This window comes from Nicotiana tomentosiformis, chromosome 6, assembly GCF_000390325.3.
Source record: "Nicotiana tomentosiformis chromosome 6, ASM39032v3, whole genome shotgun sequence".
Lineage (NCBI taxonomy): Eukaryota > Viridiplantae > Streptophyta > Magnoliopsida > Solanales > Solanaceae > Nicotiana > Nicotiana tomentosiformis.
In genome coordinates this window covers 78806304-78878392 of record NC_090817.1, presented here as the reverse complement: position 1 = coordinate 78878392, position 72089 = coordinate 78806304, and the positions used below count along the sequence as shown (strand labels likewise).

Sequence of the window (72089 nt, the reverse complement as noted above, 5' to 3'; positions counted from 1 at the left end):
AAGTCCGTGTTATGTCTTATGGACTTGTAGGTGTATTTGGTTGAGGTCCCGGGGGCCTCGGGTGAGTTTTGGAGGGTTAACAGATCGAATTTGGACTTAAAAGGTAATATGAAGGTTTAGCCATCTGATTAATCGCACCTGCGGAATTTTCATCGCAGGTGCGAGCTCGTAGAAGCGAGCCTTCCATCGCAGATGCGGGATTGGGCTGACCTGAGGTCTTCGCAGGTGCGGCCATTTTTGCGCAAAAGCGCGACCGCAGATGCGGTCCTAAGCATCACAAAAGCGGAGGCTGGGTAAGTGAGGTTCGCAGAAGCGAAACTCCTTCCGCAAAAGCGGATGCGCAGGTGCGAGCCCAGGCACCGCAGGTGCAAAAATCCCTGGACAGTGTATAAATCGAAGAGTCCGAGATTTTTCTCATTTTTAGATATTTCAAATCTCGGATTTGGGCGATTTCAAAGGGGATATTCACGATTTTGAATTGGGTAAGTGTTCTATAACCAAAAGTGTTTATATTTCATAAATCCATGTCTATATTCATCCTTTATTTCGGATTTAGATGGAAGAAATTGGAATTTTTGTAAAACTTTCCAAAAACGAAAAATTTAGATTTAAAGGTCCATTTGACATCGGAATTGGATAATTTTTGTATGGTTGGACTCGTATCGGAATGGGTGTCCGGATTTCGTAAGTTTTTCTGAGATTCGAGACGTGGGCCCCGCTGTTGATTTTTTATATGAATTTCGGATTTTAATCTAGAAAATTAGTAAATTCATATAGAATTAATTCCTACGATTTGTATTGAGTATATTGAATTGTTTATGACTAGATTTGAGGATTTCAGACACGAATTCGCGAGGCAAAGGTTTATTGGATTCTTGAAATTTGGTTGCAAAGCGAGGTAAGTATCGTGATTAACCTTGACTTGAGGGAATAGAACCCTCAAATTACTTGCTATGTGCATTTCATGTGCAACGATGTATAGGCAAGGTGACGAGTACCTATACTTTGTCAATTTAATTGGCTGCTTAATTATTTAAATATCTTAAATTGTTTTAATACACGAATTAATTATTATAATAATTGTTTCTCTCCTATTCTTTGTCAACTATTAATTCTTGAATTCCTCCAATAATTGTTACATGCTTATTTGATTTATGTGTCTTAATTGCTACTTGACATTTAGCATATTAAATATTAAACTGCCTATTTTCTCCCTGATTTCCATAATGAATTGCTATTTGTCATTGTTTGTTTCAAAATTAAACATAATTATTGTATGCTTGTTGTCTTATAATTTCATATTAATTGTTGCATTTATTGGGGCAATTTCTTTTATAAGAATTGGTAAATGAATATATTGGAGGATCGGGTTCCACGCCGCAACATACTTATTAAAAAGTCTATATTGAGGGATCGGGTTGCACGCGGCAACAGAATTGATTGAAATGAATATATTGGAGGATCGGGTTGCACGCCGCAACAGACTTATTAAAAAGTCTATATTGAGGGATCGGGTTGCACGCCGCAACAGAATTGATTTAAATGAATATATTGGAGGATCGGGTTGCACGCCGCAACAGACTTATTAAAAAGTCTATATTGAGGGATCGGGTTGCACGTTGCAACAGAATTAATTAAAATGAATATATTGGAGGATCGGGTTGCACGCCGCAACAGAATTGATTGAAATGAATATATAGGAGGAGCGGGTTGCATGCCGCAACAGAATTAATTAAAATGAATATATTGGAGTAGCGGGTTTCACGCCACAACAGAAGTGAATATGAATATATAGTGGGAGAGGGTTGCACGCTGCAACGAAAATTGATGAAAATAATAATTGGTTATAACTGCTGAATTGGCTTCAACGGTTAAAATGAGTTACCTGATTTATTTCTATTATTGTTGTTATCGCTATTATTGCGTACAGGTTAATGTAAGTGACCTGCCTTAGCCTCGTCACCACTTCGTCGAGGTTAGGCTCGGCACTTACCAGTACATGGGGTCGGTTGTACTGATACTACACTCTGCACTTCTTGTGCAGATTTCGGAGTTGGTCCCAGTGGCGTACCATAGACTTGCTCGGATTTCAGCTACTCAGAGGAGACTTGAGGTATAACTGCACAGCGTCCGTAGTTCTGGAGTCCCTGTCTACCTTATTTTAGCTGTGTGTTTGCTTTCAGACAGCTTTATTTTATTCAGACCTTTATTTATATTATTCTAGAAGCTCGTGCACTTGTGACACCAATTTTGAAATGGTATTTAGACATCACTATTATTATGGATTATTCACTACCTTTCAGACTTTACTTCCGGATTGGTTTCATTGTTATTAATTAATTTAAAATTGTTTTAAAATGGCTAATATTATTCTAACGTTGGCTTGCCTAGCAAGTGAAATGTTAGGCGCCATCACGGTTCCGAAGGTGAGAATTTCGGGTCGTGACATATATATAGATTTATTGTTCATAGGGATTGTTATAAATTTAGAACTTCCAAGAAATGTCGGACATGTGCATTTAATAGTTGAAGGAATTAAAATTTAAAGTTCATACAAATTTCTTATTTCTCCATTTTAGTGGGTTTTTTCATCAAAATAATTGCAAAGACGAAAAAAAGGAAGAAACAAAAATTATTGTCACGACCCAAAATCCCGCCACAGGCGTCGTGATGGCACTTAGTCTCTAAGACTAGGTAAGCCGATTATAATAACAATTCATTCCTTTGTTTTTATAAACCAATAGCGAAAATAATTACAAATATAACAACATCCCAAAACTGGTAATACTGAGTCACGAACTCTAACTGGATTTATAAAATGATCTCAAGGATCGAATATACAATACTGTTCGAATAATAATTAACATTACAATAAAATGGAAAGACTCCAAGGGACTGCGACGACCAAGTAACTCTACCTTGAATCCTTGCGATCAACACACTAACTCTGCCCGAGTCCGATATCTCCAATACCTGGCTCTGCACAAAAATTTGCAGACATGTAGTATGAGTACACCACGGTCGATACCTAGTAAGTATCAAGACTAACCTCGGTGGAGTAGTGACGAAGTACAGTCAAGACACTCACTAGTCAAATAACCTGTGCAATATAGCAGTATACAATAGTACTAGAAAATAACTAGCAATAATAATAACAAAATCAACCAGTGATATAAACAGCAAGGCAACAAGAACACCATAATTATTACTCGAACGAATAAGGAACACAAGTACAACCAATTCAACATGTTCTTTAAATATAAATCTTTCACATATAATTCTTTCGAATAAATACCTTCCGAATATAATTCTTTGAAATAATATTTTGAATATAATTCTTTCAAATAAAAGTAACCTTGTGACACCTCATTTCAAAATCATAAATATACGGGTCTCAGCCCACTTCCATATTTCACGATACCTCGTGCCCATATTTCTATCACAGCTGCACGGACAACTCACGTGCCAATAATATCAATGTATATAAGATCCACATGATCAATTTATTTCCACTAAAGTGAGTTTATAATTTTTAAATAAAGTAAGAAATCAACAATAAAGTATCGGATAAACTACTGATTTGGATGTAAAACTATTTAATTTAAAATATAATAATAATTTTTTTTATTTAAATTAACTCAATCATCGAAAATCAATAAGAAAAAATAGAAATATACTTCTTCAAAGTCTCGTGCTAAAATGCCAAAGCCAACATAATACAACCAGGAGCACAAAACACATAATAATAAAGTCAACTAGTACATGACGGAAGAAGAAAAGAATTTACATATTAAATGAAATAAAATCACCCAAGACAAGAACATAAATAAAGAAATATCAATAGGGCACTCCCAAGGAACCGCCTCGTAGTCCAAATCATAAATAAATTCACAACATCTCATTTTCTTATATCACCGCGGGAGCTTTATTTTTTCCGAAATAGCATACCGCGTTTTAGCCACCCTTATCACACCGCATGACTTCTAGTATTTTCCTACTAGCCACGCGTTTCAAGCCACCCTTATCTCACCGCATGCGTTTCAACACCCTAACCTTATATCACCGCATGCGTATCAATATCACAATATTTCACAAATCGCACCTCAAGTGCCCGAATATCACAGCATAATACAACTTGCACCTCAAGTACTCAAATATTATAACATATCACAAATTGCACATTAAGTAATCAAATATTACAACACATCACAAATTGCACATCAAGTGCTCAAATATTATAACTTTCTATAGAAATCAACAATACATTATTTTTCCACAATAAGGAGCCAGCCCGCGACTCGATCATAATGTGTACAACATCTTAACAAAATGTTCGGTAGGAAACAACTCAACATTATATTATTTCATAATTTGGAACTTTGCCTCAATATGATTCATGTCCTTTATAATTCAATACCAAATTTTCAACAACGTAAACTGAAAAGTAATTTATCAAGAAACAACACCTCTTTTAAATCACAACTTCAAGAAATAAATAGATTTATTCATCTTATTAACTAAATTTTCCTTTTAAATTATGTGATGACCCAAAATGTCATCTTTAAAGTTAATAATTAATTATGTATTCTAAGACCTCAAAAAACACTATTTATCATTACTCGACTTGCGTGCCCAGTCCATAAAATTTTTTAAAAATCTTTTATGTGAAAAATGGATTAAAATGTGAATTAGAGCTTTAAAACTCAACTAAGTTGACTTTGGTCAACTTTTTGAGCAAAAGGACTCGGATCAGTATTTTGACAGTTTTGGTAGGTCTGTATTGTGATTTGAGACTTAGACTTATGCCCAGAATCAAATTTCGAGGTCTCTAACCCGAGATATGGAATTTTGATAAAAAAAAAATTAAAGGTTTTAAAAGCTTAAGTCAAATAGTGACCGGATATAGAATTATGTGCAAACGACCCCGGAATAGAATTTTGATGATTCCAACAGCTCTGTATGGTGATTTTGGACTTAGGAGCGTGATCGAAATTTTATTTGGAAGTCCGTAGTAAAATTAGGCTTGAAATGGCTAAAATAGGAATTTAAGTTTGGAAGTTTGATCGGGGAGTTGACTTTTTGATATCGGAGTCGGAATCCAGTTTCAAAATTTTTTATAGCTCCGTTATGTCATTTATGACTTGTGTGCAATATTTGAGGTCAAACGGACTTCATTTGATAAGTTTCGACATTGAATGTAGAGGTTGGAAATTCTAAGTTTTATTAAGCTTGAATTGGAGCATGATTCGTGATTTTAGCATCGTTTTATGTGATTTGAGGTTTCAAATATGTTTGTATGATGTTTTAGGACTTGGTGGTATTTTTGGTTGCGGTCCCAAGGGCCTCGGGTGAGTTTCGGATGGTTAATGGATCAAAAATTGGAATTAAAAAGTTGCTGCAATTTTTCTCTTCTGCTGGATATTCTGGGTTGTGATCAAGCCAAGATATCGAGCCCATGGTCGACGGCCAGGGTCGAAGCCAGAGACAAGGCCCAGGCTCGATTCCATGATCGAAGGCCCAGGCTCGATGCCATGATCGAGGCCATGATGGAAGGCCCATGCTTGATGCCAGGATCGAGGCCATGATCGAAGGACCAGGCTCGATGCCATAATTGAGGCCATGACCGAGGTCCAGGCTCGAGCCTGTGATCGAAGCCACGATTGAGGCCTAGGCGCGAGGGCCATAATGGAAGCTACAATCGAGGCTCAGTTCCGAAGGCTGCCTGGGTAGATTTATAAAAGAGGGCATTTGTCTCATTCGCCATTTTTAACATACTGGAGCTTGAGCAGAGACGATTTTTGATAGATTTTCAAGGAAAGACATTGGGATAAGTGATTCTAACTCAGATTTGGTCTATGTACACAAATATATCATCGTTTTCACCATTTAATTAGTGTTTTGAGATTGAAATTTGAAAATGTTTTGAAATCTCATAGAAACGAATTTTCGAGATTTCGGTATCGATTCAGAGTCGGATTTGAGTGAAACTAGTGTGGTTGGACTCGTAATTGAATGGGTTGTTGGCTTTTGTAAGTTTCACCGGATTCCGAGATATGGGCCCCACAGGCGATTTTTGAGCTTATTTCGGATTTCATTGAAAAATGTAGCATTTTCTTATGAAGTTGATTCTTATAATTTTTATTGCCTGTATCGAATTAATTATGACTAGATTCGAGTCGATCGAAGTCAGAAAATCGAGGAAAAAGCATACTACTTGGTTAAATTAGAGCAAATCGAGGTAAGTGAGTAGTCTAACCTTATGTGAGGGTAATCTCCCCTAGGATTGGTATTGAAGTGATAAATTATAATGTGTTGATAGTCATGTACACGAGGTGACGAGTGTGTACACGGGTTAAATATAAAATATTATATTTTCAAATTGTGTAGATCATTGTTGCGCATTAATTAAACTATTTTATTCTAATATATTCTTCATCATTGATTTAATGTTTATATTTTAAAGTTGCTTGACCTTTTCTTGCTAATTGTTTTACCTGTTTAGTTGAAATTTAGTTTCTTTTATTCTGTGCATTATTTGAAGTTGATTTTATTTAAATTAAATATTATTAATATGAAGTATTTGACATTTTTAAATTTGGTAATGAAGCAACGTATTAAAGATTTTGAAATATTATTTTGCTAAATTATTTATTCCTGAATATTTTTGTAAGATTTTTATACTCATTGTGATGGAGTCGTGAGCCCTTTATTGTGAAAAATTATTATTGATGATTTATGTTGGCATGAGCCGTGAGCTCTTGATTGTGGAAAAATATTGTTGTTGAAGTATTTTGACAAGTTAAATTACTTGAGCACTTGAGGTGCAAATTATGATATATTGTGATGTTGATAAGCATGCGGTGGTATAAGGTCTGGGTATTGAAACGCATGATGCTATTTCGGAAAAAAATGTTTTTTTTAAAATAAATTGTGAAAGCTCCCGCAGTGAGATAAGGAAATGAGATATTGTGAATTTATTTATGATTTGGGACTACGAGGCTCTACCTCGGGAGTGCCCTTGTTGATATTGATTTATGGCCGCAGTTGCCTTTGATTATTTGTTGTGATTTTCTTAAAGTTGAAAGAAATTCTGTTTTGATTCCACGGGATATTATTTGCCATTATTTTGTGTAATTAAATGGTGACATGCTATTTGATTCATTTTTATTGTCATTTTATTATATTATATTATTTAACATTTTACCATGCAATTATTATTTTTCAGTAGGGCCTGACCTGACCTCATCACTACTCTACCGAGGTTAGGATTGGCACTTACTAGGTACCGCTGTGGTGTACTCATACTATGCTTCTGCACATCATTTTGTGCAGATCCAGGTACTCCTTACTAGCGTCGACATCAGTGAGTTATCTGTACACGGAGACTTTGAGGTATATCTGCCAGCGTCTGCAGACTCCGGAGTCCCCTTCTATCATTATTATGTTACTTCCTTATTTTCTTTAGACCTTGATATATATAGAGGCATTGAGGATAAAATTCTTAGAAGCTTGTGACTTATTTCTACCAGGTTCTGGGAGTTGCAATTATTTAAAGTTTCAGATTTCTATTTTTATTCTGCATTGATAGGCTTACCTAGTCTTAGAGACTAGGTGCCATCACGATATCCTACGGAGGGAATTTGAGGTCGTGACAAGTTGGTATCAGAGCTCTAGGTTCATAGGTGTTATGAGTCACTAGCGGGTTTAGTATATCTTGCGGATCGGTACGGAGACGTCTGTACTTATCTTCGAGAGGCTATGGAACTGTTAGGAAATATTCACTTCTTTGATTCTTTATCGTGTGTATTTGTTGACTTCAAAATTTTAAACCATTATCTTTCTATTCTCTCACAGATGGTGAGGACACGCATAACTGGATCTGATGATCAGACACCCGCGCCCTCTGTTGGAGTCGCAAGAGGCCGGGGTCGGGGAAGAGGCCTAGAAAGACCACGTGGTGCAGCCAGATCACCTGCACGAGTTGCTGCACCAGAGCCACCAGTAGCTCCAGTTGGAGAGCAGGCACCTGAGATGCCTGTTACTACTCCTGCACTTCAGGAGACCCTTGCCCAGTGTTTTAGCATATTTAGTACTCTAGCTCAGGCAGGGTTAATTCCACTTGCTCCCGCCACATCTCATGCCGTGGGAGGAGCACAGACTCCCGCCGCCCGTACTCCAGAGACACGGGCCCAAGTTGACCATGCCCCAGAGGTTATACCAGTGCAGCAAGTTATCCCCGTTCGGCTTGAGATTAGGACAACAGTTTCATAGGGGGAGCAGCTCAGGCTCGAGAGGTACAAGAAGTACCACCTTCCCACTTTTAGCAGCTTAGCTTCAGAGGAAGCTCAGGGTTTTCTGGAAGAATGTCACTGTATCCTTCGTACTATGGGTATTGTGAATTCCAGTGGGGTTTCTTTCACGGCATTCCAGTTTAAAGGAGCAACCTACCAGTGGTGGCGGGCATATGAGTTGGATAGTCCCGCTGAGGCATCTTCACTCACTTGGACTCAATTTTCAGATATGTTCTTAAGGGAGTATATTACTCAGTGTCATAGAGATGTATGGCGCGCAGAGTTTGAGCAGTCGCGCCAGGGTTCTATGACCGTGTCAGAGTATGCGGTCTGATTCAGTAATTTGGCGAGGCATGCATTAGCCTTGGTTGCTACTGTTCGAGAGCGGGTTCGCAGATTTATTGAGGGTATCCACCCTAATATCAGATACAGTATGGCCTGAGAGATAGAGATGGACATCACATACAAACAGGTGGTGTCAATTGCTAGGAGATTGGAAGGTATGTAGATACGGGAGAGGGAAGAGATGGAAGCTAAGAGACCCTGAGATTCTGACACATATAATAATTCCCGTGCCCCAGTTGCAGTTCGTCAAGGTAGAGGTTATGTGAGTCGTCCTATTCATTCAGCATTTCCAACTTCCAGTGCTATTCCGGCTACTCCCAGACCTCAGGTTCTATATTATGCACCGCCAGTGTCTATTATACCTCCTGTACGGGGTGCTTTCAGTGGCCAGTCTAGTCGATCAGGCTCGAGCCAGTCCCAGTTGCCACGTCCTTCGAGGGATTATTTTGAGTGTGGTGACACTCTTCATATTATGAGAGATTGCCCCATATTTAGGAGGGATGCACCTCCACAGATTTCTCAGGCCCCACCTATTCCACAGGGCCCTCAGGCTTCTCAGGATTACTGCACCAGTTGCCACTCCACCTGTACAGCCAGCTAGAGGTGAAGGTCAGACAGGTAGAGGTCGCCCTAGAGGGGGAGGCTAGGCCAGATATTATGCCCTTCCTGTTAGGACAGAGGTTGTTGCATCCGATTCTGTTATCACAGGTATTACTCTGGTCTGTCATAGAGATGCATCAGTCTTATTTGATCCAGGCTCCACTTATTCTTATGTGTCATCTTATTTTGCCCCGTATCTGGGTGTATCACGTGATTCCTTGAGTTCTTCTATTTATGTATCTATACCCGTAGGTGAATCTATTATTGTGGACCGCGTGTATCGGTCATATTTAATTATTACTAGTGGTTTTGAGACTAGAGCTGATTTATTATTGATCAGTATGGTGGATTTCGATATTATTTTAGGCATGGAATGGTTGTCGCCCTATCACACTATTCTTGATTCTTACGCCAAGACGGTGATGTTGGCTATACCAGGTCTACCGTGGCTAGAGTGGAGAGGCACCTCGGATCATGTTCCTAGCAGGGTTGTTTCATTTCTTAAAGCTCAACGAATTGTTGAGAAGGGGTGTGATGCGTATCTGGCCTATGTAAGATATGTTAGTATTGATACTCCTACCGTGGAGTCAGTTCCTATAGTAAGGGATTTTCCTGATGTATTTCTAGTGGATCTTCCGGGTATGCCACCCGACAGGGATATTGACTTTGGCATTGATTTGTTATCGGGCACTCAACCCATTTCTATTCCACCTTATAGCATGTCCCCAGCATAATTGAAAGAATTAAAAGAACAGTTACAGGAATTACTTGATAAGGGCTTCATTCGGCCCAGTATATCGCCTTGGGGTGCTCCTGTCTTATTTGTGAAGAAGAAGGATGGTTCTATGCGGATGTGTATTGATTACCGCCAGCTGAACAAGGTTACAGTGAAGAACATGTATCCATTGCCACTTATTGATGACCTATTTGATCAGCTTCAAGGTGCCAGAGTGTTTTCTAAGATCGACTTACGTTCAGGCTATCATCAGTTGAAGATTCGGGAGCCAGATTGTAACGATCCGGTCGGTCATTCCGAGAGTTGTAGCCCCGTTTTTCCCATTTCTTCTTCTTTATGTGTTGTTCAGCGGTGTTGAGTTGTATCGAGTTGGTAGGTTCGGGTCCGGAGTAGTTTTGGAGTGAAATGAGACACTTAGTCCCTTAGTTAGAAAAGTCAACCGAAAGTTGACTTATGAATAAACGAACTCATTGGGTGATTTTAGACTTAGGAGTGTGTCCGAAATATAATTTGGAGGTCCATGGTAGAATTAGCCTTGAATTGGCGAAAGTTAGAAATTTGGCAATTTTGGTCGGCAGTGGAAAATTAGGTATCGGGTCGGAATGGAATTTTGGAAGTTAGAGTAGGTTCGTAGTATCATTTGTGACATTTGTGCAAAATTTTAGGTCATTTCGACGTGGTTTGATAGGTTCCAACGTTGTTGGCGAATTTTGGAAGTTTAGAAGTTCTTAGGCTTGAATTCGAGGTTGATTTGGTGTTTTGGTGTTGTTTTGGGTATTCCGGAGGTTCGACTAAGTTCAGGTAGTTATATATGACTTGTTGGAATTATCGGTTGAGGTCCCGTGGGCCTCGGGTGAGTTTCGTATAGGTTTGGGTTGTGTTGCGCTCGTTTTTCTTATGTTTCAACGCCGTTTCTTCAAGCATAAATGATATCATATTGAACTAAATGAGCTCTGATTTCCTTTTTGATTGAAGCATTAGATCTGTATCGTAATTATGGACCCTTAGCAAAAAGAATCGTTGAATTTGGACATTGTATGAGGATTTTATGGTCATTTTACTAGGAATTAGGTTGCCAGATTTGTTAGATTAATTACGCAATTGCCACTGATGGTGTATTTAAAAATCTGCACTATTTGCAAATATTAAAACCTATATATCTCCTTCATTATAAGGTCAAATTGAGTGATTCAAAAGCCTAACTTGACTAGAATTTCACAAGAAATCCATTGGATGCATAAAAAGTGAGTTTCGAGATCGTTTGGCATGATAAACGAGGCAGAATAGCTGACAGAAAAATATATAAAACAAGAGTTTGTTCATTCGGTTATATTTTGAGTTGGGGAGCTCGGATTTGGGCGATTTTCACCATAGGGATTGGGTTAAGTGTTCTCTACACGGTTTTGGTTATATTTCATGAATCCATCCTCGTTTTTGGGATTTGATTGATGATTTCAAAGTGAAATTGAGGGAGTTAGGGCTTGAGTTTTGGAGAGTTTTAGGTAGGGATTTGAGGGACCAAACAGAGTTCGATTTTGATAAATTTTATATGGTTAGACTCGGGAGAGGACGAGATTTATTATTCTGCCATTTTTGACTGATTTCGAGATATGGGCCCGGGGGACGGGTTTTGGCCAATTTCGGATTTTTGGCATATTTTGTAGTTTTTATTGTAGAATTCGATTCTTTAGACTATGTTGATAGTAGTATTCTAATTTTTGGTTAGATTCAGAGCTTTTGGAGACCGAGTCCAGAGACGAGGGCATCCCGGAGTAGGATTTTACGTTGTTAAGGCAAGTAACAGTTTTCACATGGCTTTGAGGGTATAAATCCAGAGATTTGACATCACGTGATCGTTTGGAAGTGATACCCATGCTAGGTGACGGGCGTGTGGGTGTGCACCGTGAGGGATTGAGACTTGGTCCGTCCCGTGAGGTTGTGAGGCCTAATGGCTATTATCTGTGGTTATGTGTTTATTTGTTGTTGAACTTGTTTGTCTTCATGTTAGAGATCATGCTTAGGCTTTATTCATGCTCACATTATTTGTACTCAGTCATAGAAATCATTGTACATGTTTACCTCAGTCTCTATTATTTTTGTTGATATATTGTGATACTTGATGTGGGTTGTGTCCCCTTATTTGTGGTGCATTGTGAGGCTGGAGAGGTACATGACTAAGTGAGGCCGAGGGCCTGGTTGTGAGGATATTAATACCATAGCGCGTGAGCTGTCCGCGTAGCACGTGAGCTGACCGTGTGGGTACAGGTATTGATACCATAGCACGTGAATTGTCCGCGTAGCACGTGAGCTGATCGTGCAGATCCAGGTATTGATATTATGGCACGTGAGCTGTCCATACTTAGCGCTTGGGCTTTGGGAGCCCCTCCGGAGTCTATACACACCCCCTGTGAGCACAGGTACCTACAGAGTGTTGAGTGTTGAGTGTTGAGTGCGAGTGATGAAGTGACACTGCTATGAGGTTATATTTATTTGTGTTGTTGCTGCATTTATCTGTTAAACCTTTTTGTGGCATTTACTGATTTATGGAATTTACCTGTTTATTTCTGTTTATTTTTAAATTGTGAAAATAAAGAATTGGACTGTTTTACTTAGCTCGTCACTACTTCTCAGTTCCTTAGTTATTTCTGTTACTACTGAGTCGGTTGTACTCATACTACACCCTGCACTTTATGTGCAGATCCAGGTGAGTTAGAGCGCGGAGATCGTTGAATTCAGGCCGGCTATCTGTGGAGATTGCAATGTAGCTGCTAGCATCCGCAGGACCTTGTTACTCCTTTTGACATTTCTTCTTTTGGATAGTTAGACAGTTTATATATCTTAGTTTATAGTTTTAGACGCTCATGACTTCGTGACACCCCGATGTTTGGGGATCGTTTCCGTATTTTTCTATATTATATTTAGAGTTGATTTAGTTTATGAAAAACTTACATGTTGAAATGTTTTATTAAATTCTTATAATCAGTTTAGTAGTAATATTTTGGGAAGTAGGCTTGCCTTGTAACACAATAGGTTCCATCACGACCATGGTTAGATTTTGGGTCGTGACATCCCGAAGACTGCTTTTAGGACTCGGTATGGTCATTATGAGTTCCTTGTATTGTCATTTGGGCTAACCAACGCCTCAGCAACATTTATGCACTTAATGAATAGTGTATTTCAGCCCTATCTTGATTCTTTCGTCATTGTATTTATTGACGACATTCTGGTGTATTCCCGGATCGAGAAGATCATGAACAGTACCTGAGGACTATGCTTCAGACTTTGAGAGAAAAGAAGTTATATGCAAAATTTTCAAAGTGTGAATTCTGTCTTGATTCAGTGGGACTTTTGGGTCATATAGTTTTGTGCGAGGGAATCAAGGTAGATCCGAAGAAGATTGAAGCAGTGCAGAGTTGGTCCAGACCGTCCTCAGTTACGGAAATCCAGAGTTTCCTTTGTTTGGCAGGGTATTATCGCCGATTTGTAAAGGATTTCTCTTTTATGGCTACATCTATGACCAAATTGACCCAGAAGTATGCTCCATTCTGGTGGACCGAGGAATGTGAGGAGAGCCTCCAAAAGCTCAAGACAGCTTTGACTATAGCCCCAGTATTGGTATTACCAACAGGTTCAGGGTTTTATACTGTGTATTATGACGCGTCGTGTATTGGTCTCGGTGTAGTGTTGATGCAAGATGGTAGGGTGATTGCCTACGCGTCTAGACAGTTAAAGGTACATGAGAATAATTATCTGGTCCACAACCTTGAGTTAGCAGCTATTGTTCATGCCTTGAAGATTTGGCGGCATTATTTGTACGGTGTCCATTGTGAGGTCTACAAGATCTGCTTAAACAGAAGGATCTTAATTTGCGGCAGCGGAGATGGTTGGAGTTGCTTAAGGATTATGGTATCACCATTCTCTATCATCCTGGGAAAGCCAATGTAGTGGTCGATGCCTTGAGTCGTAAGGCGGAGAGTTTGGGCAGCTTAGCATATTTACCGGTAGCAGAGAGGCCTTTATCCTTGGATATTCAGGCCTTGGCCAACCAGTTTGTTAGATTGGATGTTTTCGAGCCGAGCCGAGCCGAGTTTTGGCTTGTGTGGTTTCTCAGGCTTCTCTTTATGATCGTATCAGGGAGCATCAGTACGATGAGCCCCATATGCTTGTCCTTAAGGATACAGTTCAGCACGGTGATGCCAATGAAGTCATTATTGGAGATGATAGTGTATTACGGATGCAGGGCAGACTATGTGTGCGCAATGTAGATGGATTGCGTGAGTTGATTCTCCAGGAGGCTCACAGTTTGCGGTACTTCATTCATCCGGGTGCTGCAAAGATGTATCAGGACTTGAGACATCACTATTGGTGGAGGCGGATGGAGAAAGACATAGTGGAATATGTAGCTCGGTTTCTAAATTGCCAACAAGTGAAATATGAGCATCAGCGACCAGGTGGATTTCTTCAGAAGTTAGAGATTCCAGAATGGAAATGGGAGCGGATCACTATGGATTTCGTTGTTGGACTTCCACGGACTCAACGAAAGTTTGATGCAGTCTGGGAGATTGTGGATAGGTTGACTAAGTCAGCTCATTTCATTCCTATGATGACTACCTATTCTTCCGAGCAGTTGGCTCAAGTTTATATTCGCGAGATTGTTAGACTTCATGGCGTACCGGTATCTATCATCTATGACTGGGGTATACGGTTTTGGAGGGCTGTATAGCGAGAGTTGGGTACTCATGTGGAGTTGAGTACAACATTTCACCCTCAGACAGACGGGCAGTCTGAATGCACTATTCAGATACTAGAGGATATGCTTCGTGTGTATGTGATAGATTTTGGGGGTGCTTGGGACCAGTTCTTATCACTTGCTGAGTTTGCTTACAACAACAGTTACTAGTCGAGCATTCAGATGGATCCATATGAGGCCGTGTATGGTAGGCGGTGCCGGTCTCCAGTGGGTTAGTTCGAACCGGGCGAGGCTAGGCTATTGGGTACAGACTTGGTTCAGGATGCCTTGGAAAAGGTTAAGTTGATTCAGGATCGACTACATACAGCCCAATCTAGATAGAAGATTTATGCGGATCGAAAGGTTCGTGATGTTGCATTCATGGTTGGTGAGCGGGTCCTGCTCCAGGTTTCGCCTATGAAGGGGGTGATGAGGTTCGGGAAGAAGGGAAAGTTGAGCCCTAGGTATATTGGACCTTTTGAGATTCTTGAGAGAGTTAGAGAGGTGGCTTACAGACTTGCACTACCACCTAGTCTCTCTGCAGTTCATCCGGTATTCCATGTTTCTATGCTTCAAAAATATCTCGGCGATCCATCTCATGTGTTAGACTTCAGTTCGGTTCAGTTGGACAAGGATCTATCTTATGTTGAGGAACCAGTGGCTATTTTAGATAGGCAGGTTCAAAATCTGAGGTCAAAGAACATTGCTTCCGTGAAGGTTCAGTGGAGGGATCATCCGGTCGAGGAGGTGACTTGGGAGACCGAGCATGATATGCGCAGCTGTTATCCACACTTATTCACCAGCTTAGGTACTTTTTCTAACTTTGTTCGAGGACGAACATTTGTTTTAGAGGTGGAGAATGTGATGACCCAAAATATCATCTTTAAAGTTAATAATTAATTATGTGTTCTAAGACCTCGAAAAGCACTATTTATCATTACTCGACTTGCGTGCGCAGTCCGAAAAATTTTTCGGAAAGTTTTTATGTGAAAAATGGATTAAAATGTGAATTAGAGCTTTAAAACTCAACTCAGTTGACTTTGTTCAATATTTTGACCAAACGGACTTGGATTAGTGTTTTGACAGTTTCGGTAGGTCCGTATCGTGATTTGGGACTTGGACGTATGCCCGGAATCAAATTCCGAGGTCCCTAGCCCAAGATATGAAATTCTGATAAAAAATTAAAGGTTTTAAAAGCTTAAGTCAAATAGTGACCAGATGTCGAATTATGTGCAAACGACCCCGAAATAGAATTTTGATGATTCCAACAGCTCCGTATGATGATTTTGGACTTAGGAGCGTGATCGGAATTTTATTTGAAAGTCCGTAGTGAAATTGGGGTTGAAATGGCTAAAACAGGAATTTAAGTTTGGAAGTTTGACCGGGGAGTTGACTTTTTGATATCGGAGTCGGAATTCAGTTCCGAAAATTTTTATAGCTCCATTATGTCATTTATGACTTGTGTGCAAAATTTGAGGTCAACCGGACTTGATTTGATAGGTTTCGGCATCGAATGTAGAAGTTGGAAATTCTAAGTTTCATTAAGCTTGAATTGGAGCATGATTCGTGATTTTAGCGGCGTTTTATGTGATTTGAGGTTTCAAATAAGTTCGTATGATGTTTTAGGACTTGTTGGTATTTTTGGTTGAGGTTCCGAGGGCCTCAGGTGAGTTTCGGATGGTTAATAGATCAAATATTAGACTTAAAAAGCTGCTGTAATTTTTCTCTTCTGCTGGATATTCTGGGCTGTGATCGAGCCCAAGATCGAGCCCAGATATCGAGCCCAGATATCGAGCCCAGGGTCGACGGCCAGGGTCGAAGCCAGAGACGAGGCCCAGGCTCGATGCTCGAGGCCATGATCGAAGGCCCAGGCTCGATGCCATGATCGAAGGCCCACACTTGATGCCAGGATCGAGGCCATGATCGAAGGACCAGGCTCGATGCCATAATCTAGGCCATGACCTAGGTCCATGCTCGAGCATGTGATCGAAGCCACGATCGAGGCCTAGGCTCGAGGGCCATGATCGAAGCCACGATTGAGGCCTAGTTCCGAAGGCTGCTTGGGCAGATTTATAAAAGAGGGCATTCGTCACATTCGCCATTTTTAACAAATTGGAGCTTGAGCAGAGGTGATTTTTGATAGATTTTCAAGGAAAGACAATGGGGTAAGTGATTCTAACTCTGATTTGGTCTATATACACAAATATATCATTGTTTTCACCATTTAATTAGTATTTTGAGATTGAAATTTGGGAAATTTTTAAAATCTCATAGAAACGGATTTTCGAGATTTCGGTATCGATTCGGAGTCGGATTTGAGTGAAACTGGTATGGTTGGACTCGTAATTGAATGGGTTATCAGATTTTGTGAGTTTTGCCGGATTCCGAGACGTGGGCCCCAAGGGCGATTTTTGAGATAATTTCGGATTTAATTGAAAATGTAGCATTTTCTTATGAAGTTGATTCCTATAATTTTTGTTGATTGTATCGAATTAACTATGACTAGATTCGAGTCGATCGGAGTCAGAAAATCGAGGAAAAAGCATACTACTTGGTTAAATTGGAGCAAGTCGAAGTAAGTGACTTGTCTAACCTTGTGGGAGGGAAATCTCCCCTAGGATTGGTATTGAAGTGATAAATTATAATATATTGAAAGTCGTGTACGCGAGGTGACGAGTGTGTACACGGAATAAATGTGAAAGATTATATTTTTAAATTGTGTAGATCACCGTTGCGCATAAATTAAACTATTTTATTCTGGTATATTCTTCATCATTGATTTAATATTTATATTTTAAAGTTGCTTGACCTTTTCGTGCTAAATATTTTACCTGTTTAGTTAAAACTTGTTTCTTTTATTCTGTGCATTATTTGAAGTTGATTTTCTTTAAATTAAAAAATTATTAATATAAAGTTTTTGACATTTTTAAATTTGGTATTGAATCAATGTATTAAAGATTTTAAAATATTATTTTGCTAAATTAGTTATTCCTTAATATTTTTGTAAGATTTTCTTACTCATTGTGATGGAGCCGTGAGTTCTTTATTATGGAAAAATATTATTGATGATTTATGTTGGCATGAGCCGTGAGCTCTTTATTGTGGAAAAATATTGTTGTTAAAATATTTTGGCAAGTTAAATTATTTGAGCACTTGAGGTGCAAATTGTGATATATTGTGATGTTGATACGCATGCGGTGGTATAATGTATGGGTATTGAAACGCATGCGGTGAGATAAGAGTGGCTTGATACGCGTGGCTAGTTGGGGGAACTACTAGAAGTCATGCGGTGCGATAAGGATGGCTAAAACGCGGGATGCTATTTCGGAAAAAAAAATATTTTCTTTAAAATAAATTGTGAAGGCTCCCACGATGAGATAAGGAAATGAGATATTGTGAATTTATTTATGATTTGGGACAACGAGGCGGTACCTCGGGAGTGTCCTTGTTGATATTGATTTATGGCCGCAGTTGCCTTTGATTATTTGTTGTGATTTTCTTAAAGTTGAAAGAAATTCTGTTTTGATTCCACGAGATATTATTTGCCATTATTTTGTGTAATTAAATGGTTACATGCTACTTGATTCATTTCCATTATAATTTTATTTTATTATATTGTTAAACATTTTACCATGCAATTACTATTTTCCAGTAGGGCCTTATCTGACCTCGCCACTACTCTACCGAGGTTAGGATTGGCACTTACTGGATACCGCTGTGGTGTACTCATACTATGCTTCTGAATATATTTTTGTGCAGATCTAGGTACTCCTTACCAGCCCCGACATCAGTGAGTTACCTGTACATGGAGACTTCGAGGTATATCTGCCAGCGTCCGCAGACTCCGGAGTCCCCTTCTATGATTATTATGTTGCTTCCTTATTTTCTTTAGACCTTGATATATATAGAGGCATTGAGGATAAAATTCTTAGAAGCTTGTGACTTATTTCTATCAGGTTTTGGGAGTTGCAATTATTTAAAGTTTCAGATTTCTATTTTTATGCTGCATTGATAGGCTTACCTAGTCTTAGAGACTAGGTGCCATCACGACATCCTGCAGAGGGAATTTGGGGTCGTGGCAAATTATTTGTAGGTAAAATCAATAATGAAAGTGTTTGCCATAAAAATGGAAACTCAAACAAACACAGAGTTCACATTAAAGTCAATTGGCAATCACACTAAATTATCATATAAAAATAACCTCGGCAAATAAGGAATGAGGTATGACAAATAAGGGATTTAATAAGTTACACCAATTTTCTAATTTAATACTTAAGGGCGTCTACGAATTTCAACCGATATAATATGAACATATAAACCAAGTACGTACTCGTCACCTCGCGTACATGATTTTCAATTATACAATTTTCACATAAGACGCAATGCCTAAAGGGTAATTCTCCCACTCAAAATTAGGCAAGATACTTACCTTTTTTGAAGTTATGTCGATATTTCAAAATCTCCTCCTTGCTTGAATTGACTTCCGTACAGCTCAAATTTATCCAAATTAATTGTATAACTTCATTAAAATTCATCTGAAATAATTCTGGATAATAAAACGTCGACTTAAAATTTTATTCTAAAAAGTAAACCAAAGTCAACACGGGGCTCGCCTCTTGGAACCCAACGTAATTTTTACCAAATACGAACACCCATTCCGATACGAGTTCAACCATACCAATTTTATCAAATTCCGATAACAACTCGACCTCCAAAACTTAAATTTTTGTTTTTGGAAGATTTTGCAAAAATCTTAATTTTTTTCATTTAAATCCTAAATAAATGATGAATGTAACCATAAAATCATGAAGTATAATAACTTTAGGATATATAACACTTACCCCAATCCATATGGTGAAAATCTCCTCAAACATCGCTTCAATCCGAGCTTCATAGCTCTAAATATGTTAAATATAGTCGAAACCTCGAAATATAGCTACTGCCCAGGTATTTACTCTTCTCGATCGCGAAGCACAACTTTTCTCAGCCCAAAATTTGCCTTTCGCGATCGCGGAAAATGCTTCATGATCGCGAAGAATAAGTGTCCAGCTCTTCCAGACAACCTCTAGTATAATGGTCATAACATTTGGTACAAAACTCCATTTTCTGATAACTAGACTCCAATGGCTATAACTTTAATATGTTGTTAATCACCTAATTCCTTATAGATTTCAAGATATAATCTTCCAAAGTCAGCCCTATGCAACAGAGATTTCCAAACTCTTCCCAGACAACCTATAGTTTATCTATCATAACTTTTTGTATACAACTCCAAATGATAAATGGTTTACCTTTCGAAAAACTATACATAAAGAGCTACAACTTTTATTTTTAGATCATCTCTAAATTCCATATAGATTGTGAGATATGAGCTTTCAAAGTCGGGTTAGTGCAGCAGGAGTTTCCTCTACGCGATCGCGAAAAGGCTTCCGCGATCGCGATTCACAATGTCCAAGTAGCAAAATTGCTCTTCGCGATCGCGGTCGTTTGTCCGCGATCGCGATGCATACCTCTGTGGCCAAAAACCAGCAACTAAAAATGGCCTAGAAATGGTCTGAAACCACCCTGTAACTCACCCGATCCACTCGGTACCCCGTTCGAACATACCAACAAGTCTCAAAACATATTACGGACCTAGTCGAAGCCTTAAATCACATCAAACAACGCTAAAATCACGAATCATGCACCAATTCAAGCTTAATGAAACTAAAAAATTCTAATTTCTACATCTGATGCCGAAATCTATCGAATCAAGTCCGATTGGCCTCAAATTTTGCACACAAGTCATAAATGACATAATGGAGCTGTTTCAATTTTTGGAATCTACCTCGTTATCAAAAATTCAACCTTCGGTGGAACTCTCCAAAAATCTTCTATTTTCCAACTTTCGCCAAAATGCGTCGAATTGTCCTACGGACTTCCAAATCCAAATTTAGACACACGCCTAAGTCCGAAATCACCATACAAAGCTATTGACATCATCAAAATTCCATTCCGGAGTTGTTTCCTCAAAAGTCAAACTCCAGTCAAGTCTTTTCATTTTAAGCTTCAAAAAATGAGAATTATTCTTTCAATTTAATCTTCAATCATCTGAAAACCAAACTCAACCACACACACAAGTCATAATATACATCACAAAGTTGCTCATGACCTTAAGTCGTTGAACGAGACGCTAATCCTTAAAACGACAAGTCGGGTCGTTACAGTCGTTACACTTATAAAGAGTAAAAAGGAAAGGAAAGACTCATTTAAAAGGGGGAGTTTCATAACGATATCAACTTTATAAAGCATTGCATCCTTCTAGGTTTAGGAGTTTTTTTTTGTTAATAAAATTTTGACAGATTAAATAAATATTTTAGGTAAAAAAGCACTTTGAACTACTTTTAGGTTTAGGATTCCTTATTCTCCAATTTATGGGTTTTTTCACAGAAAAAAATTACAAATATAAAATAAAAATAAAAAGAAACAAAAATTGCAAAGAGGAAAAAAAAAAGATAAATAAAAAGAAATAAAAGATTGAGGGATCATTAAAAATTCACATTAGGAAAGTTTCTAATATATTGTATTCTTTTTAGCTTTAGAAGTCTTTTTTTGTTAATAAATTTGTATTCATTGTTTGACTTCTTATAATTAGTTAATGAAATTTATCATATACTTGTATGGTTAAAATTGGAATAGGTAAATTTTAATTAATAAAATTAATTCATTATTTTCTTATATGGCGTCATAAGAAAAGCATTAAACATCCTTCTAAGGTTTTTAAAAATTTATTCCAATTTTCGAAATTGGCATTCTAAATGAGAAACATTCAAAAATACACATGCCCTTGTTTTTTAAAATCTTAATATCATTTTTTATAATATGAATTTAATAAAAAATACGGGTCAAGTTACAATTCCGAAATGAAAGAGTTAGAATATTAGAACAAAGGAGTATGTTAACAAAGATTAAAACTACTCTTAGATTTTAAGGTACATAATTATTGTTATTTTATAAATTAGATGCAATTTAACTAATTAGTAATTGAACGATCTTCCGGTTAGTGTTGTGCGATATCCCTTAATTTACCTTCAACTATATCTAATACAAATGTGACATTTATTTTACTTTTAATATCAAGTGCTATTTATCATTAATTTGTTCTTCTTGTCTTTAGTTTTTATTAATCGGCGCGAAGAACATGTACAGCACACGTACACTAAAACTAGTTATATTAAAAGTACGAAGGCCCTTAGCAAAATGTCGTTCGTCTTTTTTATCCTTTTAAAATAGAGTTCACACTTGACAAAATAGTCATTTTCTATTTTCTTAATATATAAGAATACTCATTTAAATAATTCTCTACTATTTAGGAATAGTCATTTAATTAATTCCCTACTATATAGGAATCTCCATTTAATTACTCCTTTAATATTTATAATATTGATCTTCAATTATTTTTGGTTCTAGAATTTCAAGCACAAAAAGATTATAGTTCACTACATAATACGAAAGTTTCCGTCCAACTCCATTAATATTTAGGAGTATTATTAAATTTTCCTTTTAAATTTAGGAGGGTCGTTTTTTAGTTAATAAAATTTTGTCTAATTCGCACACAATAGGAAGGTTTCGGTTTTTTTTAGTTAATAAAATTTTCACTAATTCACATACACTATGAAACTTTCGATACTTTCAACTATATTCAAATTTAGAAGTATTAAAATTTTCACACTTGGAAAAAACTTTTAGTAAACAAAATTTTAACTAATTCACATACACATACTAGGAAAGTTTTGGTATAAATGTTTGACACTAATTTATTATAAAATATATTAGGTGAAAACGAGCTTTTGTGAACTTCTTTTTTATTAGAGATTTTTGAATAAATTTTTAAACAATTATATACACAGGTACTTCTATAAAAGAAGTCATAATTACAATTTTTCATCATTATAAAACTTTGTCTTGTTGAAGCAGCAACTATAAAATTAAGGGTTTCAGGTTCTCTTTCTTTGAGTAAATTTTTTTATATTAATAGTTGAATTTTGCATTCATGTATTTGTATTAGTAGTTGAATTTTGCTTTCACATATTAGTAGTTGAATTTTGCATGCACTTATTCAACTCATACATCTTTATTTTGATGTTCTTGATTGTGAATCTTGATTGCATAGTCGCCTTTTTGCATTAGAGTGTATGCTTCAATTATTTGTCAAGTTATTTCTTCTACTATTTTTTTTGTGCTCTCATTGGATCTTTTTCTCCGTTTTAACAACTTTTAATAGATCTTAAATTGGACAAAACTGTATTAAATTATTTTTCTTAAAATTATAAGGTTTTGTAATTAACTAAAAATTTAGTTATAATTTTTTTATTATTTGAACTAAGTGAGAAATAATAATATTTAATACTCTAAATTCTTTCTTTGTTTGAACTATATAAAATACTATAATTTATTTCTAAAATCTTTATCATTCAAATTTAATAGGATAATGGAATGCAAATTCTCCACGTACTCTGATTTTGTAACGGAATGTGAATAAAATCCTTCGCTTATTTCAGATAGCTATGTGGCCAATGATTTTGCTACTTCGAGTTCATGCATGATTCAAGACTAATGCCGACAAAATATCAAAGAGAGGATAAAACTTAGTTTTTTGTTGGGATATTAAATCTTTTACGGAATCAAAGTTCTTTAAAAAGAGCTTTACTTTAAAAACGTTATATCTTCAAAAGTTATGTATTCTTGCTGAAACTTAAAAGAAATATGGCAACTTGTGAAACTTAAGGAATTGAATTAGAAAATTGGAACCAATTTTAAGTTACATATTGATTGAGATGATTTAGTACTTTTATGGGATAAAGTTTATTCCTTAATTGAATAACTAAATAAGACTAATAATTAATCATTTAGAACGCAATTTTCTTTTTATTTTTCTTTTTTAAATTTATTTTATTACTTAAACACAGGTCTAATATCGAGATGAGGCACACGCGCAACGTGCGACGAAGGTCCTTAGCGAAATTTCGTTCGCCTTTTTTTACCCTTTAAAAAACTGGTTTTACATTATTGGGCAAAATTGTAATTAAATAATTTCCTAATTTTTAGGACTTTGAAATCAACTAAAATTTTCTTTCCTTATTTGAATTATATAAGAACTCCTAATATTTCTTAATATTTAAGACTTTAAAGTCAACTAAATTGTGATGACCCAAAATATTATCTTTAAATTTAATAATTAATTCTGTATTCTAAGACCTCGAAAAGCACTATTTATCATTCATCGACTTGCGTGTGTAGTCCGTAAAATTTTTCGAAAAGTTTTTATGTGAAAAATAGATTAAAATGTGAAATAGAGCTCTAAAACTCAAATGAGTTGACTTTGGTCAATATTTTGAGAAACGGACTCGGATCAGTATTTTGACAGTTTTGATAGGTCCGTATCGTGATTTGGGACTTGGGCGTATTCCCGAAATCGAATTCTGAGGTCCCTAACCCGAGATATGGAATTTTGATAAAAAAAAATTAAAAGTTTGAAAACTTAATGATTTCTAAGAATCTACTGATGTTGGATTTATTGACACCGGGTCCGTATTATGGTTTCGGAGTCTGGTATAGGTCCACTATAATATTTAAGACTTGTCTACCGAATTTGGTAAGAAACGGAGTTGATTTGACATGATTCGGACGTCCCGTTGTGAAAATATAAGTTTTAAAGTTTCCGTAAAAATTTTATTCGATTTGGGGTTCAATTCGTAGTTCTAAGTGTTATTTTGGCGATTTGATCGCGCGAGCAAGTCCGTATGTTGTTTTAGGACTTGTGTGCATGTTTCGTTTGGAGCCTCGAGGGCTCGCGTGAGTTTCGGATAGCCTACGGACCATTAGAACTTTGAGAAAAACCTGGTTTTTAACTTTTGCTGTCATATGGTGTTTTGTGCTTCGCGATCGTGAAGCCGTTCATGCGATCGCAAAGAGGAAAGTTGGACTGGCACAATTGTGCTTCGCGTTCGCGAAGGGTCGAAGATCGAATCCGCGCGTTCGCGAAGAGGAAATGAGGCAGAAGCTGGGGTACTCAAATTTGTTCTTCGCGTTCGCATGAAACGGTCCGCGATCGCGTAGGTCTACGGGGTTATGCTTCGCGTTCGCATATGGGATGTCGCGTTCGTGTAGTGCAAATGGGCAGCCTGTGCAAATTGTGCTTCGAGATCGTAAAAAGTAAAATGAAGCTGGGCAAAAGTGCTCTACGCGATCGCGAACGAATTTCCGTGATCGCGATGAGTAAGAATCTGAAAAACAAAACTTAAGTTTTAGAAATGGGATTTCGACTCATTTTCAACCATTTTCAAATTTTGAGCTCGGGTAAGGCGATTTTTGGGCGATTTTCACAGAAAAATATTGGGGTAAGTGTTCCTTATCCTATATCGATTATATTTCATGATTCCATACTCATTTACATCATGAATCCATGAATTTATGGAAGAAAAATAAGAATTTTATAAAATCTTCCAAAAACGAAAATTTAAGATTTGAAGGTCCATTTGATATCGGAATTGGATAATTTTTATATGGTTGAACTCGTAGCAGAACGGGTATTCGAATTTCGTAAGTTTTTCTGAGATTTGAGACGTGGGTCCCACTATCGAATATTTAAATTAATTTCGGATTTTTATCCGAAAAATTAGTAAATTCATATGGAATTAATTCCTATGATTCGAATTGAGTATATCGAATTGTTTGTGAATAGATTTGACGCTTTTGGAGACAAATTCAAAAGGAAAAGTTGTGGTCGAATAATTTATTGGAATTTGCAAAGCGAGGTAAGTGTCGTGGTTAATCTTGACTTGAGGGAATAAAATTCTTAAACTATTTGTTATGTGAAATGCATGTGAACGACGTATAGGCGAGGTGACGATTGTCTATACGTCATCAAATTAATTGTTTGCATAATTATTTAAAAAATTATAAATCGTTTTAAATTATGAATTAATTGTTATAATAATTATTTCTCTCCTATTCTTTGTCAAATATTAATTATTGAATTCCTGCAACAATTGTTACATGTAATTTAATTTATGTATCTTAATTGTTATCTGACATTTAGCATACTAAATATTAACTGCCTATTTTCTCCACGATTTTTACAATTAATTTATAATTGCCATTGTTTGCTCATAGATAAATTATAATTATTGTGTGTCTTGATGCTTAATAGTTTCTCATTAGACATGATATTTATTGGAATTATTTTTATTACATTTATGAGTTGTTTAAAGTTATATTGGGGGATCGGATTGCACGCCGCAACATACATATTAAAAAGTCCATATTGGGGGATCGGATTGCACGCCGCAACACACTTATTAAAAAGTTCATATTGGGGGATCGGATTGCACGCCGCAACAGACTTATTGAAAAGCCTAAACAGACTTATTTAAAAGTCTATATATACTTGATTAAAATAAATATATGGGAGGATTGAAAAGGAATATGTTGTGTGTGAGCGGGTTGCACGCTGCAACGAAAATTGATGGAAATAATAATTGGTTATGACTATTGAATTGGCTTCAACTGTTAAAAATGAGTTACCTGATTTATTTCTATTATTGTTGTTATTACTATTATTGCGTACAGGTTATTGTAAGTGACCTGCCTTAGCCTCGTCACTACTTCGTCGAGGTTAAACTCAGTACTTACCAGTACATGGGGTCGGTTGTACTGATACTACACTCTGCACTTCTTGTGCAGATTTCGGAGTTGGTCATACCTGCGTACCATAAACTTGCTCGAATTTCAGCTACCAGATGAGACTTGAGGTATAACTGCACGGCGTCCGCAGTTCTGAAGTCATCATCTACTTTACTTTAGCTGTGTGTTTGTTCCAAGACAGCTTTATTTTATTCAGACCTTTATTTGTATTATTCTAGAAGTTCGTGCACTTGTGACACCAATTCTGGGATGGTATTTAGACACCGTTATTTTTATGGATTATTCACTACATTTCAGACTTTACTTCCGCATTTAATTCTTTGTTATTAATAAATTTAAAAATTATTTTAAAATAGGTAATATTATTCTAACATTGGCTTGCCTAGCAAGTGAAATGTTAGGCGCCATCACGGTCCGAAGGTGGGAATTTCGGGTCGTGACAGTTGGTATTAGAGAACTAGGTTACATAGGTCTCACGAGTCACGAGCAAGCTTAGTAGAGTCTGAAGGATCGGTATGGAGACGTCTGTACTTATCTCTCAGAGGCTATGAAGTTTAGGAATAATATCACTTCTTTCTTATTCTGTCATGCGAATTTATTCTATCATCGATGATTGAACCATTCTACTCGTATTCCCTCGCAGATGGTGAGAACATGTAATACATCTATCGATGGACAGGGACCAGAGTCCCCGGTGGCAACTATGGCCAGGGGTAGAGGTCGAGGTCGAGGCCGAGGTCGTGCTAGAGGCCGAGGCAGAGGCAGAGGTAGAGCTTAATTTAGAGCTCGAGCAACTGCACCTGTTGTAGAACCTCAAGTGGATCTTCAGGAGGAGGTTCCAGTTCATAATGTACCGGTTGGACCAGTTCAGGTCCCGGAAGGATTCATAGCCACTCTACTGCTTCAGGACGCTCTAGTCCGTTTGGTGAGTCTTATGGAGGGGGTGGCCCAGAATGGTACATTTCCAGTGGCACCAGCCATCTCACAGGCTGGGGGAGGAGCATAAACTCCCACTACTCCCGCTCTGGAGTAGAAGGCTCCCCAGAACCAAGCTCCAGCAGCCCTGCCAATTGGGGTAGTTCAGCTAGTTGTTGCGACACAGACCAGTAATAGGCCTGCCATGTCCTTTGAGGCTTTATTAAGACCGGATAAGTTTACTAAGCTCTTTCTAATTTACTTCAGTGGTACACCTCCTCAGGACCCACAGGATTATCTTGACCGTTGTCGTGAGGTGCTGTGGAACATGGGTATAGTTTAGACCAATGGGGTTAATTTTGCTGTATTTCAAATGACGGGTTCCGCCAAGAGGTGGTGGATAGACTATACATTGGCCAGACCAGTTGGATCGCCTGCACTTACCTAGGAGCAGTTCTCTCAGCTATTTCTGGAGAAGTTCCTTCCTATCATACTGAGCGAGGACTACCGCAAGCAATTTGAGCGTCTACAGCAGGGCAGTATGACTGTTACTCAGTATGAGTCTTGTTTTGTGGATTTTGCCCGTCATGCTCTCCTTTTACAACCTACTGATGGAGAGAGAGTGTGAGGAGGTTTATTGAGGGACTCACTCATCCTATCAGGCTTCAGATGGCCAAGGAGACCGGAAGTGAGATTTCATTTCAGGCGGCTGCTAATGTCGCGTGGAGGATCGAGATGGTTCTTGCACATGAGAGAGGGTAGAGGTATGATAAGAGGCCTCGTCAGTTCGGTGGTTTCAGTGGTGCCTCATCTCGAGGTAGGGGTAATTTTGGTAGGGGTCAGCTTCCCAGACCGTTTCATTCAGCACGTCAGGCATATCACGGTGCTTCAGGGAGTCACGGTCCTATTATGCCTTACTCTGGGCAGCCAGCATTTAGTGCATATTCAGCTCCTATCAGTGCACCACCACTCCAGAGTTACTACAGCGGTTATCCGGCCCATTCAGGTCAGCTTCAGCTTCAGCAGCTACGGCATCAGTATGGGTGCTATGAGTGTGGGAACATTGGTCACATCAGGAGGTATTTCCCTAGATTGGCGAGTAACAGATCTTGGCAGGATTCTCGTGCCATCATACCAGCACTGGTTGCTTCACCACCTGCTCAGGCAGCTAGAGGTAGTGGCCAGGCAGCTAGAGGTGAAGGTCAGGCCATTAGAGGTGGAGGTCGGGCCATTAGAGGTGGAGGTCAGGCCGTTAGAGATGGGGCCAGCCAGTTAGAGACCGTCCCAGAGACGCAGTTCAGAGTGGTGGGGCCCAGCCTTGATTTTATGCTTTTTAGGCCCGAGGCCGAGTCATCTGATGTTGTGATCAGAGGTACTATTCCAGTTTGCCATAGAGATGCTTCAGTTCTATTTATTCCAGGATCTACTTATTCCTATGTGTCCTCCTATTTTGCTTCATATTTGGTTGTGCCTTGTGATTCTCTAAGTGTTTTTGTGTGTGTATCTACACCGCTGGAAGACTTTGTTGTAGTAGATCATGTCTATCGTTCGTGTGTGGTTACTACTGATAGTCTTGAGACTAGTATGGATCTTCTACTTCTTGATGTGGTAGATTTTGATGTCATCTTGGGTATGGATTGGATATCACCGTATCATGCTATATTGGATTGTCATGCCAAGACAGTTACCCTAGCCATGTCGGGGTTACCTCGGTTAGAGTGGAAAGGAACCCCTGGTCATTCTTCCAGCAGGGTTATTTCTTATATGAAATCTCGGCGTATGGTAGAGAAAGGGTGTCTAGCTTATTTGGCTTATATTCGCGATCCCAGTGCGGATGTCCCTTCTATGGACTCAGTACCAGTTGTTCGTGTTTTTCCAGAATTATTTCCTGCAGATTTGCCGGGGATTCCACCCGACAGGGATATTGACTTCTGTATTGATTTGGCTCTGGGCCCTCAGCCCATTTCTATACCACCATCCCGTATGGCCCCGTTAGAGTTGAAGGAATTAAAGGAGCAGTTACAAGACTTTCTTGATCAGGGATTCACTATACCTAGTATCTCACCCTAGGGTGCACCAGTATTATTTGTAAAGAAGAAAGATGGCTCTATGCGGATGTGTATAGATTATCGGCAGTTGAACAAGGCCACTATCAAAAACAAATATCCGCTGCCAAGAATTGATGACTTATTTGATCAGCTTCAAGGTGCCAAGGTATTTTCGAAGATCGGTTTGAGGTCTGGTTACCATTAGTTGAAGATTAGGGCATTTGATATCCCTAAGACAGCTTTTCGGACTCGATATGGGCATTACGAATTCTTAGTGATGTCATTTGGGTTGACAAATGCCCCAGTAGCATTTATGGATTTAATGAATCGGGTGTTCAAGCCCGATTTGGATTCTTTTGTGGTTGTATTCATTGATGATATCTTGATTTACTCCAGCAGTCGAGAGGAGCACGAGCAGCATCTTCGGAGTGTGCTTCATACTTTGAAGAATAATCAATTATATGCCAAATTTTCAAAATGTGAGTTTTGGTTTGACTCAGTTGCCTTTTTGGGGCATGTTGTATCCGCAGAAGGAATAAAGGTGGATCCTAAGAAGATTGAGGTTGTTCAAAATTGGCCTAGACCTACTTCAGTTACAGAGATCCGGAGTTTCCTGGGTTTGGCAGGTTATTATCGTCGGTTCGTGGAAGGGTTTTCATCTATAGCAAGCACATTGACCAGACTGACCCAAAAGGGTGTCCCATTCAGATGGTCGGACAAATGTGAGTTGAGCTTTCAGAAGTTCAAGACTACTTTGACTATGGCGCCAGTGTTGGTATTACCCACAGGTCCAGGATCGTATATAGTATATTGTGACGCATCTCACATTGGGCTTGGTGCAGTATTAATGCAAGATTTCAAGGTGATTGCATATGCGTCACGGCAGTTAAAAGTTCACGAGAAGAATTATCATGTTCATGACTTAGAACCGGCAGCCATTGTTCATGCGCTAAAGATTTGGAGGCATTACCTCTACGGTGTCTCGTGTGAGGTATTTACTGATCATCGTAGACTTCAGTATCTGTTCAAACAAAAAGATCTTAATTTGAGGCAGAGAAGATGGTTGGAGTTGTTGAAAGACTATGATATCACCATTTTGTATCACCCCGGAAAGGCCAATATGGTGGCCGATACTTTGAGTAGAAAGGCTATGAGTATGGGCAGTCTTGCGAATATTTTAGTTGGTGAGAGACCATTAGCTGCAGATGTTCAGACTTTGGCTAATCAGTTCATGAGTTTAGATGTTTCAGAAACCAGTTGGGTTCTAGCTTGCACAGTCGCTCGATCTTCTTTATATGAGTGCATCAGAGAGCGGCAATATGATGATCCTCATTTACTTGTCCTCAAGGACACAGTGCGGCACGGTGATGCCAAATAGGTTGTTGTATGGAAAGATGGAGTTATGCGAATGCAGGGTCGTATTTGTGTGCCTAATATTGGCGGGCTTCGTGAATTAATTCTTGAAGAGGCACACAGTTGCAGGTATTCTATTCATCAAGCTACCGCCAAAATATATCAAGATTTACGGCAACATTATTGGTAGAGGAGAATGAAAAAGGATATAGTTGCATATGTAGCTCGGTGTCTGAATTGTGAGCAAGTTAAGTACGAACATCATAGACATGGTGGTTTGTTCAGAAGTTAGAAATTCCTGAGTGGAAGTGGGAACGTATCACTATGGATTTTGTAGTTTGGCTCCCATGGACTCAGAGAAAATTTGAGGTAGTTTGGGTCATTGTGGACAGGCTGACAAAGTCAACACATTTTATTCCAGTGGCAGTTACTTATTCTTCAGAGAGGTTAGCTGAAATTTACATTCGTGAGATTGTCCGCCTTCACAGTGTGCCCGTGTCTATTATTTCAGATCGAGGTACGCAATTTACCTCACACTTTTGAAGGGATGTACAGCGTGAGTTAGGCACGCGGGTTGAGTTGAGTACAGCATTTCATCCACAAACAGACGGACAGTCAAAGCGCACCATTCAGATATTGGAAGATATGCTTCGCGCTTGTGTTATAGACTTTGGAGGTTCTTGGGATCAGTTCTTGCCACTTGCGGAATTTGTTTATAATAATAGCTACCAGTCAAGCATTCAGATGGCTCCATATGAGGCATTATACGAAAGGCAATGATGTTCGCCAGTTGGCTGGTTTGAACTGGGAGAGGCTCGGTTATTGGGTACCGATTTGGTACAGGGTGCCTTGGATAAGGTCAAGATTATTCAGGATCGACTTCGCACAGCTCAGTCTAGGCAAAAGAGTTATGCCGACCGTAAAGTTTGCGATATTGCATTCATGGTTGGAGAAAGAATATTGCTCTGGGTTTCACCTATGAAAGGTGTAATGAGGTTCGGAAAGAAGGGCAAGTTGAGCCCTAGGTATATCGGACCCTTTGAAATTCTTGAAAGGGTGGGTGAAGTAGCCTACAGGCTTGCATTACCACCTAGTTTATCAGCGGTTCATCCGGTGTTCCATGTGTCTATGCAAATATCATGGTGATCCGTCCCATGTGTTAGATTTTAACTCAGTCCAATTGGACAAAGATTTGACTTACGAGGAGGAGTCGGTGGCTATTCTAGCCCGGCAGGTCCGACAGTTGAGGTCTAAGAGTTATCCTTCAGTTCGAGTGTAATGGAGAGGTCAGCCGGTAGAGGCATCTACCTGGGAGTCCGAGTCGGACATGCGGAGTAAATATCCACACATATTCACCAGCTCAGGTACTTTTTTTTCTAACTTCGTTCAAGGACGAACGTTTCTTTTAGAGGTGGAGAATGTGATGACCCAAAATATTATCTTTAAATTTAATAATTAATTCTATGTTCTAAGACCTCAAAAAGAATTATTTATCACTCCTCGACTTGTGTGCACAGTCCATAAAATTTTCTGTAAAGTTTTTATGTGAAAATGGATTAAAATGTGAAATAGAGCTTTAAAACTCAACTGAGTTGACTTTGTTCAACATTTGAGCAAACGGACTCGGATCAGTAGTTTGACAGTTCCGGTAGGTCCGTATCAAGATTTGGGACTTGGGCGTATGCCCAGAATCGAATTCTGAGGTCCCTAGCCCGAGATATGGAATTTTGATGAAAAATTAAAAGTTTGAAAGCTTAATAATTTTTAAGAATCTACTCATGTTTGATTTATTGACATCGGGTCCGTATTATGGTTCTAGAGCCCGGTGTAGGTCCACTATAATATTTAAGACTTGTCTACCGAATTTAGTGAGAAACGGAGTTGATTTGACGTGATTCAGACATCCCGTTGTGAAAATATAAGTTTTAAAGTTTCCGTAAAAATTTCATTCGATTTGGGGTTCAATTCATAGTTCTAGGTGTTATTTTGGCGATTTGATCGCGCGAGCAAGTTCGTATATTATTTTAGAACTTGTGTGCATGTTTCGTTTGGAGCCCCGAGGGCTCGGGTGAGTTTCGGATAGCCTACGAACCATTTAAACTTTGAGAAAAACCTGGTTTTTAGCTTCTGGTGTCATATGGTGTTTTGTGCTCCATTCTTGCGATCGCGAAGAGGAAAGTTGGTCTGGCACAATTGTGCTTCGCGTTCGCGACCGAGGGCACGCGTTCGCAAAGGGTCGAAGTGCAAAGCTTCGCCTTCACGATCGAATCCTCGCGTTCGCGAAGAGGAAATATGGCAGAAGCTGGGGTACTCAAATTTATTTTTCGCGTTCGCATGAAACGGTCCGCGATCGCGTAGGTCTACAGGGTTATGCTTCGCGTTCGCATATGGGATGTCGCGTTCGCGTAGTGCAAATGGGCAGCCTGTGCAAATTGTGCTTCGCGATCGCGAAGCCATTTCTGCGATCGCGAAGAGTAAAATGAACCTGGGCAAAAGTGTTCTACGCGATCGCGAACGAATTTCCGCGATCGCCATGAGTAAAAATCTGAAAAATAGAACTTAAGTTCTGGAAATGGGATTTCGACCCATTTTTAACCATTTCCAAATTTTGAGCTCGGGCAAGGCGATTTTTGGGCGATTTTCACGGAAAAATATTGAGGTAAGTGTTCCTTATCCTATATTGATTATATTTTATGATTCCATACTCATTTACATCATGAATCCATGAATTTATGGAAGAAAATTCAGAATTTTATAAAATCTTCCAAAAATAAAAATTTAAGATTTGAAGGTCCATTTGATATCGGAATTGGATAATTTTTGTATGGTTGAACTCGTAGCAGAACAGGTTTTTGGATTTCGCGAGTTTTTCCGTGATTTGAGACGTGGGTCCCACTGTCGAATATTTAAATAAATTTCGGGTTTTTATTCGAAAAATTAATAAATTCATATGGAATTAATTCATATGATTCGTATTGAGTATATTGAATTGTTTGTGAATAGATTTGACGATTTTGGAGACAAATTCAAAAGGAAAAGTTGTGGTCGAATAATTTATTGGAATTTACAAAGCGAGATAAGTGTTGTGGTTAATATTGACTTGAGGGAATAGAACCTTTAAACTATTTGTTATGTGAAATGCATGTGAACGACGTATAGGCGAGGTGACGAGTGTCTATACGTCGTCAAATTAATTGTTTGCATAATTATTTAAAAAATCATAAATCGTTTTAAATCATGAATTAATTGTTATAATAATTGTTTCTCTCCTATTCTTTGTCAAATATTAATTCTTGAATTTCTGTAATAATTGTTACATATTATTTGATTTATGTGTCTTAATTGTTATCTGACATTTAGCATACTAAATATTAACTGCCTATTTTCTCCATGATTTTTATAATAAATTGATAATTGCCATTGTTTGCTCATAGATAAATTATAATTATTGTGTGTCTTGATGCTTAATAGTTTCTCATTGGACGTGATATTTATTGGAGTAATATTTATTACATTTATGAGTTGTTTAAAGTTATATTGGGGGATCGGATTGCACGCCGCAACAGACTTATTAAAAAGTCCATATTGGGGGATCGGATTGCACGTCGCAACAGACTTATTAAAATGTCCATATTGGAGAATCGGATTGCACGCCGCAACAGACTTATTAAAAAATTCACATTGGGGGATCGGATTGCACGCCGCAACAGACTTATTAAAAAGTCCATATTAGGGGATCGGATTGTACGCCGCAACAGAATTATTTAAAAGTCTAAACAGACTTATTTAAAAGTCTATATATACTTGATTAAAATAAATATATGGGAGGATTGAAAATGAATATGTTGTGTGTGAGCGGGTTGCACGTTGCAACGGAAATTGATGGAAATTATAATTGGTTATGACTAGTGAATTGGCTTCGACTGTTAAAAATAAGTTACCTGATTTATTTTTATTATTGTTGTTATTATTATTATTGCGTACAGGTTATTGTAAGTGACTTATCTTAGCCTCGTCACTACTTCGTCAAGGTTAGGCTCAACACTTACCAGTACATGGGGTCGGTTGTACTGATACTACACTCTGCACTTCTTGTGCAGATTTAGGAGTTGGTCCTAGCGGCGTACCATAAACTTGCTCGGATTTCAGATATCAGAGGAGACTTGAGGTATAACTGCACGGCGTCCGCAGTTCTGAAGTCCCCGTCTACTTTACTTTAGCTGTGTGTTTGTTTCCAGACAGCTTTATTTTATGCAGACCTTTATTTGTATTATTCTAGAAGTTCGTGTACTTGTGACACTAATTCTGGGATGGTATTTAGACGCCGTTATTTTATGTATTATTCACTACATTTCAGACTTTACTTCTGCATTTAATTCTTTGTTATTAATAAATTTAAAAATTATTTTAAAATGGATAATATTATTCTACCGTTGACTTGCCTAACAAGTGAAATGTTAGGCGCCATCACGGTGCGAAGGTGGAAATTTCGGATCGTGACATAAATTTTACTTAATAATTCCATCCTATTTGAAATAATAAATTACTTGTTCATTCGTTAGAATTCATAAAGTATTAGAACCACTTTCTTATTTGTCCTTATTAAAATTAATAACTAAATTTTTATAAATAGTTATAATGCAAAAATAACTCCTATCAATTTGACCAAAATTATCGAAGTCATTAATTAGTAGAGCTCCTTTTCTTTTTCTATATAATTTTAAGGTGTATTAGTTCTAACTTTTCAACTTTCGCCAATTAAATTACGCTCAGCAATTGTCATCATTTGAGAGTCTGATATGATTCGTCTTTGCTTTTACATAACAAATTTTTATTTACATGGATCTATTTTATCATCCATCATAACATGTTGTTAAACTTTGTTTATTTTTAACCCTTATATATGTCTAAATACCTACTTTTTAAAATTTTGAATTTTTCGATGTTCATTCAGTTATGTATGATAACAAAGATATGCACTCAGAAATTAGTCGTTGTTGGCTATTCTTTTGTAAAATTTCAAACTTTTGAATATTCTTCGTGATAATAGTTTCATGCACTCCTAAAAAATTAGTCATTGTCGGTTTTTGGTCAATATATATGAAAATTTGAGTAAGAATGCAAGACGAATAATATTGTCTATGCATACTATAGATAATTTAAGTTTTGTATTAGAAAGATAAAACTCGAAGACATACTAACAATTTCACATTGAATAGACATTAAAAATTCAAAAGTTGTATCAGAATCATCGATGATTTTGACTACTATGCATAGGGTGCAGAGGACCAGATTAACTGTTTTGACTACTATGCATTGAGTAAGAATGCAAGACGAACTGTTTTGACATTCATTGCAGTTCTTTGTGATAACAAAGATATGAACTTTTAGGAAATTATTTATTGTTGGTTCAAACTTCTGGACATCCTTCGTGCTAATAGTTATATGCACTTCTAAAAAGTTACTTTCCTAATATTTCGAACTTTAAAATCAAGTAAACTTTTAATTATTACCTAATATTTAGGAGTTCGAAATCAACTAAATAAGAATAAAATATATTGATTAAAAAGAAGAGAATATAAAAAGTAAAAGGTAAGTTTCTTTTCAACCAAGGACAAAAAATATTGTATAATTTTCGTGTAAATTTTTTGTGTCTATATCGTACAAGAAAATTTTTATCGTGCAAGATCAATTTTGATCCTTTATTTTCCTTTTCATACGAAAATATTTTCTTGGTTGTTTAAATTATATTTTATTAAATTTTTTTCACAAATATAATTATTGCATGTGTTAATGTTCATAATATTTACTTATTTAGAATTTTAAAATCAGTTTTATTTATCGAATATGTATTATTTGAACCATGTCAAAAGTCTTAATAAATAAATAAAATTAAAATCAATTAAAATTTTAATCATATTTTACAAATTATTTCCTTAAGAAAATATTTAATTTATTTTGATATAAGTTGCTATTTTTTAATAATTTATTCTTCTTACATATAAATATAATTATTAATTGATGCGGCACACACGTGCAACGCACGTACGCTAAAACTAGTCATTTAAATGTTAAGAATAACAAATAGTTCATATGAACGAAAAATAAAGAGGTAAATTGGTATTGTATGAAGAAAATGCAAGGACAAAGAAAAACAATACACAAGTCGTGGAGTTTCCTTGTTGGAAAGAGAAAGTTTCCTCTTTTTTTGAAGTCTTTTTTTATTTTCTTAATATTTTGTGTCTTTATTTGAAAAAGATATCCATCACGTAATTATACTAAAAATAAACTTAATTGATTTTGAACTCCTAAATTTTAGGAAATATTTTTGTTTTTACAATTTTGTCCAATGTATAATATATTTTTAAAGTTTAAAAAAGATGAACGACCTTTCATTAAGGTCAAATAAAAGGGTAATGTCATTATTATATAAGAATAATGATTTTTTATTAATTAAAGAAAGGCAAGTAATGAATATAAGGAAATAAAGAAGACTTTAACATTAATTAAAATTTCTGGATAATCGATCTTTTTAACACAATTAAGCACACACTATATTGGTGTAAAATAGAGTATAAAAACTTATGCTAATTAATAATTATCGTGTAAGGAGTCAATTAGTTTTTTCTTTTTTTCTGGAGAATTAAAAAATAAAATCTAATTTATCAAGATTCTAAATAAATATTTTATGTAAAAAATGAAATTAAGTTACTTTTATAAGAAAAGAGATTAAAATTACACCTCTGCCTTTTTCTTTCTTTCTTTTTTCTTTTCTTTGGTTGAAGTCTAATATTAGAACTTTTTTCTTTGATATTTTATATGTTTGTTTTTAGCATGGTGATGGAATTTATTCTTTGTAAGCTAAGTACATGAAATTCTTATTTGTTCATGCAAAGTTCATCAAAATTATAGGTAAGCTAAGAAACCTATTCTTGTGTAAAACAAAATGCCTAGATTCTTATTCGTCAAGTCTAAGGGTGTGTTTGGTATAATGGAAAATATTTTTCAAGAAAATATTTTCTTAGAAAACAAGTAGTAATCTTACTCATTTTTCGGTGTTTGGTACCCAAATTAAGAAAAATAACTTCTCAAGAGTATTCATAAATAATTTAGATACAATAAACATGAATCCATAAACTTTCAAACCAGCAACCTTCCGAACCCACAAATTTTATAAACTTCTGAACCGCTAAACTTTCGAACCCGTAAATTCTATAATTTTTAAACCTGCAAACTTCCAAACACATAAACCTCTGAACTCATAACTTTGGAACTCGTAAAATTTCGAACATATAAACTGAAAAATGAAGAAGCCGGAACTGAAAATATATTTAAAAAAAAAATCTTTTGCGGGGGTGGGGGTGGGGTGGGTAGTGCAGAAAAACGAAAAAATAGAAAATTTAAAATACAAAAAAAAAAAAAAAAAAAAAAAGGTAGGGGATTAGGGGTTGGGGTGCGTGGGTGGCGCTAAAAACTGAAAATTGAAGTTAGAGGCGGTTGGGGTTAGATGTAAGGGTAGGTGGAGTTTTTGTAAAATATTTTTCTAACTTTTTCTAGGGAAGTAATTTTCCTCCAATTTAGAAAAATGTGATATTTAGGAAAATATTTTCCAAACTATTTTATGCAACCAGTGGAAAATGAGAACATTTTTCGGAAAATATTTTCCGTCATACCAAACACACCCTAAATCTCCTTCTTTACACGTTCACCCAAGATCAAGAAATAGTTAATTAACGATAAAATTGATCATATTAACCTTAATTTATTTATTGAAAATACAGGAAATACTCTTAGGCTCTTTGCTCCAATGGTACCTTTGAAAAAAAAAGTTAATTCCTTCTTGATATCTGAAAAATCAAATATTCTTAACCATAAAAAAAGATCAAAAAATTAATTAAAGTGGACCGGAGGAAGTAAAGAATTCATAGTGCTGAGGACAAATTTTCAAAACTATAAAACAAAAGATAAATTTATATTTATTTCAAAGTTCCAACTATATTAGTTAACTTTTAGTATAAATATTAACTGTAGCGAAAATTTTACCTAGTATGGCTATAGCTTAATTTATTTTTCGAATTAACATTACCATGTTATTTCAAACTTCTAGATATTTATACTTAAAATTAAATCAAACTCTTAAAAAAGTTATATGGAGAGAACGAACATGGGTGATGCCCCGTGATTTTAGGTAATCAATCATTGATAATATTTGGAGAAAAACACTAATAACTATATACCTCAGGCTTAGAATAAAAAATTATTTTAATTGGCACCTATTATATAAGGTAAAGTTTTAATGAGGTATATAGTTATTTCGAATTAACATTACCGTGTTATTTCAAATTATGTATTTTGATCAAATATTTTATATACTTATGAACTTCAATTATTTTGATCAAATACATAAAGAACTTATATAAGGTAAAGTTTTAATGAATTTGAAGTCGTAAATATTAGGACCTTCTACATTTTAAATAAGAAAAATAATTAATAAGTAAAATTTTAGCTTCTTTTGAAGTCCTAAATATTAAAAATTAATTAAGAAATAATTTAATTATAATTTTATCCAGTGTAAAATTTATTCTAAGGGGTATAAAAGATGAACGATATTTCGCTAAGGGGTTTCGTACTTTTAATTTAATATAGTATATAGATAGATAGATATAGATATAGATAGATAGATATATTTTTAAATAGGTAAAATTATAATATTTTAATAGAATTTACGGTAAATTATTTTCACCGCACGAGCATTCCCGTTAATTCCTTTTTTCTTTAACCACAATTAACAGTTCTTTTTACTTGTCTTGTCTCCAACTCTGGACTCATAAGGTGCAAGTGGGATATATGGGTCAAGAGCCTAATCAAGTTCCTGGTGATTGTGCTTATTTGCTTATTCAATCTTTCTATAGATAATAGACTGTTGTGGGTATTTCACTTAAAATATAATCCATCTTCCCTGTCTGTCTGCAGTAAATTTGTACAGTAATTTTGTAGCAAATACAGACTCCAATACAACCAACCCTTGGCATATGGAACTCAGAGAATTATTTTTCGTATTTTATCCCGTATTGAACAAGTCTTAAAAAAAAAAAAAAAAAAACACCAAAATCTTAAAAGATTAAAAAAGTGAAAAAAGGAAAAGGAGAGTGAATAATGCTTCCAACGACTGAACCTTGTTCCGACTCTTACAAACAGCATTACTATTTAAACCCTCTCCCTCTCCATCAGAGTGAGTCCAACCACCTTCCAACTGCAAAAACCTAACAGTTCAAGTAGGCTTTAAACAGACATCTCTGGAAGGGGAAGAGCTATTTGACGAGACTTCATCAAATAATTGTACAAGAAGGAACTAGATAGATTAAAGCAGGTAATTAATTATTCAGGATCGAAGATCAAATCAATATTCCTGCCCCGTGGATGGGAAATGAATTTTTTTTTTTTTATGATTTGAATTGGATCAAGAAACGGGGAAGGAAGAGGGCAGAACCTTCCAAGTGAGAAACACAATAGTGATATCAAATAAACATGGCATACCATTTTACCAGCATGTCAAACCAATCACTAGAAGCTATAAATCAGCAGCAGAATTGCCATTCGAAGTCCGGCATATCAAAAGGGAAGCATCTAGTACAACAGAAAGACAAATAACTAATCACCACTAACTTGTCTACAGTAATAAAAGCAAGCAATTAGGGGAAGTAATCAAAAAAGAAAAGCTACATCATTCTCTTCCACTGTCATCTTCACCCATTGGCGCTTTAACATCAAGTGTAAAACTATACTCCTGGTCACAACCCAGATAAGAATCGCACATGAAATAGAGTGTGTAGGTCCTCGTCCCAGCTTCTGCAGGCGCAGCAAAATCTAGCTTGACCCTAGATTTCCTTTGGAGGGTTACTCTCTTAATGGCCAGTAATTGGTTGCTCTTTGTATCGCCGACAACAAGCCACCATCCTTCTTCCTTGGCTTTGGGATATTTAGGTGCAAAAACAGGTCCAACCTCTGTTCTACCCTCAAGATCTCGCTCAAGGGTTACCTGCACACTTACATCGTCTCCAGCACTCACATTACCACTGTCCAGCACCTCATACGTCAGATCGATGTTTGGAAACCGATTACAGAACCGGGCAATATCCATAAGCTGTAAGTCAGACATTTGCAAGAGCTCACGCCTCTCGTCATCTTCCAGCTCCACTAAATCAAAAACTGTCTCTACACTCTTTCCTGGATTTTCTTGGCACTTCTTAGCCAAATCCTTCGTGAAGTGGGGAAGCTGGAGAAGCATTGAGTCACGTTCCCACATTCCCTGTGTCACCATTTGGCTCACCTCCATTGCTAGAAGTGCTAGACTAAGCCATCCATTACTGGAAATAACATCAACCATTGCTTGAAGCAGCCTAGTAGAAGAAAGAAGCACCTCCTGCTGGTCAGAAGCAAGATTTCCACCCAGCACTTGCCTAGAGAAATGGGCTTGTAAAAGAGCATTAGCCTTGATGTGAGGATCTGTGTATTTCGGATTCTCAAAGGAGAAACGCAGGTGCTTAATCAACCTTCTTATCAACTCCTCTTCACCTGGTCGTATAGGCAACTGTTCATACTCCGATGCTGAAGCCAATATTTCCAGCAAGCCCTTCAACTTTGTTTTGGAGGTCACAGAAGAGCTAAAACGCTCTATTGTCGTGTAACTGATATAATAATATGACGCTATCATGCCAAGATTCAAAGGTGAAAGCAAAAAGTCATCCTCAACAGCGACACATTTGCTTGCCTCCAAGTCACTGATGGTATTCTCCACTAGCTCCGAGAGGTGGTCAGACAGATGCCTATGACTAACACCCTGCAGATTGTAGTAATTTGGATTCTGTGTCAGCCTTCTGTACATGAAGGTCCATGTTAGGTAATCCACCGCATCCTGCTTGTTCTGAATAACTCCAACAACAACCTCAGCATTCAAATTGTCATGGAGATAGTGTTGCAGATGGCTTTCAACTGGGAATGCTTCATACAAGAACTTCTTGTAGTAGTCCTTGCGTGGTGCATGGCAGAGGATGACACACTTCCCAGAGTTATCCACAAGAGGTCGACTGGCATGACCCATCATCTGCAACAAATCGGTAACTGGGTAATCAGTGTGCGCATTTTCCCTACCATCATAGTACTGTGTTCCCATGACCACCACCAAATGTGCAGATAGTGGTACTCCCCAACACATAGTACCGTTCATTACACATACTTGAATCCAACCGGTTTCAAACAATGTCTTCACTATATCCAGATCAGTGGCACTCAACCCCTCATGCAAGTAGCCCACACCATACTTGAGTGTCTCTTTCAGCATAGGTTCATTGATCCTCTCCACGAAAGGCTCCAGCTCTTCTGCAGATCGTAGCAGGAAAATTGGTGTGTCTTCGCTGTCCATGCTTGAATAAGTCATCAGATCAACAGCAGTCAAGCGTGCATGCTTCCTCGTGGGAACATACACAATTGCAGGTTTTCCCTTCCTTGCATGTTGGACTATTGCAGTATATGTGGGTTTTGCCATGGCTTGCATCCTAGCTTCAAAGTTAGCAATATCAACACCCTGAATGTGTATCTCCAGCGGCACAGGCCTGACACCAGGAGGAAAGTTGAAGAGCCCATGAGATGTAGCCCCAATCCATTCTCCCAAATCCTTGGCATTAGCTAGGGAGGTTGACAAAGCAACGATACGGATCTTATTATCTATCTGGCTTGAAATATATCTCATCCGAGAGACGATCACCTCCAGGATTGGACCACCTTGACCACCAATCAGGTGCAATTCATCAACAATGAAAAGACTGACTTGCTGAACATGCTTACGTTGTTTCCAGCGACGAGATAAAGCATCCCATTTCTCCGGTGTGCTGATAATTAACTGACCCTTCTCTAACAGCTTCAGATCACTGGCTGTTTCCCCAGTTAATTCAACAACTCTCATTCCCAGATAGTCTCCAAATTTCTTCTTCCAATCACTGAACCGCTCCTTGGCAAGAGCCTCTAGTGGAGCTATATACACAGCACGAATGGTACTATCAGGGCCTTTCTGAAGATTCCTCAATATGGCAAATTCGGCACAAATGGTCTTCCCACTACCAGTTGGAGCTGCAACCAAGACATTGTCATCTGAATTGTACAGCACTGTGAAAACCTGAGTCTGAACAGGATTGAAATGCTTAAAATCCTGATAAACTGCTTCATACGCTGGATTCCTCAATGCAGTAACTGGAAGAGGTTGTAAGTCTAGTAACTCGGTGGGAGGAGGATATTTTTCTGGCAAAATTAGGTGTCGGAAAGAGACAGGCAAAACAGTCTGGGACCCTAGCCATCTGTCAGAGACAACGCGGATGAAATATTGAGGGGGCAATGGCTCATATATTGGGACTGTGAAGTTCACAGTATGGTCTTCATCAATATACTGCTTCTTCAACATGAAATATTCATGATGAAGAATATATTCCCCATCATTATCTTCAACAACCACCCAGAAAGGTTCTACAAAACCATGAACCTTGTCGTCCCACTGGAAATCCGGTGTAATAGTCAATTCTACCCTCAAGACTGACCGGGTAATCGGTTGAACATGTGCTGCAAGATTCAGCTTTGGGAACTGATGAATAAACTTGTGCAACGTCCTTCCCATCTTCTGGAACCGAATAAGCTCTCCCAATTCTTGTGACGAAAGATCATAATAACGCTCCCAAGCCAAATCTTTCTTCTCTAACTTCATCAAGATCTCATTTGGTATGCCATGGAATTGTCGAAGTGGTGTCTGTACACTCCACATCTTCTTGCTTATCATTTTGCACCATTTTAAGGCCTTCTCAGCTAACTGAGCCCATCCTCTCTTCAGAACAATCTCAAAAAGGGCTCGCATCAGACGCACAGCACTCTGCAAAAGTAAATAACTAGATTAGATAACTCGCTATCAGAAAACACTAAACAAAAGAATGAAAAAAGAAATAAATAGGCAACCAACTAACAGGTTACTGATACAACAAACACAAACCTGAGTTATATAAACCATGTCGGATGACAGAGACAACCCTTCAAGCTTCAACCGTGAAATATATGCCTGCAAAAGAACATTGATCTTGGCACTAGGCTCCTCAAGACTCTCTTTTACCGGAATAGGAACACGATCCAGAAGCTTTGCCAATTCCATTTTCTCATCTTGTCTGACTGTTACATATTTGAATTCCTCACTTAGAGAGAAAAGCCGACAAAGTTCAATATCACCCATCGTAGGCTTCAAATGCTCATTGTATGTGGAGATTGTCCCATGAGTTATATAATAATAGCTCGCAATACGACCCAAGTCAGTCACCTGGAAATATCCACTTTTCCTATCATACTTGACCAAGTTATTCTTGTCCAGCAATGTAGCAGCAGAATGGACCTGCAAGCAAGTAAGTATTTCAAACTCTGAAGGAATACAATTTGAATGCCAAAATATCATAATATCAGTACAAGACACCAAAGACAGAGCAACAATTTAAAAATGGTAGAAGAACAGCACGTGCATTAGATGTTACACCATTGACTATCATAGAAACAATTCTAGTGAAGGTAAGTCTTTGCTCTGTTTCATTCAAACTAATTGAAACATTAAGCTCTCCAAATAATCAACAACTACTTCTCCCATAGTATTGGTTTAAGCTGGCGTCGACTCACCCTGACGGGCAACTACACAGTAACTATTATTAAACTAAGCATTTGACAGAAATTCTCATTTGAATCAAAAGCTCATACCTTTTGTATCCAAGTACCTAATTACAATTCCAAAGTAACACGAAATAAAAACCACTGACAGAAATTCTCCTCTAAAGCAAAGCCATAAATTATGGAATAGGGCGCATAATCACGACTTGGAAGCACCACAAATTGAAAACCATCTTCATATGAACATAACCCACACATGACATTACTTCTTTCACGATTAGAATCAATTTTCTTGGGAACAGAAGATTATAAACATGAAGAATAAAAGAACACAATTAAACTGACCAGCTGACAGAAATTCTCCTATGAAGCAAAAGCCCATAAATTTTATTCTAGAATACCCAATCACAATTCCAAAGTAACATGAAATAACAACCACCAAACAGAATATTCTTCCTTGACACAAAAACCCATTAATAATGTATCAGGATGCATAATCACGATCCCCAAGCACCACAATGTATGAATTTATGTCTAAACATAGACACTACTTTTTCCATGATTAGCATCAATGTTCATGGGAGCGCACGATTATTAACACGGAGAATATGTGCAAAACATCTGAACATTAAGCATTAAGCATTAAGCAATACAAATATGGTGCTACGAAGAAAAAATCAACAACCGGAATATAAACAAGACTTACCAAGTCGGCACGCCTTTCCTCCAAAGTATAATCAGTTTTGAGAGCATCAGCAGCTAGACCATAGAGTGTGGGATTCCGCACCATGCGAACATAGAGGTAAGTATATAGGAGCCACTTGCATGCTTCTTTGGCATTCAGTACTGTCCCAAGGACAATCTCTGCATTCAACTGATCAGCCAACTTGGATATGAACTGACTTTCAATAGGAAGCTGCTGATTCATCAAAGAAAGATAATACTGCAATTCACTGTGTCCAGTTATGATGATTCCTTCACCATAAGTGTCATATTGAGGCCTTCCAGCACGGCCAAGCATTTGCATAACATCAAGAGGACTGAGTTCAGTCCATGCTCCTTTTTCAGGATTGTAAATCTGGGTACCCTTTATGATGACGGTATGTGCAGGTAAATTGACACCCCATGCTAAAGTTGCAGTTGAAACCAACACTTGCACATGACCATCAGCAAAAAGCTCCTCCACAAGTTGCCGATCAGTTCTAACCAACCCTGCATGGTGAATTGCAAAGCCATACGGTAAAAGATCTTTGAGATCATTGCTCTTGACAAGCTCAGTATGAGACTGTAGAATCTCCCGAGCTACACTCTCCTCCTTCAAAAACTTTCCAAGGGTGTCATTAGCAAGCGCAGTATCCCTTATTGCCCGAGCTGTTTTACTTGTTTCCTTCCTTGAATGCACAAAAATAAGCACTTGATGCTTGCCTGCAACGCTAATCACCTTCTCATAGCAAACATCATTCATCAACTGGAATCTCTGCAGTGGCTTCTTAACAGTAATTCCAATATACTGTTGAGCCAACGGTACAGGTCTATAGCTATTGTCAAAATGGAAGAGCCCTTTGTCCAGATCAACTCGCAAAAACACAGCCACGTCTTCATAATTTGGAAGAGTTGCTGATAATCCAACAAGCCGAATATGCTCTTTCGTGGTTTCAATCTGTCTAATAGTTCTCGCAATGATACTCTCCAAGACAGGACCTCGGTTGTCATGCAGGAGATGTATCTCATCAATAATAAGAAGTTTAACAAGCTGTGTATATGTGCGATCGCCTGACTTTCTGGTTATAATATCCCACTTCTCTGGGGTAGTCACAATAATTTGAGTCTCTTCAATCTGTTGACGAGTTAATGTTTGATCGCCACTCAACTCTTTCACCTGGACACCATAATGTTCCAAACGCTTGGAGAGATTACCAACCACTTCAGCAACAAGGGCTTTCATGGGTGCCACATATACAATCTTATAATTGTTGTGGTTGAATGATCCATCTTCGTTGCGGTTAAGTGCAATTTGCTGAAGTATAGTGAGCATAGCTACATTGGTCTTCCCAGCACCAGTTGGAGCACAGAGCAAAATGTTCTCTGGAGAGAAGAGGGCAGTCTCATATACTTTGCTCTGCACCCTGTTCAATTGTGTCATCCCACTGAACGCTGGTTGAGCCCACTCCGGAATGGAGGATATCTTCACGAGCTCTTCACCAGCGGCTAGTGGCTTTGGCTTCAAAGCAGGCACGTGAACTTCCTCGTACCCCTTCTTATGATTCCTATAAGACCCCACTGGAAGCTCACATTTCTTATTTGCCATCAACAAACCGCCTTGATGAAATGCAAGGTCGTCAAGATCAAGTAACTGACGCTGCCCCAGTAACCAACCATTATCAACGTCTCTATCTACAACTGCCGTCCTCCTTTCTCCATCACCGTCAACACCAGTCTCATCTTTAAGACGCCGAGCCTCTTCTCTAATGCTTTTTTCAAGAATCTTCTGCCTCTCTTTTGGGGTAGCCCTAGTAGCATGCAGCTGCCCTAATATTGCGGCATGATCAGGCCCCAAACCCAACATCTCTTCTTCAATCTCCTTTTTCTCTTGCTCGTCGGCCCTTGCAAGACGGGTACCCCATACTACCTTTAGCCGGTTCCGCAGAAGATATTTGATGAGACTGAACTTATCAAACTGGAGATGCACCAGTAACTTGGTTTCCACTTCACGATCATCGCCTTCAGCAAGAATCTTAAGAACCTCTTCAGCAAGCTTTTGGCTCTGTTGCGGATCAATCTGCTGCTCGTAAGCTTGAGAGATCTTTCTCTGAAGCCAATAAGCATCCATGTCCTGCACATTCAAGGCCATACCCTCATCCGCCTCGCGCATCTCATCATCGTCAATGCCACCGCCCATCTGCATAGCACCAGAACCATTAGCTTCCAGCACATCATCATCATCCTCTTCATCATCGGGTACCACATCAAGGTCACTCTCTTCATCATCTTCCTCTTCATTCTCCTCGAACTCAACCGCTACACCGACATCATCGTCAAGAGCTTCATCACCATCACCTGCACCAGACACCGCTGCAGCATCACCATCGCCTTGATAATCAGTGATGAGTCGCCCAATTGACACCAACTGATCGAACACCTGGTTGGATATCGGATTCAACAGCTTTTCAATTTCCTTCTTCTTGTCAGGATTCTTAAAGTTATCATTCTTCAACACAGCCAATATCTCATCAGCTGCCCCGCTCACAATGTTCAACGGCTGTCCGCCGAGTTGCTGCTGAATCATACTGAGCATAGCCTCATAAGCGGCCCTAGTCTCCTTAGTCTTAGGCTGGTAAACACCTTCCTCAGTTGAAGTAAGAACACTTTCTTCCTGAACAAGTAAACGTCTCTTCTTCCTGGTGGGGGGTTCGGATACAAGTGGGTCCCGCTGCCGCTCCTTCTTCTTCCTAGCCTTTTCAAGTTTCTCATCTAATTCGGGAGGTCTGCCCTTATAAGCTCGATCACCAAATGTTTTTGGGTCTATTTTACCATAAAGCGATTCAGGTTCGCCACTGGGTTCATGTGTGTCACGAGGACGAGAATCAGTGGTTAGTACCAGACTTGAGTTAGCTCTGTATTCATACTGTTTGAAACGTGCATGCGCCTCTGCACCACCCCCCAAGTTCGACATTCTTCAATCAGGAAACCCTAAAATTTCACAATAACAAAATATGGACGGTACTAAATCAGTCCGCTCAAACAGATAAACCCTAAGTGCAACAATACAAATTCAACAGAAAAATAACAACAGCGACGAATTAATATAGAAAAAACTTTGCACTCACCGACTATGCCGCCTCAAACATATAGGAGTAGTTGACAACCGCCTGAAATCCCAATTCGCCGCCTTTAATCTGATTGGATCCGAGTTTCTGTAGTATTTGGACTAGATGCCCCACTCTTAGCCTTTGGACTCAGAATGAAGTCGATTCTAAATCTACAACTTCCGTTAGGGTTTGAGAAAGAGCGTGCTTTATTTTTTTCAAGTGAAGAAGGAAAAGCAATATAACCTTTCCTTATGATATTAAAATTGATATTAAAATTTTAATATAACCAAAATTTTAAATTGACAATATCCTTAAATTGACAAAAAGGAAAGGCAATATAACCAAAAATATGATATTAAAATTGACAATATCCTTATGTCCTTTTTCTTCTCAAAGTCTTTTATATTTGCGACTCCAACACGAAAATATGATTTTAAATTTAATAATAGTTTTTTATATTTGACTTCAATGAGAAATGTGTTGTGAACCAAGATAACTAAAATAATGTGTATGGGCCAGATATTTGGACAGAGACTGTCGGGTCGGGGGCTAAACCGCGAAGAGGTCCAAGATTTAGAAAGCCCAACAAAAGATTTGTTTGGGATCCTGGTTAAGGAAGCGCGTGACTACGTGAATAAAAGGGGTTATCGTCTAGGTTTGAAGATTAGGCAAATGTTATGTGAAAAGCTCTGTACTTCCCATCTCTTTCTGTCTAAGCTTCTCATCTGTGTATTTCTGTCCTCTCATCCCTCTGTTATCTCTCAATTATCTCTTACTGTTTCATTGCAATTTTCAGTTATTTGCAATCTCGTTCAGTGAATCAATATAGCTAGTTGGTTTGGTTGTTATTCAGTTTGTTTCATTGGTGCTTTCATCTAGAGGTCTTCAATGGAGGACCAAATATTTCGAACTATCGATGATTCAATTAAGGCCGTGAAGGATTCGTGGCCTAAGGATATCACTGAAATTCGTTCATTGTTACATGAGTTGATTCAAAACCTTGCAACGAGTAAGCCTACTCCGGTGGAATTCCGACGATTCTGTGGTGAGGATCCAGAGTTATGAATTTCTCAGGCTGAACGCTACTTTGAATTCTACGGCACATCAGAAAATAATAAATTATTACGCGCGTCTATTTACCTCGAAGGTGAGGCGTTAGAGTGGTTCCGATGGCTTCTCCGGAACAAGCAATTGACGGATTGGGAACACTTTGTTGCGAAGGTGTGAATTCGTTTTCGTAAACAGCAGCTCGAATCGTCAGAAGGTCACATGGCTGCAATCAAGTAATATTCTACAGAAATTGAAGCCCCGACGTTTGACAATATGTCACATGAATGTTGTTATTCCAAGGTGTTTGCTACTGAGAGATCAGATGTTGAAGTCCTTACTGATACAACGGAATCTACTTTAAACAATGCAAAATCAGAGGAGGTCCAGGTGTTTCATGAAGGCTCTCTGGGAAATGGCAACACACCAGTCTCACTCTGAGGCCTTGCAAACTGAGGTTCTAGTTAATCAGATCGGTATTTCTTCAAACTCTGTTCCCATTACTTCGTTTGTGAGTTTAACTGGTTACAACTGTAATGTAACTAAACTATTGGAATCTAAACATAAAGAGGAAGAAATTGCAAGAGACAATGCATCTTCGGTGTTGGAAATTTCTCCTCTAAGGGATATAACTGGTTATCATATTCCTTTTGCTAGACAAGAATATGTCATGTCGAATGTTATTGGGAGATTTCCTGGGAGAGTATTTCCATTGTTGGTGCTAATCAAAATATGTTATTCCATCACCATGATGTTAACCTACACAAATGCAATTGGGTTGATACTGGGCAAGAGAGAAAATTTCATAGTTTCTTATTGTCTGTAACATGCGAACCTGCTATGGCGGAGAATATACAGGGAGTACTCAAGACATTTGCTGAAAGTTACTCCAAGCAGTCACCAAATATTCAGGCCAATAAAGCCGTTAAATTGTTGCTTGCAGTGTGTGGTCTAGTTTATAAAGCAAGGTCTACTTCGCCGTACTTTTCATTTGATCCTAGTTTTGGTTTATTCACCACAGTTGTTGGGGCTGCAAGATATTGTTCAGTCATGATTGTAGATGATTTCAAGCAGATTATTAGGATATTAGAGGGTCATATTGATTTCATCCCCAATGATCTATGTATTTTGAATCAATTTCCATTTGATCCTGGTGCGTATTTGTTAATGGTAACCCCTATCGGACACCTCCTGGTTCTTCAATTGCAACCTACGACATCTAAACACACTCTCTTACCTGTGATGCTTTACACATTTCAGACTTTTGGGGCATTGTCCTACGTTTGTCGCACTATCGGCATACATCGCAAAGACATTAAACATCATAATCTTTTAGTGGATTTACAGGCTTCTCCAGTCAATTTATGTGACTGGGGACATGCTAAAGCGCTGATTGAAAGAGAACCAAATATTTCTTACATCTGCTCTCAGTATTATAAAGCGACAGAGCTTATATTTGGAGAAACAAAGTACACCACTGTTGTTGGCATTTGGTCTACTGGCAGTGTCCTCGTGGGAAAGAATGCTAAAGAAGAAATAGTTAAGCTTTGGCCTCTTATGGACTTAGCAAGCTTGGATGCTTTGTCTAAGTTGAGTGAAGATCAGATTTTCTTTGACTGGATGAGTTGCTGTTGTGGGGGAACTGAGAAGAATATGCCTAGCTGCGACGAAAATCTCCTTTTCCTTGACTTTTCTATTTCACCTTGTAGAAATATGAAGTTTCAGCATGCAAGAGTAACTGATTGTTATTTACTTGCTCAACAACCTGCAATGAATCTTTTTGTATGGGATCAAGGAATACATTCCAAGTTCATGGCTCTAACAAGTTATACAATGAACATTGCGACATTATTATTGGTGGGATCTACTGGCAAGTTTTACCTCATTACATATGCTAACCCAAGTATGGGATCTTGTACGGAAATGGGGTACCCATTCTTACCTTTTGCTAACTGATTTTGCCGTAGCAGTTGCTAGATGTGGTACCGATGACTTCATTATTTTTATACTACGATCTATTTTAGATCCGGGTGACAGAATTATTGAGTTCCAGCCCGATTCTTTATTGTATGAGTTTGCTGCACTACATACTTGTAGCTTGACTATGATGGAAAGCGTGCTTTTATTAGATGATGTAGAGGTTGATTTGATGAAAAGAGCTTCAATTGTTGTTGCTGATAGTGTTCACATGCCAATGATAATTGAGGGTAAAAGCACTTCTATCTTGGTTGATCCTAAGAGTAGAGTTGGAAAGGTTACAACTACTAGGAGGCCTATGTGTTATCTTGCCTATTTTGTTGGTTGTATAAGCATTGCAGAACACAGTAGGGACCAGCAACTTCTTAAGTCAAATCCAGTACTTGAACTAATTAGCAATGCCAAAACAGTACAAACTGACAATTCAAGTTGTTGTGGTATATTTCTGGAGGCTCGGTTTGACAAGTCTAGAAGAGTATCTAGTGTCGAAAAGGAAATGCTTCTCCTTGAAAGATCTCAAGAATTATTATTTTTAGTTCTTTAACAGAATCATCATTGTTTCTATATTCTCTATGCAGTACCCGTGGAGATGAACAAAAGGTGTAGGTTGGGGGATCCTGAATCATTTGACTACCTCAATCAGTCTTATTGCTATAAACTAGTAAGTGTTACTGGTTCTCATGGCTCTCTTGGGATAAAGAAGGTAATAGAAATTATTGCACTTAGGGTGAAGGAACAGGAAGCAATTTTTAGATTTGTGGCTTCTGTTTTTCCTCTTGGTAATTTAGAAGTGGAAAAGGGCACTAAATTTAATTCATCAATTCTTAAGGTTGATAGACATTGGTCAGCTCTTGACACATATTCAAGTCTTGACAGATTCACTAATATACTGTTAGTGTGGCTCTACTCAAACCTTGAGGACAATGTTCTTTTTGAGGGCGGGAGTATTGTTGGAAACCAAGATAACTCAAATAATGTGTATGGGCCAGATATTTGGACAGAGACTGTCGGGCCGGGGGTAAACCGCGAAGAGGTCCAAGATTTAAAAAGCCCAACAAAAGATTTATCTGGGATCCTGGTTAAGGAAGCACGTGACTACGTGAATAAAAGGGGTTATCGTCTGGGGTTTGAAGATTAGGCAAATGTTATGTGAAAAGCTCTGTACTTGTCATCTCTTTCTGTCTAAGATTCTCATCTGTGTATTTCTGTCCTCTCATCCCTCTCTGTTATCTCTCAATTATCTTTTACTGTTTTATTGCAATTTCCACTTATTTGTAATCCCGTTCAGTGAATCAATATAGCTAGTTGGTTTGGTTGTTATTCGGTTTGTTTCAAAATGTTAATGGTTTTTTCATTTTTATTAAATGTATTATGTTTTTGGATAAAATTATAATTACCATTAATATCTCTTTATATAGACAATTGTTCTTTGTTCCTTCTTTGGAGTCAAACATGGAATATAATTTTAACACATCCGTTGTAATAAAATCTATAAATCCTTCTAGCAAGAACGTATCTGCAACTTCTCTTTTGAACATAGCAAACTCGATTGAACGCTGAAATATTTGAATTGGTTAATTTCAATAACGCCGAAAATCCTCATTCAGTATATTGACTACTTGCCTTTTTCTATACGTATTTGGGTAATCAACCAAAATATAGATGAATTTCTTTATTAAAGCATATTAGCTTTGCTCTTTTTCATTAATTTTGGTGGGTCATCGATGATGTAACCGCCGGTTTTTACTTGATACGATATTTGATTTATATACCTTTGCGATTTGGACCATGAATCTGAATAATTATGCAAATTATTGTATTTCCTTAAAAAGAAAAAATCACATATTCTCTTATTGCACTTAGGGGTGGGCATAAAATCAGAAAAATCGAATTCCGAACCGGATCGAATTAATTCAGTATTTCGGTTTAATTCGGTATTACATTTTCGGTATTTCGGTATAACGGTACGGTCCTCGGTATTAGGACCTTGAAATTTTGGTATACCGAAATACCAAATTTTAAGTTGAACCTATAGCTGCCTAGCCCAAGTTGTATATCTAATGCCCATTGCCCAGTGCCCCAGCCCAACCTAATAAGGCCCTACTCTCTAGTCTTTCACTTATCTGATTCGTTCAATTAGGGATTAGCCGATTAGGAAATTAGAATTTAGAAAGGGAGAAAGACAGAAAGTCAGAAACAACAATAGTTTCTTTCATCCAGAAGACCTTTGTTGTTAGAATACTAACTACTAAGAGATCGGCTGCTGTGACTTCAAAGAATCAAAGGTATGTTTCTAGTTTCTTCAAAAGTATCTTTAGTTTCTTCAATGGTATCTTTAGTTTCTTCAAAGAAAAATAGTTGTTACCTGTTTTTGGATGAATTAGATGTAACTGGTTCGAGTAAAGACTGCTTTTTTCTTTATCTTTCTCTACATTAAAGACTTCATGTACTATTTTTTAGGCAAGCCACTTTTGAACTGGTCTACTGATTTGCTGGGTCTTTGTGGGGTTTAACGATTTTTCTTGATAGGGTTTTCTTGGAAAGAAAAAGGTGGGTCTTTTGCACAAGATCTGTGTGCTTTCATTGACCCTTCTTCTATTTCTTTTTCATTTATGTGGTGGGGTTGTTCTTATCTCCTTCTTTTGTGGTTTTTGAGTGCTCTTTTAGCTAAAATTAGCTAACCCCTCATTTTTTTGGGCAAAAGTTGTCACTTAAAATTAGGAATCACTTAGAATGTTGGATTCAATTCCTTTGTCTATTTGTTTCATTGTGTATCATGTCCTAAATTTTGCACAAATAAATTTTTATATCCTGGTGATATGTGTTGATTGTTGACTGAGAAAGTTAGTCCAATAGTCCTTAGTTTGAACATATCATAGAGGTAACTTTTTTTTTTTTACATAACCGACTCTTTAGGTATTGCCACATCGTGCATATGACTGTTTTGAAACTTCTATTTTATGAGTACTACCTGTGCTAACTTGTTTGCATGTTAATGAGCTAGGAAAAATGATTCTGCGGTATGATCACCTTTAGGAACAATAGATAATCTTAGCAGCTATGGATGGTTACCCATGCTTAATCTTTATTTTTTTGTACTAGATATCCTTTTGATGAAGCTGCCACTGTGGCTATATCTACTGTCAAAGAATTTGGCAGTGACCTCAAAGAGGTATTATCTGCTTATGGATTTTGGTTTGCTTAGAACTTGATTGCAATATAGGTCACATATCTGTTGAGACTAAAATACTTCATAGTGTTCTTATCTTATGTTGGTGAAATTGTTCGCCTGAAGCAGAAATATTGATAATGGTGGATGTGGCTCCACTGTTACGTGGAAGTTCTGGAACAACTTGTGTGCTCTTAGTTTAACTTTTAATCCCTTAGAACTAGAATCTACATGATTGAATATAAAAGTGCCATGTCTAATTGTTGAAACACTGCAATTGCTTGAGCAATTATTCTAGTTATTCTTGCTTAGTAACTATTACTTTGATCTTGACACGTCTCTGAAAAATTTGTCGATATAATTTTCTGATGGAACTCGCTGAGGAACTTTTTTAGTTTCACTCGAAGGTGAGAAGTTTTAATATCTGTATTTTGATTATATTTTAGGTAAATGTACACTATCAAGTGCAATCATGCCCTGTGCTCCTAAAGTACGCTTTCATATTTGGGAACACTTTGAGGTGAAAGAAGATAACGGAGAAATTCGCAAAGTAGAGTGCAAGCATTGTGGTCGGGTCTATAATGTTCATCCAAAGAGGGATGACACATATTGTTTAAAGAAGCATATTAGGTGTTGTCTTGAGCGTCTTCCTGACATCCGTATTTAAGAATTAAGACTAAGTTGATTCGAGACTATTAGTGTAAACTTGAATTGAGGGATGCCCTCTCTGTTTTTGTTGAACTGTGTTTAATTCTGCTGCTATTGCTAAAGTCTGCTGCTACTGTTGCACTGTTAAGACTAATTTAATTCTGCTGCTACTGTTGCACTGCTAGAATCTCTGGTTTTTGTTTAATTCTGCTGCACTGTGTGAGTTAGGCAGAATTGTGAATTATGTAATGTGCAATGTGCACTATGAAAAATGAAGATAGTTTCTGTTTATCCATGTTTTATCATTTTTTTAGCGTCCAGACAGTTTCTGCTTCTTGCCTTGAATTGTGCTTACTCCTTAGACCTTAAACTGCACGGAGAATTGTGATCACTGAATTTAGTAAATTGTGAATTGTGAAAGAAATTGTCAGGCGTCAGCTGCACTCCTTAGAATTATGAATTGTTAAAAGAAATAATGATGCTTAACTGCTTACTGTTAGCGACAGCGTTGTCAAAGAGGGCTTACCAAGTTAGTTTGAATTGTGCACTGTTGCACTCCTTAGTCCTTAATCGTTAGTGTTGCTTATTTAGCAATTATTAAATCGAAATCGTACCGAACCAAAATAAGAAATACCGAACCGTACCGAAATAATTTGGTACGGTATTTAGTATACACAATTGATAAACCGAATACCGAAATACCAAACCGAAATACTGAATATTCACCCCTAACTGCACCTGATATCCTTTTCTTTTTCTATTGAACTATTCCCACTAGGTAGTGGTTTTTGAGTGTAAAATACTTTTCTTCATTCGATGATACTTAGATTAAATGGTCAACTCAGAAGAAAGTAAAATTCAATGGGAGTTAAATTCGTTGCATCAATTCATTTAGAAGAAGGATGAGCCAAACACTTCTATTAAAGAAGTCACTATTTCATATTTTTCGTCATAAATTTTTTAACGTGTGTGGTGTGTCTTATGCATGTGTACTCTTGAAAACAGATAACAATTAAATTTGTTTGTGATTTTAAGGATACGTGGATTAATTTGATACAAACGATAAATTGCGTCAAACGAATAAAGGGGGTAATAAATTATCAAACCACTTGAGGAAGGTGATACTGGACTTAACAACAGCCTCACTAAAATATCCACCCTCGATCCAGGACTCACAATGACCAAGTACTGATGAACAAGAACTAGAAATTTGAATAACAGAGATAATAATAATATATTACTTGATATGCGTATTAGAGTGTTCCTAATAAACAATCAGACCCCCTTTATATAGTAAGGGAGTTTTATCCTAAGTACAATTCTATGAAAGGTAAAAGAATATTCTGTTTAACCAATCACTGATTTTGTACCGATACGTGTCGAGGTCCACGCCGTAATATCTGGCTGGTCACGGATATCACGGCCTTTTGTTGGTCGTGCTCAGTTACCCGGTAGTGTTCTCCGAGGCCTTTGGGATTCGAACCATACTCGAGGTCATGGCCCTGATACACTCTAGGCCGGGCGCTTTGCCCGGACCCGGCTCGAGGGGCTCCTGGTCTTGATTCTGGTTCCCTGCCATCGCGTCACTTGCTCCATTTGCTTCATCAAAAGGCGAGGTATCTCATGGGCTCGGCTTTACCCGTATAGAGATAGTCCCCTCGTTTCTCGAAGAGTAAGTTTACGGAAACTACGAGAAACGACATGAACACCTCGATTCCTTCCCTAACACGCCGTAGCAGAAACGACAAAAGATTCGAAACGTCCCGTCATATTTGCCATAGTTACCTCAAATGCGTGTCAACGGCAGGATGTCCTTGGATACAAGCGGCGTGAAGCCCCTATAAATACTCCCCTCTTTCGTTCATTTTTTTACTTTTTGCCCAAGTTTCTACCCTCGTACCTTCAAGATATCACTGCCTCTCTTCCTACCTTAACATTTTTGCCTCTATTCTTCAAGAGTTTCCAGCAAATTGCAAGTTTTTATTTATTTTTTACCCGAACCAGCACGTTTGATTTTCTCAGCAAGTTTTTATCCTTCATTTCCTAATCTTCCTTTTCACTTATTATAATTTAGATAACAATGGCGAAGACTTATAAGATTGTTCCCCAAAAAGTTGTTACTTCATCTTCAAGCCGACTGCCAAAGCTGAGAAGAACGCTCCCGATATGGTTGACCTTGAGAGGTCCACTCCGGGCGCGGATACCGATAAACCGGCAACCGAACCTCCCTTGAAAATATTCGTCCCCGGGGGGTGTTCGGTCGCTGACGACTTTAAGGTCAAAAACCTTCATCGGTGCAAGGCCGATGCAAGGCGATATCCCGGTACATTTGCTCCATCACCAAGGCCGTTCTCCCTGCGATTCACAAGGACTGTGGCTGGGCGGGTAAGGACATAGTAATCCTCGGGCCCGATGATGACATTACTACCCATGTGGAGGGTTATCTGAGTATTTACACTTACCCCTTCACACTGGGGCCGGTGAACCCGGCTTGTAACGACCCGAATTGTCGTTTTGTGAATTAGCATCTCGTTCAGTGACTTAAGGTCCTGAGCAGCTTCGTAATGTGTATTATGACTTGCGTGTGCGGTCAAGTTTGGTTTTGGAAGGTTCAGAATTAAATTGGAAGAACAATCCTTATTTTTGAAGTTTAAATGAAAAGAGTTGACCGGAGTTTGACTTTTGAGCAAACGACTCCGGAATGGGATTTTGATGGTGTCAATAGTTTCGTATGGTAATTTTGGACTTAGGCGTATGTCCGGAATTGGATTTGGAAATCCGTAGGATAATTTGATGCATTTTGGCGAAAGTTGGAAAATGGAAGATTTTTAGAAAGTTTGATGTCACGACCCAAAATCCGACTAGCCGTGACGGCACCTAACCTCACCTGCTAGGTAAGCCAAATAACAACAATACAATTCAATTAATATTTAACTGACTCTAATACACTCCCCAAGGACTGGTAGTAAAATCATGAGCTTCTAAGATTTAAATTTACAAAGCTGGTGTGAAATAAAATACATCTTCTGTTTGAAATATACATGAACAGATTAATAATTCTATAGATACCAAGAACAAGAGGCAGGTGTGACTGGATCGTAGGTACATCTTCAATGCTAGATCCCGCCATGCACAACAACATCAGCATCGAAAATCTGCACGCAAGGTGCAGAAGTGTAGTATGAGTACAACCGACCCCATGTACATAATAAGTAACAAACCTAACCTTAGGTTGAAAGTAGTGACGGGCTTGTACCAAGGTGAGAGTCCAACTCCCACAAACAACAACAATTCATAACAACATAAAGCAAGTAATAAAAGGAGTAACCCAGATATAAAATGCTCGGCTGAATCATGATTTCTAAAAATAGTTGTGCCTTTCAAGTACATCAGTAAAAAAAAATCCAATCGTTTACCGAAGTTGCCAAAAATATGAGTGAGTTGAAAACAACAATTTTCCAAAAAATCCTTTCCACAATAAATAAGATATTTTATTTTCTTTCCAGATAACCAGTGAAAAATGCATCATTATGCCCATAGGTCATTATGTGTGAGAAGTCATGAATAACGTGATATCGTACAACATGAGGAAAATACATCTCTATGCATGTATCTCATGTGTGCATGTCAATGCAATGTATCTCGGTGATAATACCATACACATACTCTCAGAGTATCAATTCACTCAGTCCTCCCCATCACTCAGCCCTCACAGTCACTCAATCCTCTCAATCGCTCGGCACTCGGCACTCGCACTCAATAGGTACCTGTGCTCACTGGGGGGGAGGGGGTGTGTATAGACTCCGGAGGGGCTCCTTCAGCCCAAGCGCTATAAACCGCACGGACAACTCACGTGCTATAGTATAAATATCTGGATTCGCACGGATAACTCACGTGCTATATAAAGCTTATAAGGCCTGTTGCAGGCGGGCATCCCCGATCAACATAATAATAATAATGTATATAAAGCCAACATGGCCTGCTGTGGCGTACAATCCGATCCCAAAAATATCCTCACTATCAGGCCCTCGGCCTCCCTCAGTTATCAATCTCTCCAGTCTCTCTCTCATGGGCTCACAATGTCATCAAAATAACCCGAAAAGGATGATATGATGTATTAATAAATAACAACAGAGACTGAGATATGATATGTAATGAAATGAATATGACTGAGTATGAATTTTCAATTTAAAACAAATAATTCACAGCAATATGACCTTTGTGGGTCCCAATAATACTGGCACATAACCTCAACATGATTTTTTTTTAAAATATGATTCTCAGTTCAATTTTCTTTAACACATAAAACTGCACGGAAAATGCCAAGATTATTTGACTACAAAATTTTATGTCACAATTTCTATGGTGCACGCTGACACGCCCGTCACCTAGTATGTGCGTTACCTCCAACCAATTCACATAATACGTATATTCAGGGTTCATACCCTCAGCTCCAAGATTAGAAGAGTTACTTACCTCAACAAGACGAACCCAACGTTGAGCAAGCTAATCAATACTCAGGAAATCCCCTTTCGCGTGTATCCACCTCTGAATTCCTTCTTGTCTCCTCAATTCAATGCCAACGATCCGAAACTGAAATTCACCCCTTAATAATACTACAACGATCTACTATACTAAGCAACTTCAATCTACAATATCATCATCCAATGGGACCAACATTATTAACCAAGTCCATAGTTTAGGCCATTTAGACAATTTACCAAATACCTAGTGGGCATACATTTATACATTTCTTAACCATAGAAGTAGTTCTTCCAACTACCATCATTTACCAACAATTCATCCCACCATCATTCTTTAACAACTTATAATCCTAACATCACATGTGTGACCAACCATTCTCACCCAACCAACAAAATTCCATCAAATAATCACCTTTCAATCTCTACAATGGTTATGTATTTTAAATCGGGAACTTATGGCTTCCAATCACCATGCCATAAGTTTTAACACATTTTTCATACATAAATAATCACCATAGATTAGTTAGAGATGGTAGACATACCTCTTATAGTGAAACTCTTGAGAATCCCAACTTGTAGTGTTCTTGACCAATTTGGGGATTTAAATGGAAATCTATGGATCTTCAAGATTAAAATTTGTTAATACAAGTGTTTAGGAGTAGTAATCAACTCAAAATTACTCCAAAAATATTACCTTGATTCATGGGAGGGAGGTGTTGGACGGTTTCCCCGTGATATGCAAGCCCTAACTCAAAGAAATGACTTAGCTCTCTCTCTCTACCCGGCCTTGGGGGGTATTTAATGAGTTCCTATGTGCGCGGCCGTGCACCTAGACAAGTGGTCACGCATCTGGGCGTGCATATGATATATGTCCAGTAAAATGGCCATAACTTTCTCTCTCTCTCTCTCTCTCTCTCTCTCTCTCTCTATATATATATATATATATATATATATATATATATATATATATATATATATATATATATCCAAATGACGAACGGTTTGATGCGTTGGAAACTAGACTCAAAGATCTTTAATGTAATAGGTTATACACCACATAACTCTTTATATCTTGAGAGTTATGCTTATTTGAAGTTAGGTCTTGTGCGAACTCACTTGAAACTTTATCACATCATATAATTTTCTACTTGACTTATCCTTAGGGCTCTTCTTAGACCATAAACTATTCTTAATGCACCTCATACATATTTTATCATGATCAATTGATATCATTCAAATTATCAATCTTATTCATACCCGAATTAATATAATTAGCACCAGCTAATCTTCATAATGGTCTTAAAATACTTTGAAATTTTTGAGGGTGTTACATTCTCCCCCACTTAAGAACATTCGTCCTCGAATATTTTACAAGTCATTATTAGGCATTGTATTATCCTCCTTTCACCTTAACCATCATCTTTAATCGTTCTTGACTTCATATAGATTTTTGATATTCTTCCAATATTTCAACTTCCTTAAGGCCCCAAAATTTGGCTAACTCCCAAATTTTTCAGAAATTTCGGCAGAGTGTCCTCTGCAATTGGGCCTAACCACCTGCTAGAGAATCACCAAAACCAGTCCTAACAACATATACATGAACCAACGACGCAATATAACATTAAAACAATGTCAACCGTGGCCTCACGAGCAGTATACTACCAAAAAGGAATACCTTTAACATGAGCTATATAGTTGATACATAATTCATAGAAGGTAACTCTTAGCATTTTCGTAGAACACAACTTTATAAATACGTGGCTATTCAAACAAATGAGGGTACTTCTTCTTCATTTCTTCCTCGGCTTCCCAAGTGGCCTCTTCAACCTGTTGGTTTTGCCATAACACTTTCACAGAGGCAATTTCTTTATTTCTCAACTTTTGGACTTGCCGATCAATATTAGAAACTGGAATCTCTTCATAAGTCAAATTCTCATTAACCTCAATAGTCTCAACCGGAACAATGAGTGTCGGATCTCCAACTACTTTCTTCAACATAGACACATGAAACACCGAATACATGGTTGACAATAATAGGGAAACATCCTACTCATAGTTTGGCCTATTTCCTTCAAGATTTCATAAGGCCTAATGTGACTACACATACTTTAACTTTCTTATACTGGAATGTAGAATCCATAGTCATATATAATTACTGCATGTCCCGACACCATCAAATGCAAATCTCAGATTCTATCCATATACAAGTACAGATTTTTTTTAATTACTATATATAAATCTCGCACCCATTAGAACCTTCTCAGGAGTCACCCACTCGGCTCAAAGTTGAATTGCACCGCCCAAACGGGCCAAAAGACACATGCCTCATTAGCACAACAACACTCAAAGAAATAACCGTGCCTTAACACCACTGGCCAAATTCATATTTCCATGCGCACTACATTCTTCGCAATTTACAACTTAATCATTCTATAATTTTTCATATTTTCATAAGTGCGTTATATCCCATATTCAGGAAATTTCCTTACTCGAGTCATCCTCGATCTCAGCCTCTGCAGTCATAACTGCTCCACAAGTATGTCTCGGACCAAAACTAAATTTAACCTATAACCATGAAATCGAATTATCAATAGTAGGCTCCCCCACTTGGCTCAAAGCCATAGATCAAAACATTCAATAATTCACAATACCCATATTCAATTACTGCCATAACACCGTAGTGAGATTTAACTAAATTCTTCCCAAGCTCATGTATCACAACCTATATGGTACCTCAAATCATCTACTAAGCCCGCCTTCATTCTCGTGACGGTCAGGTCAACTTTCTTCACCATTCAAATTCAAATCCTAATACATCTGCCCTACTGGTAGAAAAGAAGATTCTCCACACAACATTATAAAGATCACACCTCTGTAGTTTATTCCGCAGGTGATAACCTGCATGTTTAGCCTCAAATTGGCATCTTTCTATACCCTTTTTACTGCCACAACTCCTACGTAATCACTTAAACTTCATGAATTTGAACTCATCAACAAGACACGAAAATTTAATTTGTTCCACAATTACACCATGTGAAAGATCCTTTAAGATATTCATAACTCGAGACTCTACGTCAAATCGAGACAAAAGTCAAACACCCAATGGTCCTTTTTACATTTCAAGCAAACTTTCAAACCATCTGAACAAATCCCGAAGTCACAATATAGTCATCATATGGTCATCCAGCCATTCATCGAGCAACAAATTCCACTCATAGGGACACTACCGGACATATGAGTCCAATTGTACAAGTTCACACAACTAAAATTACCGAGCCTAAGCTGCAGTCTAATTCTGGCCTCAAGTCCTCCAGACTGTCCCAGCATCAAAACACAGAATACATAATTCGAACCTCGTTCATGGAATCACAAGCCGGCGATGGACAGCTGATACCGAGCATCATATTCGCACACGAATGTGTGGAAGGAATTCAAAGAGTTATGTCTCAAGATGAATCAATTTCGCACGATAAGGAAGGAAAGATGGAAAGTATCTCCTAAATGCCCTGTAGCCTCTCAAAGATAAGTATGGACATCATCATACCGATCCGCAAGACTCTACTAGACACTTGCTCATGACATATAGAACCTATGAACCTAGAGCTCTGATACCAACTTGTCACGACCCAAAATCAGACTAGCCGTGATGGCACCTAACCTCACCTGCTAGGTAAGCCAAATAACAACAATACGATTCAATTAATATTTAACTGACTCTAATACACTCCCCAAGGACTGGTAGTAAAATCATGAGCTTCTAAGATTTGAATTTACAAAGCTGGTGTGAAATACAATACATCATCTGTTTAAAATATACATGAACAGATTAATAATTCTAAAGCTACCAAGAACAAGAGGCAGGTGTGACTGGATCGTAGGTACATCTTCAATGCTAGCTCCTGCCATGCACAATAACATCAGCATCCAAAATCTGCACGCAAGGTGCAGAAGTGTAGTATGAGTACAACCGACCCCATGTACACAATAAGTAATAAACCTAACCTTAGGTTGAAAGTAGTGACGGGCTTGTACCAAGGTGAGAGTCCAACTCCCACTAACAACAACAATTCATAACAACATAAAGCAAGTAATAAAAGGAGTAACCCAGATATAAAATGCTCAGCTGAATCATGATTTCTAAAAATAGTTGTACCTTTCAAGTACATCAGTAAAAAAAAAACCAAATCATTTACCGAAGTTGCCAAAAATATGAGTGAGTTGAAAACAGTAATTTTCCCAAAAATCCTTTCCACAATAAATAAGATATTTCATTTTCTTTCCAGATAGCTAGTGAAAAATGCATCATTATGCCCATAGGCCAGTATGTGTGAGAAGTCATGAATAATGTGATACCGTACAACATGAGAAAAATACATCTCTATGCATGTATCTCATGTGTGCATGTCAATGCAATGTATCTCAGTGATATTACCATACGCATACTCTCAGAGTATCAATTCACTCAGTCCTCCCTATCACTTAGCCCTCATAGTCACTCAATCCTCCCAATCGCTCGGTACTCGCACTCAGTAGGTACCTGCGCTCACTGGGGATGTGTACAGACTCCGGAGGGGCTCCTTCAGCCCAAGCGCTATAAACCGCACGGACAACTCACGTACTATAGTATAAATTTCTATGGTGCACGCCCACACGCCCGTCACCTAGCATGTGCGTCACCTCCAAATTATTCACATAATACATATATTCAAGGTTCATACCCTCAGCTTCAAGATTAGAAGAGTTACTTACCTCAACAAGACGAACCCAACGTTGAGCAAGCTAATCAATACTCAGGAAATCCCCTTCCGCGCGTATCCACCTCTGAATTCCTTCTTGTCTCCTCAATTCAATGCTAACGATCCGAAACTAAAATTCACCCCTTAATAATACTACAATGATCTACTATACTAAGCAACTTCAATCTACAATATCAACATCCAATGGGACCAACATTAGTAACCAATTCCATAGTTTAGGCCATTTAGACATTTTACCAAACACCTAGTGGGCATACATTTATACATTTCTTAACCATAGAAGTAGTTCTTCCAACTACCATCATTTACCAACAATTCATCCCACCATCATTCTTTAACAACTTATAATCCTAACATCACATGTGTGACCAACCATTCTCATCCAACCAACAAAATTCCATCAAATAATCACCTTTCAATCTCTACAATGGTTATGTATTTTAAATCGGGAACTTATGGCTTCCAATCACCATGCTATAAGTTTTAACACATTTTTCAAACCTAAATAATCACCATAGATTAATTAGAGATGGTAGATATACCTCTTATAGTGAAACTCTTGAGAATCCCAACTTGTAGTGTTTTTGACCAATTTGGGGATTTAAATGGAAATCTATGGGTCTTCAAGATTAATCCTTGTTAATACAAGTGTTTAGGAGTATTAATGAACTCAAAATTACTCCAAAAACATTACCTTGGTTCATTGGAGGGAGGTGTTGGACGGAATCCCCTTGATATGCAAGCCCTAACTCAAAGAAATGACTTAGCTCTCTCTCTCTCTCTACCCGACCTTGGGGTGTATTTAATGAGTTTCTATGTGCGCGGCCGTGCACCTAGGCAAGTGGCCGCGCACCTGAGGCTGAAACTCTCAAATATGCGCGGCCGCGCATCTGGGCACGCATATGATACATGTCCAGTAAAATGGCCATATCTTTCTGTATATATATATATCCAAATGATGAACGATTTGATGCGTTAGAAACTAGACTCAACGATCTTTAACGTGAGAGGTTATACACTACATAACTCTTTATATCTTGAGAGTTATGCTTGTTTGAAGTTAGGTCTTGTGCGAACTCACTTGAAACTTTATCCCATCATATAATTTTCTACTTGACTTAGCCTTAGGGATCTTCTTAGACCATAAACCATTCTTAATGCATCTCATACATATATTATCATTATTAATTGATGTAATTTAAAATATCAGTCTTGTTCATACCCGAATTAATATAATTAGCACCCGCCAATCTTCATAATGATCTTAAAACACTTCAAAATTTTTCATGGTGTTATATTTGACCGGGAGTTGACTTTTTGTTATTGGGGTTGGAATCCGATTCTGAAAATTTGAATAGGTCTATTATGTCATTTATGACTGGTGTGCAAAATTTGAAGTTAATCGAACTTGATTTGATCGGCTTCGACATCGAATGTAGAAGTCTGAATTTGATAGTTTCATTTAAGCTTCAATTGGGGTGTGATTCATGTTTTATTGTTGTTTGATGTTTTTCGAGGTATCGACTAAGTTCGTATGATATTTTAGGACTTGTTGGTATATTTGGTTGAGGTCCCAAGGGCCTCGGGTGGATTTCAGATGGTTAATGGAATTGATATTTCTAGAATGTTTCGATGTCGATTCTTCAAGAATACGTGGTATCACATTAAGCAAATGAGCTCCAAATTCAGTTTTGATTAAAGCATTAGATCCGTATTGAAATTACGGAGCCATAGCAAAAATTTCGGACATCGTGTGAGAGAGTTATGCCTATTTCCGTGTAGGGAAAAATAAAATCTCGTCACCAGCGCCCAGGGTAGCGTGGGGCGCTAGCCCTGGCGCTGGGATGTTTAGAGGTTCTAGAAACAGCCCTGCAGGCAGTGCCCCACGCCACATGTGGCGCTCGAACATTAAAAATCCCTATAAATGTGAGGTTTTTGCCATTTTTAACAAAAATAGAGTTGGGGAGCTCGGTTTGGGCGATTTCCAGAGGGGATTTTCACAAGTTTTAAATGGATAAGTGTTCTATATCAGAAAGTGATTATATTTCATAAATCCATAGTTATATTCATCGTTTAATTCGAGTTTTGATGAAAGAAATTGAGATTTTTGCAAAATCTTTCAAAAACAAAAATTTTAGATTTGGAGGTCTTTCGTTATCGAAATTTGATAAAATTGGTATGGTTGGAATCGTATCAGAATGAGTGTTCGGATTTCGTAAAAATTCTGTCGGGTTCCGAGAGGTGGGCCCCGCATTGACTTTTGGTTGACTTTTTAATGTGAAATTTTAAGTCATCATTTTATTATCTGAAATTATTTTTTGATGAATGTTAATGAAGTTATACAATTAATTTGGATAGATTTGAGCTGTACGGAGGCCAATTCAAGCTAGAATGCTATTTTGGAATATCGGCCTAACTTCGTTAAGGTAAGTGTCTTGTCTAACTTTGTGGGGGGGAAACCACCCCTTAGGATTTGAGCTGATTGTGTCATTCGTGTTATGTGAAGGTCGTGTACGCGAGGTGATGAGTGAGTACACAACCTATATGTGGTATTTGACCGGTTTGGACTGTAGGCTCCCTGCATGTAACTATTGTTCCTTGACTACATCTTTTGTGTTATAATTGTTTATACGTGCTTTGCTTGAAATTGTTAGCACATGTTCCATCTTTGTTGTCAAGATCACCTTATATGCCTATTGTTGATTGTAACCACTCATTGATTTCATGCTTTACCTGCCACATGCCTCAATTTTCAATTGATGCTCATAAATTGTGCCTTGGCTTATGGATTGTCATTTCCTTGCTATTTGATTTCGTGAGCTATCGTGTAGTCTTTTTCATTAGTTATGACTTCTTTGTGTAGCCTTGTTATTCCTTTTGACTTTGTGGTATACCATAGTTGGTTGCACATCGCAACGGAATTTAATTGAAAGATTATATTGTTGGAGCGGGTTACACGCCACAACGGATTTTATTTTAAGTATATATAGTTGGAGCGGGTTGCACGCCGCAACGTATTTTATTTTAAGTTTTATATTGTTGGAGCGGGTTGCACGCTATAACGGAATTTATTTTAAGTTTATATTATTGGAGCGGGTTGCACGCCGCAACGGATTTTATTTTAAGTTTATATTGATGGATTGGGTTGCACGGTGCAATGGAGTTTAATTGGAGGATTATATTGTGGGAACGGGTTGCACGCCACAACAAATGTACAAATATGAAATTATTGCAAAAATTAAGGTTAATTCCCATTTGTGATTCTCATGATGCATTTCATGCTGGGACGATTACTGTGATTTCTTAAATCACCTCATTGTATTTTGATTATAATTAATTAACCGTCAATATATTAAAAATGGAATAATATGGACTTCTTGTGTGAGTCATGCATTCTATGTGATATGTTAAGTTGCTGAAAATTTAGCAGATATAAATGAAAGGATTTTCAAGTTGTTCCACTTGTGTGTCTTTCAAAAATAAAACTCATATCTTATTCGAGATCTACTAATTTAAATGGTGATTATATTTTTACTCTAATTGATACCTCAACTTCCTCATTATCTTATTGTCATGTAATTTATGTGAAAAATTGTTATTACGTTTTACTTTAATAAATTCCATATTTATCTCGTTAAAATTTGATTGAATTTCTTAATTTTTATAAATACAATATTATATTGGATCTCATATATTTCTAAACTAAACTAAATTGATATTCTATTTGCACAACCTCTCCACTATTTTACCTTATTTAAATCCTAAATTGGCTTAATAACTCATTTGACGCTTTACTATGTTCAAGTTTGAATTGTGTTAATTGTGTTTAAATTATTCATCATTTCATGGTAAAGACGAGAGTAAAAGCATGAAGGGTGATGCCGTGCCATTTTTATATTATATTTGTACTTTGACTGTGTTGTTGCTCAATTTCTTGATTGTTTGCTCGATGCCATTCGCGTTCTCATTATTTTCATTGGTGATTTGGATTGGAAATTATTCTATTATTGGCCTTACATTGATACTCTTTCCTTGTTAGCTTCATGTAACATATTGTACAGCTTTATATGTCTGGTAGGTGTCTTGACCTGGCCTCGTCACTACTCTACCGAGGTTAGGCTTGATACTTACTAGGTACCGATGTGGTGTACTCATACTACATTTCTGCACATCTTTTTGTGCAGATCCAGGTACCCCAGAGTTATTGATATTCTTGTTAGTTGATCTAGCATTGTTGTGGAGACTCCAGGTATACCTGCTGTCGTGTTCGCAGGCCTCAGAGTCACATTCTGATGTTTTCATTGCATTGTTGATTCTATTCTGGAACAGTTGTATTTAGAGATTTTCTAGTAAATTCTGTAGAGATTAAGACTTGAACTATCGGTTTTGGGAATTGTAGAATATTTCTACCTCATATTTAATAATTGTTGGTTGAGTTGCCACTAATTAAGTAAGTGTTAGGCTTACCTAGTCCCTAAGACTAGGTGCCATGGGTGGCTCGTTCCCACGGTAAGGTTTCTCTTCCTGAATAAGTAGTACTAGGCTTTCTTTTTTAGCACTACATTCTCATTCCTTCTCTTTTCTTTTTGCAGGCTTGCCTAAGACCATTGAGCTCGGGCCCTTAGTAGGGGGCGAAGACCTGCCCGCTGATCCTTCTGCTTTGGGGCAAGCCGGGCCACAGCAGGAGAGAAGAAAAGAAGAGGGCTCTGAGTTCCCTGAGCTCGAAGAAAAAGAAACCAAGGAGAAGATTGGCTCGTAAGCCAAAGGAAAGTTCCATCTCTGAAGTTCCTGACTCGGACTCGCTTTACCGGCTCAGGGATGAGCCCGAGGAGGATGATCTTTTCGTGGCATGTGAGTCGTCCGTCCCTGAGGAGCGGATGGAAACCGAAAGGGAAATAATGGAGGCTAATCTCCATCGGGGTAAAGAGGCTTATGCATAAGCGAGGGCCGAGACCGCCCCGCTTGGTGTTATAGAAATTTTTGGTTCACCTTCCTTTACGGAGTCCATGTTCGATGAAACCCGAGCGACGAAGGAGCGATCCAACGAAGGGGCTCATAGCGCAAACGATCCCCTCCGTTGCTTTTTTGATAGTGTGGACTCAATTGGTCTAGAAGACTTCTCCGGGTTGGGTTATTTAGAGGTGCCGAGGTAAAGTTCATCCTCGGAGGTCCATGGGCCGAACTCGAGCTCAAAGTTGATCAACCGGTTCCCTGCCCTGAGCATGGATCCTGGCCGGAAGTGGTCAGTTATCATCACTATCCCGGAGGATGCCCGAGTTCTTTTCGCCCTTGTTGGAGTAGCTAGCTAACTTCGGTGCCTGGTAACCGAAGAAGACCAGGTGAAAATGAACGAGGTGGATGTGCCGTATTTTTTCAACGAAGCACAACAGACGTTGAACCGGGTAAGGCGTCATTACACTCTTTTGTCTTTGAATTTAATTTTTGATAGCTCTCAGCCTTTTCCTTTTCATATTTTTTGCGGGCCTCGGTACTCCATCATAAAGTCTTTCTCTTGTACCGGGATGAGGTTAACCAGTTTGAGGCTGAGGTCAAGGAACTTGCTGAGAAGAGGGACATGTATAAGTTCTCAGCGAGCAACACAAAGAAGCAGTCAAGAATCTCCGGGCTGAGTTGGACGCGACTCGGAAGGAACATGCCGACCTGGTGTAACTTGTAAAGATCTTTTAAGTTAACGATGATGAGTTAGACATGGCGACTAACTGTCAAAACCCGCAGGTTCAGTAGAAGGTTGACAAGATCGACCAACTTCGAGCCAAGATGGACGAGGTTAAAGCCATGGACGAAGAGTGGAAGGGAAAAATGGACCGATTAGCTTCGGAGAAGGAGACTGCCCAGGAGCAGCTGGCCTTGGTGGAGGTCCAATTTCGAGTGGCAAGAGAGAAAGCCGGGGCCCGGGCCCAAAAAATCGAAGACCTCCAGTCTCAACTAGGCTCGACTATCCCTGAACGGGATGCCCTTGGCAAGGAGCTGGAAATAACCAAGTCAGTGACGGAAACAACTACGGTCGATGCTGAAGAGATGGCGGCTCAGTACCGAGCTGATGCTGAGGCAGACCAGGACCACATGAAAGTCACAGTTGAATATATGAAGTGGCAGTCCCGAAGAGAGGCTCTCGAGGAGGTCCATGCTCGGGGTTTCGACCTGTCGGTCGAGATCGAAGATGCTAAAAAGCTCGAGGCCAAGGTCGAGAAGCTGGCTGACCCCGAGGACGAGGAAGGCTCTGAGGACTCCAGCGAGCCCGAGGGCGGAGCAGACCCCGATGGCCCTGGTGACGAGGCTGGCTCCGGTGGAGATCATGCTTAGGTGCCTTAGAGATTTTTCTTTTGTTTTTGTATTTTTGTTCATTTTGTTGAGGCCGTTTGGCCTTTGTAAATATCTTTATTAGAATATATATATATATATATATATATATATATATATATATATATATATATATAAGGCTTTCCTTTGGCAATTTTTGGGCTAGTTTCTTTGGTTTCCTCTTTATGATTGCAAAGATTTCCAATGCCTTAGCACGAAATCAAACGTAGTAATAGGGTCTTGTTCGGAGGTTCGAACAAGTCTCGTTCTCGATGTAATTTTGTTTGAAACTTATGGGGGCTTGGTATGACCAGAAGCTTTCCCCGAAGTGCGTTCTTAAACGTTTTTAGATTATAGTTTTGCCGAGGGTAGCCTTTGAACCGGCTTGGAATTTTTAAAGGCCTTATGTTTTGATTACGGGCCTCGGACGTCTCCGAGCTGTTTCTAGGATGGCCATAGCCTTTAAGTTCGGGTATTGCCTAATAGGCTTTGTACCCCCGGGCTTTGATACATGAGCCGTCCGAGCTTGCCTAGGATGACAGTCCCTGAGTGGGGGGTGATCTCTTGGATCCGGATAGAGGCGGCCCTTAGGCTCAATATCCATCCTTAAGGAACAAAATGTAATAGTCTTAAGGGACAAAATATGTATCTGCAAGGTAGAAACTTTCTTTTATTTCTGTGCGCAACATACAAAGTTGCAAATGTGTACAAGCTTCATGTTATGGCTTAAGTGGTCTATGTGGGCACGGTTCATTTAACTGTTTGGCCCTTACAATAAATCCTATCCACCGAGCCCAGACAGTTGAAGCGCAAAGTTTCCTTCCTTGCTAAAATCATTATTCGAGGGTGATGGCCCCCAGTATTTGAGGTCGATCGTTGAGAGGGCTCGAATACTGTTGATGCGACCCTCGACACAGGTTCATAACCGGTCTTCAATTCTAAGTTAGCACGATCTATTGTTGCCTCGTTTAAAACCTTGCCGGAAATCCTATTTGGGACAAAACCGGTTCAAGGAAAAAAGAGTGCAATGCGTGCTTTCGGGCCTAATAGTTGCATCATTCTTTGATCGTTGCCTGCAAGTGTTAGTCCAATTCGTAATATATGTAAAGAAAAGAATGGTTGGGGTCGTACCTTAGCAATAATATCATTTTAAGTGGGTTACATTCTAGTAGTTCGGTAGTCTCTCACCATTCCCTACTTCGAGTTTTTATGATACTTTACCGGTAATCTCGATAATCTGATATGTACCTTCCCAATTCGGTCCCAGCTTCCCCTCGTTCGGGTTCCGAGTATTCAGTGTCAAATTTCTTAACACCAAATCCCCGATATTGAAGTGTCGGAGGTTGGCTCTCCGGTTATAATACCTTTCGATCAGTTGTTTTTTGGCGGCCAACCGGATGAGGGCGGTCTCGCGCCTCTCATCCAATAATTCTAGGCTCGTGGCCTCATCGTTTGATTCTTCGATCGCATATTAGAACCTGAAACTCGACTC

At 38.1% G+C, this 72089-nt stretch overlaps 1 protein-coding gene and 1 long non-coding RNA gene across 2 annotated transcripts; one reads left to right on the top strand and one right to left on the bottom strand.

The window, feature by feature from the left end:
* Positions 1-40220: 40220 nt before the first annotated feature.
* LOC104100524 (DExH-box ATP-dependent RNA helicase DExH12-like) lies at positions 40221-48457 on the bottom strand. The gene is made up of 4 exons (XM_009607777.4): positions 48213-48457; positions 45092-48075; positions 43733-44122; positions 40221-43615 (listed from the first exon to the last, which is right to left on the bottom strand). The coding sequence occupies exons 2-4, from the start codon at positions 48056-48058 to the stop codon at positions 40427-40429; spliced, it is 6546 nt and encodes a 2181-aa protein (XP_009606072.2). The 5' UTR covers positions 48059-48075; positions 48213-48457; the 3' UTR covers positions 40221-40426.
* Positions 48458-53103: 4646 nt separating this feature from the next.
* LOC104100525 (uncharacterized) lies at positions 53104-55326 on the top strand. The gene is made up of 2 exons (XR_687284.4): positions 53104-53503; positions 54834-55326. It is a non-coding gene; the product is annotated as an uncharacterized lncRNA (long non-coding RNA).
* Positions 55327-72089: the final 16763 nt, after the last annotated feature.

Coding starts and splice junctions, on each gene's coding strand:
- LOC104100524 (XM_009607777.4), bottom strand. CDS start 48,058: ATGTCGAACTTGGGGGGTGGTGCAGAGGCGCATGCACGTTTCAAACAG. Junction 44,123..45,091: donor AGGAAAGGCGTGCCGACTTG/GTAAGTCTTGTT, acceptor ACTTGCTTGCAG/GTCCATTCTGCTGCTACATT. Junction 43,616..43,732: donor ACATGGTTTATATAACTCAG/GTTTGTGTTTGT, acceptor TTACTTTTGCAG/AGTGCTGTGCGTCTGATGCG.